General features: G+C 39.2%; 2 pseudogenes; one reads left to right on the top strand and one right to left on the bottom strand.

The window, feature by feature from the left end:
• Window positions 1-34,481: 34,481 nt before the first annotated feature.
• Window positions 34,482-68,076, top strand: LOC150018577 (lysosomal Pro-X carboxypeptidase-like; annotated as a pseudogene).
• A 471-nt stretch (window positions 68,077-68,547) lies between these two features.
• LOC150018576 (dihydropyrimidinase-related protein 1 pseudogene) lies at window positions 68,548-70,253 on the bottom strand (annotated as a pseudogene).
• Window positions 70,254-72,089: the final 1,836 nt, after the last annotated feature.

Raw genomic sequence — 72,089 nt, 5'->3', positions numbered from 1 at the left:
TCTTCACTGCTACTACCATGGCCAAGTCCTACTCAGTCCCTGGACGGACCATTGCTCTGGCCTCCCAACCATCTCCCTGCTTTCTACCTTCTCTTCAGTCTATTTTCAACAGAGCTGCCACAGGGAGCCTGTTGAAAGAAGGGAGGTGATATTTCTCTGTCCAACCCTCCATTGTTCTCTTACTTCAGAGTCAAAGCCAAGGTCCCCACAATACCCTAGAAGGCTTGAAAACATCTTTCACACTTTCCTCTCTTCCCACATTTCCTGCTAGTTTTCTTCTCACTTCCTCTGCTCCTTGACCTCTCATGCCAGCTCCCACCTGAGGTCTCTGCTCTCCCTGGCCCTACTGCATGCAATATATTCTCTAGTTACACATAAGCCTTTCCCTTTCACCTCTTTTAGGATTTTATTGACATTAATATTTCGAGTGGAGGTAGAAATTTGATTGTTTGCATATAACAATATTTTGTTATTTAAATGAATATTTAATAGATGTAGTTCAAAGCCACAGTTGGCTTATTTTTATCCTGATGACTTCTGCAAAATAACCACTATTTATTCATAGACAAATTAACAGAGTCTGATGATTTCGTAATGCTATCTGGAATTATACTCAGGGCCCTCTTGATAGTGTACTCCTAGGAATAAACTTACAAATCCCTTTTTGTAGTGAAGAATTCACATTAAATTACTCTTCTCTATAAACATAACGATAGAAAATGGAGAGTTCAACTAGCTGATTTGAAGCCTGATTAAGGCAACTCTGCCCCCAATGATCCCTGGGAAGCAGTGTCCTCATTATTACATCATCCCCTTCATGACTTCCCCATTGTCCTTGGGATGGAGGCCAGAATCTTTACCATGGCCCAATAGTCTGGACCCTGCATGTCTCCCAACCCCATGTGTTGCCCTGCTTCCTATTTGCTCCCTGCTTTCCAGACATTCCAGACTTCTTTAGTGAACATTTCTTTCTTCCTCTTGTCTTATACTCGTGCACATGGTAGTCTTTTGGCCTGGACTGCCCTTATTTCCTCCTACAGGAATTGTGATAACTTCTATCCTTTAAGTCCCACAGCAACCGGCACTTTCTTAAGAACATTTCCCCTGACCTCGCTCAAGAGGTAAAATACTCCATCCCCTCCTGATATACTCTTATAATAACACACTCTTTTCCTTAAAAGTCTCTATCATAGCGGTGACTTTACATGTATTAGTTTGATTCTTTATTTTTTAACTCACTCACTAAACTGGACAAGGACAAAAACTGTGTGCATATTTGCTCTCCAAACCCCAGGATCCAGCATGGTGCCACATCCCTTTAAGATGCTCAATAATTACTTGTTAAATAAGTAAATGGAGGAATAAGTATTAACATAAATAAAGAAACAAAAATCACAATTTGGGTTTCTAAGAGCTTCAGTCACCTTTTAACAGAATATCATCATCTTCCCATATACAGAGCTTTTTAACCTTATTATTTCTTGGTTCCCAATCTGATGACGTGCCCCCCCACCCCCCGCCAAATACTAATGGTGCATAATGCACATGTGATTTTCAGCTTTCAATGAGCTATCGCTTTCATTTCTACATTTCACTCAATTTACTGATGAAGAATCTGGAGCTCAAAATGCCACATAGCTAACAAGACACAAAGTTAAGGCTGAAATTCTAACCACACCAAAGCTACCGCAAAATATTAAAAGGTGAAGAACTGGAAACTGGGTCCAATTCCAAGGCCCAGGGGGAAGTATATTTAAAATAGGGGTATCTCTCCAACTTCAAACATAAACAAAAATTTAATTTATTAAAAGGGATTATTTTATTAAAAGTGAGTGAGATTTGGACCACATTCTATCTTACCAGGGAATATAACTGATATGAAAGTGTAAAAACTCAGTCATTCCAATTCATCACTTAGACAGCAACCTTTACCAATTTCTTCTTTGTATGTTGATTTTGTGCTTATTTGTTATACCGTGTAAGCACCAACTTACCAGAGACTGCTATCCTCTATTTGTCTACAATGCAAGTTAGCACACCATTTGGTGGCTCTCAATGTTTCCTATGTATACATTTAGCCTCAAGGCTAAAATACAGATAGATAGGAACTATGTCTGAGAACACCTCCGTGCCCTGTACTCAGGGTCCTAAGGATCACCTGCGCCAACCACCTCTTTTTACCAAATTCATGGGCACCAGTAAACCTCAGAGGAGATGACTGAGAAGATGATGAGCAGAGCTTTTGAAAGTGTTGAGTTAGAAAGACAAATATTGGAGTCAAAGGACACCAAGGAAGGGGGAACCCTGGAAATTTCCCATGATTTGGCTTGGGGACCCGAAAAAAAAGCAATACACCATAAATAAATAAATCTTAACAATAGCAGAAGTCCTGCTTCAGATCATCCCATCTTCAAATTTAGGTTAAGGTTATCCAGGATTTCTAGAGGACCTAGCTTCCTGCTAGAAGCAAAAATATATCCTCTCTGGAGGAAGACCATCTTAGGTCTCACTTTACCTGACATTATTTTTCAATACAGTTTCTGGAATTCAGTAAGAAAACAACAAAGCAGAAGGAGTAATAATACAAAGGGACCATAAACAGAGAAACAAGTACAGTGTAAACAAACTCACATGGGATGCAGATAATAAAGTCACGAGACACAGAATGTTTAATATGTTTAAAGAGGTAGTAGGCATAATTGAAAAGTTGGACAGGGAGCTGGAAACTATTAAAAAGAACTAAGCTGAAAAATCGTCGTCGGCAGCCGTCCGTCTCGAGAGACGATGGTGTAGCTTCTTAAGAGTCTATCTGCACTGCCGAGAATGGTTGTGCAGTCCGACTCAGGAGTGACACGGTATCTGTCTCCTCCCGTGTTGAATCGACATCTTGCGATGACGCTGGAGTGTCCTCTCCAGTGAAGCTGAAGCTACAGAGCCTGGGCAGGGTGATATGGAGGGTCTGCTGTTGCCCATGCAGCAGACCCCCCCTCTCTTCGCAGCTGAAGGGTCCAAGGGAAAGACGGAGTCAATACACCTTGGCTTCAGGTGCGCCGCAGGAGTTGCCGGTGTTGACTACAACGTCAAACCGCCTTAGGGACTCCGGCTCCGGATTTTCTGTCGGGGTTTACTCCCTTAGCCTTTCCCCTGAAGAGGTATGCCGCAAGGCAGCGGAGGTTTTTTGGAGTCAGAGTTTTCCTTCTCTGAAGCTGAAAAATACATAACTGTAAAATATTATAATCAAAATGAAAAACCCCAAAGTTTTTTTTCCTACTGATGTAATTTTTATTTATTTATTTATTTATTTATATTGTTTTTCTATTACAGTTGTCCCACATTTTTCTCCATTGCTTCCCCCCACCCCACCCACCCCTTCTCCCACAGTCATTCCCCACTCCATTGTCTATATCCATCGGTCATTTATACTAGTTCCTTGACTAGACACTTCCCCTTTTCATCCTCCTTCTCCCCCTCCTCCCTCCCCCCTAGTCACTGTTAGTCTGCTCCTTGTTTACATGCCCCTGGTACAATTTTGCTCATTTGTTTGTGTTGTTCTTTAGTTTCCTGTATTAGGTGATATCATATGGTATTTGTCTTTCGTTGGCTGACTTATTTCACTAAGCATAATTCTCTCTAGTTCCATCCATGAGGTTGCAAATGGTAGGACTTCCTTCTTTCTTTCTGCTACATAGTATTCCATTGTGTAAATGTACCAGTTTTTGATCCACTCATCTACAGATGGGCACTTAGGTTGTTTCCAGAACTTGATTATTGTAAATAGCGCTGCTATGAAAATAAGTGTCCATAGGTTCATTTGAATCGGTGTTTCAGGATTCTTCGGGTATAATACTAGCAATGGAATTGCTGATTCAAAAGGCAGTTCCATTTTTAGTTTTTTTGGGAAAATTCCAAACTTTTTTCCATAGTGGCTACACCAGTCTGCATTCCTACCAACAGTGCAGTAGGGTTCCCGTTTCTCCACATCCTCGCCAGCACTTGTTGCTTGTTGATTTGTTGATGATGGCCATTCTGATTAGTGTGAGGTGGTATCTCATTGTAGTTTTTATTTGCATTTCTCTGATGGCTAGTGATGCTGAGCATTCTTTCATATGCCTATGGACCCTCTGTATGGCCCCTTTGGAGAAATGTTTGTTCAGGTCCTTTGCCCATTTTTTAATTGGACTGTCTTCTTGGTGTTGAGTTGTATATGTTCTTTATATATTTTCGAGATCAATCCCTTGTCTGAGGTATCATTGGCAAATATGTTTTTCCATATGGTTGGTTCAGTTTTCATCTGGCTGATGTTTTCTTTTGCTGAGCAGAAACTCTTTAGTTTGATGTGGTCCCATTTGTTTATTCTTTCCTTTATTTCCCTTGCCTTAGGAGATATATTGGCAAAATATTGCTACTTGGTATATCTGAAATTTTCTCCTATGTTTTCCTCCAGGACTTTTATGGTTTCACATCTTACATTTAAGTCTTTTATTCATCTTGAGTTTATCCTAGTGTGTGGTGTAAGTTGGTGGTCTAGTTTCATTTTTTTGCATGTCCCTGTCCAGTTCTCCCAGCACCATTTGTTGAAAAGGCTCTTTTCACTTCCTTTTATGTTCCTTCTCCCTTTGTCAAATATTAGTGACCATATAGACCTGGTTTTATTTTTAGGCTCTCTATTCTGTTCCATTGATCTATATGTCTGTTCTTATGTCAGTACCAGACTGTTTTGATTACAGTGGCTTTGTAGTATAGTTTGATATCAGGTATTGTGAGTCCTCCTACTGTGTTCTTTTTTCTCAAGACTGCTGTGGCTATTCAGGGTCTTTTTTGGTTCTATATAAATTTTTGAAATATTTGTTCTAGGTCTGTGAAATATGTCATTGGTATTTTAATAGGGATTACACTGAATTTATAAATTGCTTTGGGTAACATGGATGTTTTTATGATGTTGATTCTCCCATCCATGAACATGACCTATGCTTTCATTATTTGTATCTTCATTAATTTATTTCTTCAATGTTCTGTGGTTTTCTGAGTACACATTTTTTACCTCCTTGGTTAAGTTTATTTCTAGGTACTTTATTTTTCTTGTTGCTATAGTAAATAAGATTTTTTTTTTTTTTTTTAGTTTCTATCTCTGATATTTTATTGTTGGTGTACAGAAATCCCTTCAATTTCTGAATATTGACTTTGTACCCTGCTATTTTGCCAAATTCACTTATTAGGCCAAGTAGCTTTTTTGTGGAGTCTATAGGTTTTTCTATGTACACTATCATGTCATCTGCAAATAACGACAGTTTTACTTCCTCTTTTCCAATTTGGATGCCTTTTCTTTCTTTTTCTTACCTAATTGCTATGGCTAGAACTTCCAAGACTATGTTGAATAGGAGTTGGAGAGAGTGGACATCCTTGTCTTGTTCCTGACCTTGAAGGGAATGCTTTCAGATTTTGCCCATTGAGTATGATGTTGGCTTCAGGTTTCTCATATATGGCCTTTATTGTGTTGAGGTATGCTCCTTCTATTCCTATTTTGCTGAGCGTTTTCATCATAAATGGGTGTTGTACTTTATCAAATGCTTTTTCTGCATCTATTGATATGATTCTGTTGTCTTTCATTTTGTTTATGTGGTGTATAACTTTTATTGATTTACAAATATCAAACCATCCTTTCATCTCTGGCATGAATCCCACTTGATTATGGTGTACGATCTTTTTAATATGTTGCTGGACCCAGACTGCCAATATTTTGTTGAGGATTTTAGCATCTATGTTCATCAGTGATATTGACCTGTAGTTTTCTTTCTTTGTTGTGTCTTGACCTGGTTTTGGAGTTAGGGTAATACTGGCCTCATAGAAAGAGCTTGGGAGTCTTCCCTCTTCTTGGATTTTTTGGAATAGTTTGAGAAGGATAGGAATTAGTTCTTCCCTAAATGTTTTGTAAAATTGACCTGTGAAACCATCTGGTCCAGGGCTTTTGTGTGCTGGTAATTTTTTGATTACTGCTTCAATTTCACTAGTTGTTATCTGTCAATTCAGGCTTTCTGCTTTTCTTGATTCAGTTTTGGAAGATTATATGTTTCCAGAAATTTGTCCATTTCATCCAGGTTGCCAAAATTGTTGTTATAATGTTGTTTGTATAGAACATAGTATTTATGTTTATGATTTTAAAAGTTTGTTTGGTTATGAGTAGATTAGAGAAGAGAGAAAAATTGTAGGTAAGAAGAATTATTGATGATACATCTTATTTTACTTGTCTTCATTCCTAATGCCTTACATGGTGCCCTCTACATGGTAGTTCTTAATAAAAAAATTTTGAATGGGAAATATTGGCTAGACATTAAAATGAATAAAGAGTTAGAGGTAGAAGAGTAAAATGAAACATATACTGCATATGTGGCTAATGTGTTAATATTAATAATCTGCTACCATTTATTGAAAGTTTTATATGCCCTAAGTACTCTGGTAAATACTTAATAGACATTCACTTATTTTCCTGTAACTGTTCTATGAGATAGATACTATTATTGTCCTACTTTATAAGTGAGAGAAGTAGTCAAACCTCAGTTCTTGAATGTTTCCCATCTCAAACAATTCAGTTGTCTACCAAGTTCATGGAAAAAAATGTCTTAATGGCTTGATTGTAGAACAAAATTTTGGTTTTCGACCCAACAGCCCTTTTATGCTGGTACCTGTATGATCAGTCACGCATCTCTCAGTCAGCAAACAAAAGGGATTCACTTTTCAAACAAGTCAATTCTCAAACAGTCTTATGGAATGAATTAGGTTTGAGAACTGAGATTCCACTGTAGCATATAGAGAAATTAACTTACACATTCAAGATAAATTGCCCAACTATACCATTTTGTTTTTCTGAAAATAAACTTCAATAAATTTCTAGTTCTAAAATAAATGTCACTACCTTGTTTGTTGTGTAAGTCAGGCTAGGCTAGATTATGTTGCTGTAACAGAACTCCAAACTTTTTATGACTTAACAAAAATGTATGACTCATACTGTATTCCCATCAGGATGAGCACTCTCGTGGACACTAAGGGACTGGTGGCAGCTTTCTCTTGATATATGCTCTCATAATCATTGTACCAGTGGAAAAAATCCTGGAAGGAGTTGTGCCAGCAAGTCCTGGGCACGTCTCTGCTTTTCACAGTTTATTGACCAGAACAGATTTTATTGCTGCACTTAACCACAGGGTGGGGAGGCAAAAAGAATTAACTTTGGAGTATCTAGAAGAAGCTGACATACTCAATTAGTCACTGACCCACCCACCCATACATCTACACAGAATTCATTCAGTTCCTCTTATATGTCAGTACTGGGCTAGGTCTTAGGGAGGCAGAGATAATTACATCCTGGAGGACCTTACATTGTATTTGTGACATTCCAATGTATAGCACATAAACTTATATTTGAAAAATATGGAAAAGCACTGATAAATTTATAATGCATTGGCATATATATGGTAGCAACTCACAGATTGCTTCAAAGAATATTCTTGCAGTGAGGCTGGTTTACTTAATGTTTTTTGGTTCTTATCATCATCATAGTTCACTGACTTGATGTATATGTACATTTAAGCACATGATAAAAAAAGGAATTTATTTATTCATACTGTCATTCAGTAATTAAAAATAATTGTTTTTCCTGCTTTAAAAAGAAAATCTCACTTGAGGATATGTTTATTCATTTCAGAGAGAGAGAAACATTGATCAGTTGCCTCTCATATGCTCCTGGACTGGGGATTGAACCTGCAACCTGAGTATGTGCCCTGACCGGGAATGGAATCTGCAGCCTTTTGGTGTATAGAATGATGCTCCAACCAACTGAGCCACTTGGCCAGGGCTTACCTGTCATTTTTTTTATAATAAAAGATGCAAAAATTGATACAGACTTCTATAAAAAATCTTGAGTTATCTTTGTAAGTATTGGTTAATTGTTCATCAAAAAGGCAAATTCTGCATTGCCATTCTATATGTTACGGGGGGGTTGGACAAGTCTTTCTTCTTATGGTTCACAATTTAAGAAAAGTCCTAGCCCCAGCTGGTGTGGTTCATTGGGTTTGGTGTCATCCCACAGGCTGAAAGGTCACCATTTGATTCCTGGTCAGGACACAAGTCTGGGTTGTGGGCCAGGTCCTTGGTTGGGGGCATGCAAGAGGCAGCTAATCTATGTTACCCTCACACATTGATGTTTTTCTCCCTCTTTCTCTCTCCCTCCTTCTCTCTCTAAAAATAAAATATTTAAGGGGGGGGAAGTAAAGCCCTATAGTTTATGAGCAAAGTGAATAAACATTTATTGGTTTTCTAATCTGGGTCAGGTAATATGCTAAACCCTTTTTTATATATCTGTTTTCTTTTTTTTTTTTTTAATAATTTATTTATTTGTTTGTCGTTTTGTTTATTTATTTATTTTTTAGAGAGAGGGGAAAGGAGAACGAGGGGGAGAGAACATCACTGTGTGGTTGCCTCCCCCAACTGGGGACCTGATGTGCAACCAAGTAATGTGCCCTGACTGGGAATCAAACCAGCGACACTTGGCTCGCAGGCTGATGCTCAATCCACTGAGCCACAGCAGCTAGGGCTCTATATATCTGTTTTCAATGATTATAACTACTTAAAAAATAGGTGTTATAATTGAGGGACATAGAGAATGTCTTAACCAAGTCATTAAGGGACAGTAGTGTGAATTATATTTTAATATATGATCTTTCATTCAATTGACATCTAACCAGTGGTAACAAAACTGATGTCTCTGTACCTATTTATTTTACACATTCAGCCTCTATAATAATCCTGTGGGGTAGGTATAGCATCATTTTAAGAGATGAAACCACTGAGATTTAGAAAGATCAAAGGAGGAAACATCCAAAATTTCCCTCTTGTAAATGTCTTCATTTCTCATTCCCAGATTGTAGATGATTTGTGGTCTATCCATAAAATGGAATACTATTATATTAGCCCAGTAAAAATGATGGACTTGAAGTGTATCTGACATTGTGGGGAAATGTTTGTGATTTGTTGATGAAAAAGCAAAATAGGAAGCTGAATATAGTGTGCTTCCAAATTCATTTAATCCATTTTTACTGTGTCTACTGTGTGCTAGGCACTGGGGGAAGAACATTCAAGGCATGAAGAAGAGCAAGTAAAAATAACTCCGAGGTGGTTGTGTACTAGGCAAGAGCAACTTCAAGAATGTTAGTATGTCTGGAGGGACATGCCCAAGGGAGAGAGTAGTAGGGAATGAGGACAGTGAGGAGGAGAGAGAATGTAAATACTCCTCTAGGAGAGAAGGAAAGTAAGTGGACTAGGGAAATAGAGTTTGATTGCAAGTCTGCTTTGAAGTCTCATGCAAGTTAGTAAGACCATTAGACATGGCTGTATGTTTCTCCAGCTACATTCAGTTTCTTAGGTAGGGGTGTGGAGTTGGTGGTGAGTTCTTTTTAACCAGGATTGCCCTTTTGCCAAATGACTAAAACAAAGTGAGAATAAACGTGGGGACTGAGGGTGTATGCAAGGGAATGATCATGCTTATGGCCCATGGAATTTAAGGCAAGTAAAGAGGGACATGAGAACAAGTTGAGGTGTTACAGAACCCCACGAGTGCTGTTCTGGAACAGCTGTGTGGTCTGATTGCTTGCTGCCAAGAAGTGTGACTCCCAATGCAAAAGTCTGGTGAAAAAGGAAAGGGGTTGTTTATTTAAAGGTTATACAGATTTAGAATAATGGCAAATTTCTGCCTTTAAAACCACCCCAGAACATGTAGTCCTGCCTCCCTTTGCTATGTTTTGAGTCCCTGAAACTTCTCAGTCACTTACAAAATTCTTCCTGGTGACAGCCCTCTTCCCTTTAGGGTGGCATGGCTATTAACTTATCATTGTTATGCCATGTTATCTTAAACTTCAACCATCCACTCCTCCTGGCAATCAAGGATTGTGGGGGTGCTCCTATTTTCAGGGGTCTTATGCTCTGTACCTCATTACAGAGGGACAGTGAAAAGGTGGATTATATGAGGTTGAAAGATTTGAGGAATTGTAGTAGTAGAGGGAGTGAGGCGAAAAGATATGAAATAGCAGAATGTTTGAAATTGAGTGTACAGCGGGATTGCAGTTACAGGGAGTGATGAGATCTAGGGTTCGACCATGGATTAGTGACTTAGTAGGTTGAAGACAAGGTCATTGGATAAAAAGGACCTAAGGGCCTAGGATATTGAAATCAAGAATTTTAAAGGCATTATGTTGGTGTGACAGTGAACATAGAACTAAAATCTTCAGGGAATGAGGGAAAGTGAACCAGGGCACAAGAGATGATCATAGCAAGAGGGATAGTAGGGTGGTACAGTTTTATGACATAATATTTAAAGGTAGTGAGTTAGGGAAGAGGGTTGGGGGAAGAATTAGGAACAAGGAGAATAACCTATTCTGACTTTCAGGCCCAATGGTGGGAGAGGGTTGAGAGAGAAAAATCATCTATCACTTGAGAAGGTCAAATGTATTTAAAAATACATTTATAGCTGCACGGAGAAAGAGTAGATGAAAATATACTAAAATATTAACTGAGTGATGCCTTATTATTTTTTGTACAATTCTGCATTTTTCAAATTATGTATAATGAACCTATATCATTTTATAATCCACTTTTTATTTTTTACAAGATTTTATTTATTCATTTCTAGAGAAAGGGGAAGGGTGGAAGAGAGAGAGGGAGAGAAACATTGATGTGTGAGAAAAACATCAATTGGTTGCCTCTTGCACGCTCCCAACCAGGAACCTGGCTCACAACCCTGGCATGTGCCCTGACTGGTAATCGAACTGGTGACCTTTCTGTTCACAGGCTGGCGCTCTACCCACTGAGCCTCACCAGCCAGGGCTATAATCCATTTTTTAAAAAGTGTTATTAAAGAAGCAGTTGACCTGTCCAGGCTCACATAGGCAGTGTGTGGCAGCATTTAGAAGTGCTCCAGACTCTAGACTCCATCTAGTGCTGTAAATACTCAGACTACTCTTGTTTCTCTTTTGCTTTCTTGCCATGGCTGCTTTTAGTTTACATCATTGCTTTGACCCATTTCTGTAAGGATAATCACAATAGTAATAATAATATTTATTGAGCTCTTACTATGTACTAGGTAGTATTCTAAATTCTCTATATCTATTAGCTCATTAATTCTCCCAATGACCTTATGAACTTTTGGCTCTGCTATCCCTAATTTATAGACAGAATCAGTTATGTAAAGATTAACCTCTGTTAGGGAAAAAACACCATCCTAGCGCCATGAACTGCTTTTAGTTAATAAATTTTAATTTCAGACCATTCTTTGTGGTTACTTTAGGTCTCTGAGTTTATAAGGCTGCCTTACAGTCCTCTCCTGAGCTTGTCAGGTTAATATGTGGCCCATTTTGTTCCAAAAGAAAATGAAGATTATGTGGAAGTTTGTTCAGAAGATTGGGATACCGAGCAAGATATTTCTAGTGAAGAAAGTGAAGATGAATTAGACATGAACGAAGAGTATTTTTTGGAAAGGATAAAGAATCAAAATGGAGAAAAAAATCCAATAAGAAGACAAATTAGAAAACAGTTGCAGAATATTTTGTGTCAACTTCCATTAGTTTGGCCAAATGCAAAAAATGGCAAGACAGAACTTGAAACTTGGAACTGCTTTATCATAAATGATATTTTAAATCTTATTATATGCAAATAAATATATCATGTTTTCTCAAGCCAGTTTTCATGAGAAAGAGATGCTGAATGAATAGACAAAACCAAATCGAAAGCATTTTTAGGCCCCTTATATCTAGCTGGTTTACATCGCAGCAATCGGCTAAATTTGCAGGCTTTATGGGCTGCAGATACGGCTCCCTCAACAAGCAGAAAAAGAAAAAGATGTATTTATTACGTGCTATGCATCCAAAATGAGTCACTTATCCAAATATTTTTGCAAAAATATTGTTGTGAAAAGTATTTATGCCTTGAGCATAGCAATGTTGTTTGAGATGATGACTGGTAACAAATGTTTTGCAAAGCCAGCTATTAAAGATTTTGATTGATTAATGTTGAAGACCCCTTTGGGTTGCATTTTTAGCAATATCCATTTTTTTCTTGTTTTTATATTTCTTTAATAATTTCTAGATTATAACTTAAATTAAAAATCATGTATTTTATTATATAAATATAATAAATGGAAGTTTGCTGTGTTTTCAAAAATTTTTTCACATTTCAACACATACTAGTAATGAATGTATCTCTCAAATACATGCGACCTATGCTGTAATTTTTTTTGACTGTGACCACTGCAGGGTTATAAGTATTGACTTCACAAATGTTTGTTGAATCTATGTGTTTTTCCCTCATTCTTTCCCTGGTTCCCTACATATTGAGATTAGAAAGGTGTGTTGTGTGTGTGTGTGTGTGTGTGTGTGTGTGTAGGGGAAGAATATGAAAATTTGATTTCCAATTGTCTAAAATTTTTAGCAGTACAAGGTAGATTGTCACATAAATAAAAACAGTCTTGCTTGTTCTCATTCTCTTATTTTAATGATCTGGAAGCTGTGGCTACTTGTCTGTGCTGACCCTTCTTGTAAATATTTACCGAGGAAGAGTCATGGGACAAAGTGCAGCAGTTCCTGGTTTTTTGTTTTGTTTTGTGCATGAATGAAGACTAAGGGAAGGTGAAGAATGAATATATTAGTAAAATGTCTTCTTAAAGGCTACTACTGTGGTAATTATGTACTGTCCATATTTGTTAGAGAGCTAAAGTAAAAGCAGTTGTTTTTATGATTTTGGTTTTTCATTCACAGAGGCCAACTAACTATATATTTTACATCCTTACTCTCTGTTATGTACATGCCAGTTCCAAGTTGCCTGCGGTCCTACAACCAGAGAGGTCATGATGTTTTCTTTTTTGCTGCTCATATTATGAGAACTACCCACATGGGTTAGTAAAAGGGAGATTTGCTAGTCACATTTCTTTAGGAGCTTTCTCAGAGTTGTTTTGCGATTTGGTTATATGATAAAATGAAGAATCATTCTATTATAGCAGATATGATATTTTACATTTATTTAGTAAAGCAGCATAGTTATGTATTTATTCAGCATGTATTTATCAGAGTCTTCCTGTGTGCGATACACTGTGTTACTAGCTGGGGATAAGTGGGAAACAAAGACCTTATGAAGATTACAGTTTAGTGGGAAGGAGGATAGTCACAAGTAGTCATAAGTGTGATATGTGCTTTAGGGAAGTAGTTTGTTGCGGGATCTACAGCGGAGTCCTCAGTTTCAGGTATTAGGGAATCTGCTAGGTAACAATAGTGTTAAAGCAGGAAACAGAAAGCTGAGTAGGAACCAGCTAGGAGAAGAGAGATGATCGAAATTTCTGTCCAGGCAGATGGTAGATCATGTATGTACAAGATCCTAAATTAGGAGAGAGTAGGTCATGTTGGAGCAACTGAAAGAGGTCATTTAGACTGAGTGAGTCAGAGATGAGTGGGCATGAGATGGGGCCTCAGCACAGGTCAGTGTTGTCACTTTTTCCGTTTACACACTTGTGGTATGGGTATTCCTTTTCTGAAGCCTTCATTGACTTTAAGAACATAACTTGATGTTGAAGTAGCGTGGGGTGGAGCATGCTCTGTTGACCAGAGTAGATGCAATCACCTTGTGACAGGTACTGCATAAGTGCTCTTAATATATTTATCTTTCATTCTTCAGGGAGGTATTACATCTTTTTTATAGAGGGATACAAGATTCAAAGGTTAAGTATTATATTTATGATCACATAGTTGCTAAGTGATGGCAATAATACCAGGATTTAAACAGAGCTCTGTTGATATCAGAGCCTTTACTCCACGTTGCCTCTGTACTAGCTATATTTTTGGGATGGACAGAAGTTTTATAATTCATGGCCTGATTTTGAGATAGTTGTGGAAGTCACTTTTATTAAGGAAATTCAGATTAGACAAATATAAAGTTGAGGAATCTCAACTATTCCTCTAACACCAGGTTGGGTAATTTTGGAGAACAAAAAAAATCATACTGGAGGTTTCCAAAACACAGAACTTTGTTCTCACATTGACTTTGTGTTACGGAAAGAAGAGCTTTAAATGAATGGCAACTCTGTTAGCAGTCAAAAGGAACTGTGACACCTTCTAAGATAAAACAGACTGAGATATTTTGGGGTGGCTCTATACATTCAAGAGTAAAGGGTGTAAAGAGACCTCCACTGGTGATCACAAGGCATTCTCCAAGGGGATAAAGGAGGAGACTGAATTGGTGAGGCAGGAATGAGGTTACTACCTTAGAACTTTGTCCTGTTAAGCTTGTTACTCGGTATAGTTTACTTTAATTCTGTTAGTGCATCCTTTATTTTAAGCTTTCTCAACAGTTTGTGTACAAAATTTGGCTTGGAATAAGTTAGATAAAGTTCATTCTGCTGAATGGACTAGCCATTGCCATATATTCATCTTCCACTCCACTTGCAGAGGTCCTTGCGTGTCCTCCTCCTCCTGCTCAGTAATTCAAAAGGAGAGAGGTCACCTGCTTGGCACTCTGCTTTTGAAAGCCTACCAGCCCCTGGATTAGGAATCAAGTCCAACTTACTGTATCTAGGTATTGTTTTCTTTAAGAGTCTGGATACTGGTCTCATCATTTAACACTGTTTCAAATAATTATACTAGTCTCCTGTTTAATAAAGTGTTATCATTTTAAAGGACATTAGACTGAAAATTTAAGCTAATCTCTTTAATTTCTTTGATGAGAAACCTGGTTGTTGAACCATGATTATAATGATATTGGTCTGCCATCTGAGAGAAAATTAGTCCCTTGAGATGTGGATTTATAATCTTCAGCATATGAAGTGATCAAAGTGTTATCACAGATTATTTTAAAATTCTTTGTAAGTAAGGTACTCAAAGCAATCATGTTTTATTTCTGCAATATGTACCTTTCCTCAGAGCTACGTAATTTGTACAGCAATGAATGTATACTAAAGGTATGTTGCGCTGTCAAGAACTGGTGACTGGTAACTATACAGAAAGTCAAAGCAAAAGCATATCACATACCAGACCACATCATATTTGGTTTGTAAGAGGCCCTCACTGTCACTAAGTCACTGCCTTGTCATTGGTTCCAAGATAGCTCCAACTTTTTTTTAAATTTTGATTTTCAAGGTCATGGTTTTTTGAGTGAACATTCAGAACAAATTGTTAAAGTTTTATATCATAATTTCTTCCTCATAAGTGGCAATATTGAACATATATCATTATTGTATATGTTTGTGTGAGTGGCAGTGGTTTCAGACTTGGGAGGCGCATGCTCATAATATGCTGCAAAAATATATTAGTAATATATCAAGCCCTCACTTCCAGGCCTTGCTGGGCAGTTGCACACATGTATTATCCAACTTCATCATCACAGGACCTCCCTGGGACGGCTGTAATTTTTTCATTGTACATATAAGAAAATGAGCTAAAGACATGAAGTAACTTGTTTAAGTTTAATAGCTCTAAAAAATGGCAGAATTTGCACTCAATCTCAGGTCTATCCTCAATACTCTTCTCTTTTCACTATACCATAGAGCATTTGTGGTTTTCAGGAGGGAAAAATAAACTTTTTGAAAGATCCCCTTGGTACTGGTTAAATTTTATTATTGCAAAAGTGTATGTGTTTGTGTGTGTAGTTAAGCCTTGACACAATTTGCATTTTGATAAGTTTTCATGACGGTATATAACTAGTATGTTTGGCCAGCATCATTGTGATTTAATAACCTAATTTAAACAAAGAATTATAACCCAAACAATGGCTCTGATTCATTAGATAGGAAAGTGAGGGAGTACTTGTTATTATTTGTCAGTGAATTTTTATTTTTATACAGTTCGAACCATAGGTCACGCTGCAGACACTGTCTGTTAAAACTGTCGGAAACCTCTGTCACTTCCTGAGCACTGGTGGCTTTTTCCTTTAAGGTAGCAGCTCATATAATAATTCTGGAAAGCAGTGGTTATGACATTTTGGTATCCAATGCTTCCTTTCTCTTGAATAATTGGCTTTACTGACAATGGCCAGTGTAGACCCCACAAACCAAAACTTTTGCCTTTTTTATGTAGTCTAGTTTCTAGGAAATGACCACACTCTAAAGAGAAGGAATTCATATTTGCCAAACATCTCTCTGATCTCCTCAAGAACAGCAATGGTGGGTCTCATTCATCTGTGGATCTGGGAGAGCACAGCATCAAGATCTGCACATTTGGAGTGACACCGCATGTCATGTCCTGTCTAATCCAAAAGATTAAATGCAAAGAGCCCATTGCTGTTACTTATATACCCCCAGTGCTTTATTTTAGTTCATCTCTGAAGAACGGGATTGTAATGTGATGAAGTGGATATTGGCTGAGATGCCAGCGGAGTTACTTGCCACAACATATGGATCATGGCTTTTAAAAATTTCCATAAGGGCTTTGTGCAATCAAATTCTATAGCTTTTATTACTATATATTAATATAAATTTATAGTCGTTTATCTGTAGTCTCTGTTCCAGGTAACCTTATTTCTCCATTTCACATCCTAGCCAGATATATACATCCATTTGCTTTCCTCTTCCCGGAAAGATTTCTTCTTTAAATACTTCTTTGATCTTCAAGGTGTCTGGCCTGTTTAGTTGCTTGCTTGTTCCCTTCTGTTAAGAAATGTCCCCCTCTACCTGAAACCTATATAATTTTATTAACAAATGTCACCCCAATAAATTCAATAAAGAAAAGAAAAAGAGACGTCCTCCTCCAGGTAGCCCTTTATTGTTAATTGGAAAAATAGTGAGGTTCCATTGTTCTTTTGTTTCTGCTTCACGTGCCATTTAATTCACTGTATTTGCTTATACACTCCATCTTTGCTTACACACATCTAACAGGCTCAGGCAACTCTGGTTAATTTGCAGATTCCATGTGCTTTATTTTTACATTCGAAACTGACTGACCCCATACCTCCCGGTGTATCTTGACTACTGCTCCACTCCTTGTCAGCTAGTGTAGGCTTAGTGCAAATGAATTTTAAGATCAGTCTTTAAAAACACAATGAGAGAAGTGTATCTGTTAGAAAAAGAATCTAATGTTTATTACATGTTGTTATAATACATACAGGCATTACACATTGGTCCTCTCATTGCTTTGTACACACTGTACTGGGATGTGGCTCATACAGCGCTGGTATCTCTCTGCTTGGAATGGTTTGTCTTCCTTTCTCTGCCTGGCAAACTCCTGTTCATCTTGTATTGCTAAGGTCTTGTTTCACTTCCTCTGTGAAACTTTATGGGACTTATTTGCTTCTCTCCCACAGGCCGGTTAATTAACTTCTACCCCTTTTCCCCCTTTGTGCCTCCCATTGCACTTTATAGAAGTTTCTGTGCCATTACTCCGGATTTCAATGATTTGTTTATATGTTGGTGTGTCCATTAGACTGTGGGTAGCCTGAGTGCTGGGACCACACCCATCAATGTATCCTCAGTGTAAACCCTCAGCAACTGTTCGGATAACTGGCTAAAGCTGAAGTGATTACTCCCTTTTCTGAATGCTGTTAGCACTTGGCTTTTATTATATTTTGCCTAATGTTACCAATATGGCATGGATACTGCCCAGTTAGAACAGAAGCTGGTTATAGAGCTGAGGCCTCCTGCCACACCATAGGTTAGTTCTTTAGGTCTGGAGAAGGGTCTGGGCAGTGGGGCAGATGGCCATATAGAGGGGGCAAGAGTCACTCAAGGTGCTAAGGTTAAGTATTTGCCAACTGGTATGGAAGTATTTTAAGAACTGGCTGAGTATCAGCCTTGGTTCTTTCAGGTAGTAAGTACCTTAAGAATAGGATGCTGTTTTTACTGCTTATGATTCTTCATATAGATACCTAAATGCAACTCAGGTATAGGTGTTCAAAGCAAGTGGAACTTTTATAACAAATATTGTTATTATAGAACACTCCCTTTTAAAATTCTTCTGATTTTTTTCACATTAATGTGTGGTCTGTGAGAAAGATGATGCCTACTAAGAAGAGCTCCTGGTGACTAACTGTTCAAATTTAAAAGCAGAGCCTAGCAGTCGTTTCTAAACACAAACTTCTCACACAAACTGCACTTCACAGAGCAGCCTGCATTGAACTGCCTACCTGCACTGTATTTTTGCCATCTCCACCAACTCATAAAGGAGTTCCTGGAGTTGTATTTCAACCAATGTTTTTCTTAATCTAATCAGGGTTGTGCAACTATATCCCCCTCAGCATCTTCACTGACTATTTAGATTGGCGCCATTCTGAACAATCAGGACAGTGCCTTTTGGACCAATCAAACTGTGAGGATTTGGAGGCCTCATTTACATGAGGAAGGACCAGTCAGGGACCAGGGATAGGGACTTTCTATGTAAGCCATCTCACCCCTGGCTTGAGGTATGCACTTTCCACTGTTCTTCAGCTGGAGCTGAAACACTGAAGATGTCTCACTGGAGCAGACTGTGGCAGGGAGAGGGAGGCAGAGGAAGCAGAATAGAGCTGTCTAGCCGGAGAGAGGCCTTGTCCCAGGGCCTCCCCAGAGCCTTGCTGTTCCCGCATCCATGCTGTATCAAAATTGAGCTGTTTGCACTGAATGAAGTTTCCTTCTCTACACCCCAAATTGGAGATCCCTCTTGGCATTGAATTGGTACCAACGACCATCACTGGACAACTGTTAATGGCACTATCTTCTCCTGGTTACCCAGGATAAGTACTTTGGAATTATCTGATTTCCTCACCTTTACCTTTATAGCAAAATCCAATCAATCACCAAGACCTTTTCATGATTCCTTCCTAGTTTCTGTCTCTTCCTTTCTATTCCTGGCTTACCACTTTGTACAGGCTCATATAATTCCAAGTTAAACTATTACACTAATCTCTTCAGTATCTCTTCTTTCAGCCTCAGTCCAGACCAGCTGCTACAATGGTTTTCCCTCCTCTTTTCCACTGCAGGCTTAGTGGGCCCTGCGTAAACTCTACCTCCTCAGGGAAACCTTTGCCACTGACCCAGCCTTGCTTGAGCTATACTTCTCTGAGCTCCCCTAGTATTTATTGTCTGTAGCATTCATTTGGCTACATTGTACTCTGCTTTGTGGAGTGGTTCTTGATGCATGAACTGTAATTACCATATTTTTCACACTATAAGACACATCTGATCATAAGATGCACCTAGGTTTAGAGGAGGAAAACAAGAAAAAAAAAAAAAACCAACAACTCTGAACCAAATGGTGTACTAAAATATTTAATAAAATATAACAGAGTAATAGTTCAACCATGTAAAGTGAACAGCAGTCAACAGCAGTATTAAGAACCATTATCGCTGTCATTAACAAATGAGGCGAGACTTTAAGTTTAAAGTGCTCTTCTAGTTTTCTGGGAATGCTAAGAACTCATCATTGCTAGTGTCAGAATTTATGAAGCTCAGTTGCTCACAACCACTGATACCACTTTCTTCGTTATTTTCATACTGACCAGACGCCTTGAGATTCAGCAGTAAAGTGGGGCATTTAAGCCTCCTCAGGGGTTTCACGTTGGCCCACCGCTTCCTCTTCTAACAGCTGGTGCCACTGCTGACAGGTCAGGTAATACACATCATAGTCTGTAATGCAGTATTCACTCCATAAGACGCACAGACGTTTTCCCCCCACTTTTGGGGAAAAACAAGTGTGTCTTACGGAGCAAAAAAATGTACATTATATCTTGCTATGTGACTTAACAGGTACTTATCCCTCAGATTGAAAGCCTATATGCTCTAGAATTAATATACCCACAGAGGCATATGGTTCAGGATATTTAGATTTTTTAAACTTCCCGGTGGATATAATTTAAACTTTATAGCTAGATTGGTGAATAATATGCAATTTTGTTAAAGAGAAGTGGTGATCATGACCCTCTACATTTAGTTTATAATGCACTAATGGATCACTACCTCCATTTATAAACTAGTCTAGATTATGCAGACCTTATAAAGATGAATGCTTCTTCTGTAATGGAGAGGTAAGGCCTGGAAGCAAAAATCTTTACTATGGGGACTTGTAAAGTATTGCAGGAGAGGTATATAACATGAGAGTTCAGAGGTGGGAGAATTGCATGGTGAAAACTACTTCCTGTTGTAGAAAGATGATCCTGTTTCGGGGAGAAGGGACTTGGGTATCTCTTAGCAGTCATAGATTTTCTCTTGATAGTTAAATCATTTGTTTTTGAGAGTTTTTTGTTTGTTTGTTTTGGCCAGGGCCGGTGGGAATAATATACATCTCTTTTCTCTGTATTTTTTCACTGTTTTGTTTTCCTTCTTGGTGTTTATGTGCTTGCAATAATAGCGGGGCTTGTAATTGAGTTTTCCTGACTTGGATTGTATTTCTAAACACTAATGAGCAAAACAGGATATTGTAGGAAAGATTTATTTATTATTTAATACTCATCCATATTGGGGATGAACAAAAAAGACTTTTAAAAGTGGGGACCTCTAAGAGGTACTATGGTATGGGATAGGATCATTATCACTTGTGAATAGTTGTAATTACCTTCTCATTGTAGGTTGCCTGGATTATAGTTTTAAAGTGAGGCAATATCCTATAGTAGTAATGTTGACAAACAATTATTTTTTAATTATTTTATTTTTCAATTACTGTTGATATACAATATTATATTAGGGTAGACCATTATTATTACTCTTGAATAATTTTCCTTAGAATGTGCTGATTATTTTTCATTGATTTAAAAAATTTTATTTTTAAATGAAATGAGCCTTTGAAATAAAGCTTTTCTTGGTTACATTCTTTGTGGCAGCTCATTTCCTTTATAGAAGATCCTTTATAGAAAGGCTGTCTTACATTGTTTTTACTGCCTTAACGAGAGCAGTATTGTACCTGGGGAAAATTTATCATCAAACTTTTTAAAGGTTCCCTAGGGTCCTATGCCAAACGTAAAAATATCCATATAGTTGTAATGTACTTTTTTGTGTCTATGTGTGTTTTACTACCCCAAGATTAAATCATTGGTCAGTTATCAAGGGTCATTTGGTATAATTCAATAAATTTTGAGCCTTTACTGTGGTCAGGGATTTGTACTCATACTACCTTGAATCCTTGCAACCTTGTAAGGAAAATATTAGTATGTACAGTAATTCCTTCCTACAGATGAAGCAACTGAGATTCAGAGATGTGAAAAAATGTGCTGGAATTCACCTAACTTGAAACCAGCACAATCAGAATTTTAACCTAGAGCTATCTGGCTACAAAGCTGGGTGTTTCCAATGGAGAAGGAGCACTTTTCCCTGGACCTGGGATTTTTTTTTTTTTTTTTTTTTTGAAAGCTTTACTGAGAGGACAGTACTTGAGTGAACACTTGGATCGGTGGAGGATGAAGTAGGAGTTTTCTGTAATGACATGAGAGAAGAGGATATTCCAGGCAGGAGGAAATTCATGTGCATCAGCCTGGAGGCTGGAGGAATCATATTATGTCCAGAAGCTTCTGAATTACGGGGTTGGAAAAGAGATTGATAGGGTCCTGGTATGGCATTAGTAGCTCTTCTGAGTTTGCCTTCACTGCAGCCTCCTGTACCAGTACTTAAGTGGGTTACGTCTTCTGTTTGCTCCATAGCAAACACCCTGTGCTCAGCCACATTCACAACGTACATCCTTTGTGTGGAAACAGTTTCTTTGCTTGCTTGTTTCCACTGGACTGTGGCATTTTTGACAGCGAAGACTGTGCCTTTTATCCTTGTATCCTATTGTAGCCAGGCACATGTCTTTGGCCCTTGAGAAGAGGTGGGAGGATGAAAGGCCTTGTCCTTGCTAAGGAGAATCAATAATAATCATAGTCACTTATTCAACGATTTTAAACTAAGGTGCCACAAGAGTCACACTGGTGTGCTGTAAGAATTTTAAAAATATGCAATACCGGACTATTTAGTCAGGGTGCTGACCTCTTTTCCCTTAGACTGTCAGATAAAAAAAATGACAACAGCCAACACAACAACAGCCGTCTGGTGTAAATGAAAAAAAAATTATACCAATTTTTTTGTCAGTTCAGCAAAAAGTGTATTTTTGGTGTGGCACAGAATTTTAGTAATTAGGTTATGCGTGCCACGAGATGAGAAAAGGTTGAAGATCTGTGTGTCTACCACTCTCCTACTCTCTCAATGTTGAGTTGGATTTTAACTTGATAATTTTAGGATCTGTTCCTATTTTCTGAGGTTAACACACCTGGTGAAAAGATAAGAATCTCACAGGTGTCATATTACACTTCTTACTTCTTAATTCAATTCAAAATTCTGATGGAACAAGTCCTGTGCCCATTGTGCTTTGTGCTATAGGGGTTCAGACATGGACAAGAAAGGGAAGGCTATTCAGCATGGTGGCAAAATGCAGCCTCTCCACTTCACTAGGGTTCCTGTGAAGAACAGATGAGGGGCTGTATATTTATAGTCCTTAGTGCAGCCCTTGCATTATTCACAGAGGCAGGGGGAATAATACACTTGGTTTGATCACTATATTCTAACATCTTATATGGGTTTACTTTAGTGCTGCATATATTATATGTATGTAGAATATTTATGTAGATAATTAGTGCAAAGCTATACAGCATAGGGCAAAAGTAGGTCTACAGTTGTTTGTATGGAAAACAATACAATAATTTATAAATAATAATATAAGAATAAACTGTGTTTTGCTTACTCACAACTGTAAACCTACTTTTGCCCCACCCTGTATTTAAAAAGTGCTATGATAGACCTAAAATTACTGGAAGTCCAAAGAAGGCAGAAAGGCCAAGGAATGCTTCACGTAGGACGAGGCACTGAGTAACATAACATCCCCTGGACATTTTCACACAGTTGACGTACCTAGCTAGAAGGCTGTGGAGATTACAGGCTTAGTTAGGTCTACCTCTGCTATTCTCTGTCAGAATCAAACCTGCACAGCTACAGTTTCTAATCATTTCTTTATGTGTGTATTCGCTTGTTTGTTGTCTATTTTTGTCATTAGCCCATTGCACTGTGACAACAGTGACCCTATTGAGCTTGTCCACTGTTTTATGTCTGGTATTTACCCCAATGTAAGCATTCAGGAAATACTTGAATAAATGAATGAATGGCTATAATCACCAACTGTCATTTCTCTATATATCCTATTAGCTCTGGGCAGTTGCTGTACAGGATGGTGACGCATTGGCAGAAGCACCTGAAAGTGGTCAAAGCAGCAACTTGGTCATGTTCGAATTTGCTGTCATTGTCCTGAGCTTTTTGGTTTTAGCTGAGGATATCCTCTTTCTTTCCTTTGTCTTTTTTTACAGTGGCCTTATCATTCACTGGATGAATGCTAAAAACAATGAGTAGTCTGTAGAGTATATATTTTAAGTTGATGATAAAAAGTCTCTAGAGGCCATTGTATAGTGAAACGGTGACTGGAAATTTGATGTTGGAGTTCCCCAAGAGGAAAAGACTGAGGCAGCTACTTTTTTCAGTTGCTGCCTTCTGTGGATACTCTTCAAATGGAGTCTTGGTTAAGTTTAATTTTCCAGAATGCACAAAACCTCTAAAATCATGTATTAGTCACTAATCTCTGAAAAGAGACTGCTATAGGTTTTGTTTCAGTGGTTCTCAGTGTGACTCCCAGAAGGTCCTCTGTGAGAAAGGAGATTAACATTATGTTGCAATATCTTGTTTGTATGTAAGACTTTTTTCTTTTTTTAAAATTTAACATTGGTAACCAGGTGAAGGTTGTGGTCCTGATATCTTGTCTCACCAGAGGGATACAGGCACTGTAAACTTGAGAACTATTAGATTCTCACTTTGTACAGTATCTTTAAATAGCACTTGAAGGAAAAGGGTGGAAATAGAATCTACTTGGTTAACTTCCATTAAATGCCAGGGAGAGTCTGATGGTCTTGGAACTCTTTCACCAGTTATGTGGGGCTGTTACTCTTGAAATGCTCACAGTGCCAGTGCAAAATCGATGATAAAAGGACAGTAGTTGCAACTGTTCAAAAGACTGTGTCTGTTGATTGCTATTATTTGAGTACGGCTGAGGTCATACATTGGGCCCTTGTTCATTGTGATATTTCCAGGGTGTCTCATGAATTTGGAAAGTGAACATTGTTTAAGTGTTATATTGAATATATGTAGCAACTGAAGAGGGACTTGGGTTTGAAATCTGGCTTATCAGTCTTGCCATCATCTCTCACCTGGACCTTCCAGTAACTTTCTGTTTATTCTTTCTCCCTTTTTATATCATCTCTTTCTTCCTTTCTTTATCAACTCTTTCTCTAGGTTATCCTCCACAGACCAACCAAGTGGTCTCTTAAAACATAAATCAGAATAACTTTTAAACCTTTAAACCTTTTAAAGCTTCCCATTGCTCTTAATATTAACTTCAAAACTGCTGTGTCCTCCTCAGCCCTGAGCTTCATCCAATACCATGACCCTCTTGTTCACCGCGCTCCAGACTCTGTTCTCCTTTCTGTTTCTACAACATTCCAAGTGCTTTCTGGCCTCTGGGCCTTTGTATTTTCTGTTCCTTCTTTCTAGAATTCTTTGCCTTGCTGGCTCCTCCTTCAGTCTATACCTCCAATGCCACCTCCATGCAGAGACCTCTGTGTTAGTTTCTGAGGGCTATTGTAACAAAGTGCTACAAACTGGGAGGCTTAAAACAATGAAAATTTATTTCTCACAGTTCTGGAGACCAGAACGTCAAAATCAAGGTCTAGGCAAGATGGCTTCCTTCTCAGGGGCTCAGAGGGAGCATCTGTCCCGTGGCCACTCCTATTTTCCGGTGACTGTGGGCAGTCCTTGGCATCCCTTGGCTTGCAGCTGCAGAATTCCAGTGTCTCTGTTCTTCATCATATGGCTGTCTTTTGCTTGTGCATCTTTGTTTCACATGGCATTCTCCTGTCTGTATGTGTCTTTGTGTCTCTTCTCTTCTGATAAGGACACGAATTATAATGGATTAAGGTCCCGGTCTACTCCAACATGACCTCATCTTAACTAATTATATCTGCAACGACCAGATTTCCAAATAAAGTCATGTTCTGAGGATCCAGGAAGAACATGAATTTGGGGGGACACTATTTACCTCAGTACACCTTTGCTGACTCTCAGTGTAAAGTAGGCTGCAGTAGTGGAGCTACAGCTGTAAGCGTCCTCACATGTTATTTATTTCTGGACATCGGTAAGCAAGGCACTTCATTACAGCACATTTCATGCATTGTACTCAATTCTGGGTGCAGCATCCATGAAAGGGAATGCAATTTAGCTAGAATATGACCAGGGTTATAAAGATTACAAAACAGTGTTATGGGGGTAAGAATCAGGATTGGAGAAGTAATTCAGAGGTCTCAGGAGGAGACTTTTAGAGGAGGGTGGTATGGAAGATTGGACTATAAGTTAGGTGTGTATGTCTCTATGTGAGAGGCATGGTTTTGCCTCTTTGGGGGTTGGGGTGGGTTCTTTTACATTATACCAGATACTGTTACTGGACAAGGACCAGCCCAGAGTGAGTCTGGCCAACCTGTAGTGTGTGGACTCTTGATTTTATGTGGGAAAGTTCTCACAACATGAGTCCAGGTGATTTTGTGAGTACGTTTATTAAAGTTGGGGAAAGTGGAACAAAAGAAGGACTTAGAGTAGAAAAAGTAACAGGAAAGCCCAGGCGAAGCTCTACTTTGGCTCCCTAGAAACGTTACAGGAAAGGAGTGAGCCAAGGCAGGGCTGCTTTTAGTTCAATGGGAAGTCAGAGGAAAAGCGTGGAAGTCCAGGATGTGCTGCCGCTGCCCATTGCTTCCTTGGCTGCAAGTCTCCTTGGGACCCTTAGAGCTTAGGAGGAAGTAAAAAGACATGCCCAAGAAGGGGCATGGGCGTGCTCTAGCGTGAGTCTGCATCTGTCTTTGTCTTGAGGGGTTTTATCTCTCTTCCGTCAGTGAGAATCATAGGGGAGGGTTTCAGCAGGATATTCATCAGCTTGCCAGGTGCATTTTTAATATGCTGATACAGCAAACTGAGTATAAAGAGGAGATTGGGATTGTTCTTTGATCTGCTCTACTGTTTCACTGTTATTTGGGTCTGCCTAGCTCTAATGGGGCTTTTGTTATTTGCTCTTCTTACTTCATCTGTCCTTGGGTTTAGGTGGCACAAATAGCATTAATTGGGTCTCTATTCTCTATTTCCCATATGAGGGTGATTTAAGCTATGTATTCTCCGGTTAGGGAGGAGAGGTATAAGCTTGTTTAGGGGAGATAAGGTGTTGTGATTCACTAGCTGGCTGTTAAATTGTTTGGCCTTGTTTAATTCTCTTGTCTCAGTTCTCCTTCTCCACATGTCCAGGACTTCTAGCTTCTTACTATCCCATCACAATACCAGCTTCCATCTCTCAGAAGATCTGGCATGATATATGATTAAAATAGTGCTAGTCAGAGAATGTTTTGCATGTACATAAACATTTAGCAGTAGCATATAAAGAAAGAAAAATGTTAGTAATACATCATATTATATTTAACAGAACAGGAGAATATAAACCTGTAAAGCTTTGTTTGATAAAATATAGCATTACATAAGTTTTATAAGATTACCATGGAAATGCTTACATATTGTATATATGAGTTCTGGGAACATTTTTCACTCCTTAAAATGGAGTAAATGTTAGGTAGGATAGATAGCAAAGGAAGCCAGGGAGGAGGAGGGACACATAAGCCACCCACTGACTCAGCAGTCCTTGACATTCTATATATCTTTTCCCTTATCTGGGAAAGAAAGCCTTTGAAACTGTGCTTTCATCCCAAGGCGTGAAAGGGAGAAGCCCATTGACACCTTTGAGTATTCATGTGCATCTTGGAAAGCAAGCACCACCTCTACCTGTTCATCAATATGTTAAGTTCTTCACCCTCCCCGATCCCACCAACTATATAAGTCCTCACAAGGGGTGCCCTTGCCACCCCTGCCCTTGCCACCCTTGTTCTTGCCCTTCTCTCCCATCTTGACAAGGCTGTTCTCTTCCATGAGAACATATTACCAATAAATCCTGCTTGCTTGCACAATATTAGACTTGCTGATCTGTAATTCTTTACTGTGTTGGCGAGAAGAACCAAGTTTCTGAGAGTTCCTACCATAACATAACTATACCATAGTTTAGATTCCCTTGCAAGTAAGCAAAGCAGATTTTGGCAGCATTGGTCTGAGCTGGAGAGGACCTCATTGCTCTGGGTGCTCATGGTTACGTGAGATCAGGGATGACCTCAGTTCTCTTGCCCCTTGTCCTTCTGTCACAGGCTCTGTATGAAATTCCCACCCTAGTTTGATCCAGCCATTAAACTTCTCTACTAGTAGCCTTGGGTTGTGGATTTCTGCTGAAGCAAACCGGCAGCTAGGCAAGTTGTTGTGCCTCCAAATTCAGCCTTAAACCACAGTGACCCTCTTGAGATTTATGCACCAGTTCTTTTTGCCACGCTGTACTTTTTCCTCTGTCTTCAAACCATTGCCACACTGTGCTATTTTACTCTTTTAATAGATAGTCTTGACTCCAATTTCACTGATTAAAAACCTAAGATGTTGTGCAAGAGACATTTTAGTTAGAACCCCTTCACTTTCCTCCCTTTCTACCTAGAAATGTATCTCCTTCTGCACCCATCTGCTTCCCAGGGGAGGAGGCGTTTCTCTCCTGCCAAAGTCAGTTCTCTCCATCTGTGCGGTGGACCCCATTCCCTCCTGCAAGCTCAGGACCTCTCTGCATCATGAAATCCCTCTCTCACATGTAGTCTCAACTAATCCCTCTATTGACTACTGCCCTTGGGCATTCCACCTTTCCCATGTTCCTTCCTTCTTTATAAAACTCTGTTGTAGAAAAAATATTTTACATATTGATCAAATCAACATTGGCAGCACATTTAGGTTTACTGAGCTTGAGCATGCTGCTGAATGAGCTGTTATGATAACACATCTTATAGTTCAGGTTAAATATCTGCGCACTGGCTGAGAGCCACAGCTTTAAGTGCTTTCCATTCCTAAAAACCTGACTGTACCTCTGTCATAAGATCAGGTATATTTCAGCTTCTGTACTTAAGTAAAATGCTGACTATCATTTCCTGACCCTCCACCCAGATTCTGGCCTCTTGTCTATATTAATTTGTAGTTATTTATTTTGTTTTCTGTCTCAGGCAGAGGGCATGCAGTTCCTGCTTCCCCAGCAGCCTCCTTAAGGCTCAACTGCTGTGAACTGGCTTAGATTTTATGCTTGGGTTCCACCTTAGGTATGTGGTTTGTCACTGGGCAAAAGGCACATGAACTACAGCATTCTGCAGCTGTTCCATAGCCAGTAACAGACCCCATACAATAAAAGAACCTGCACAAACTCAACCTCGGGAACTCTGATCTCCATTCTCCTTGCTTTGGGTCATGCTGTTATTTGAAGCTGGGTTTGGTTTGTTTAGATACCAATTGCAGAGGTAAGCTGTATGCACACATTCCTTCCTTCTCTACATATTCACTGATCTACTATTTGCTAGACATTATTCTGGTCTCTGGGAGTTTAGCAATGGGCAAAACGGACTGAAGTCTTTGCCTTATTAAGGCTTTATTTCTAGTGGACTGATTTCATTCACTGGTGGTTTAGTGAGGCAATTTCAGATTTCAGTTAGGTGTTCTTTATGGGGACATTTTTATATCTGCATTTATTGGCAGCCTGATGAATCTAATCTTACCCTCATAAATGAAATACTTCCTTCCATAAAACAACAACAGTTCCTGAATGTTTATCCTGCCCATTTCATCATGCTCCATTTGCTTGGAATGCTCTTCTGTCTCTTCTGTACATGAAAAACATTGTTGTTACTCACCAAGGTTCAGGTCCAATGTCATCTCCTTGGTGCAGCCTTGCATGATTTCCTCAAGAAGGATGGTAAACTCCTCTATGAACTCCCCAGCAGTTCATATATAGAACCTAGCCACACCATCATGCAATCGTTTATCAGTACAATCACCACTTTTATTAAGTTCAAAACTTGAGAAATGGGCCCTGGCTGGTGTGGCTCAGTGGATTGAGCATTGGCCTGTGAAGTGGAAAGTTGCCGATTCAGTTCCCAGTCAGGGTACGTGCTCAGATTGTGGACCAGGTCCATGTTTGGGGGTGTGTGGGGTGCAAACAACTGAGGTTTTGCTTGCACATCGATGTTTCTCTCTTTCTTTCTCCCTTCCTTCCCCTCTCTCTGAAACTAAATAAATAAAATCTTAAATAAAAAGAGACTTGAGAGATGGAATTGTATGTTACTCAGTTCTCTTTCCTTAATGCTTGTCACTTAAGAGTACTCAATACATATTTTTAAACGAAAGAAACATTTAATTTGGTAAAACATGTGATTTGGTGCAATATAATTTACAGATGACTATACTGAAATAGAAATGTAAACACAATATATACATTACACAGTCATCATCATCGGCAGCCGTCCGTCTCGAGAGACGATGGTGTAGCTTCTTAAGAGTCTATCTGCACCGCCGAGAATGGTTGTGCAGTCCGACTCGGGAGTGACACGGTATCTGTCTCCTCCCGTGTTGAAGCTACAGAGCCTGGGCAGGGTGATATGGAGGGTCTGCTGTTGCCCATGCAGCAGACCCCCTCTCTCTTCGCAGCTGAAGGGCCCAAGGGAAAGACGGAGTCAATACAGCTTGGCTTCAGGTGCGCCGCAGGAGTTGCCGGTGTTGACTACAACGTCAAACCGCCTTAGGGACTCCGGCTCCGGATTTTCTGTCGGGGTTTACTCCCTTAGCCTTTCCCCTGAAGAGGTATGCCGCAAGGCAGCGGAGGTTTTTTGGAGTCAGAGTTTTCCTTCTCTGATGTGCCCTGACTGGAAAATCGAACCAGCGACACTTAGCTCGCAGGCCGACGCTCAATCCACTGAGCTAAACCAGCCAGGGCTTTAAAGGAAACCTTAAATATTGGGAAAGTTATTTGTTAATTATTGTATTATACATATAGAAAAATGCAGTATCCGAACTCCAGAATCCCCTTATTTTTATTTAGAGTCACTTTTCCCCTGCAAGGGTAACCACTGTCCTGACTTCTAAAAGCATAAGTTTTAATTCCTGACTTTAAAAGGATGATGAATGCCATATTTAAATGAGGTGAACATATATTTATTTAAAAAATAAAGATTTAATAATTGGCATTTCTACATCTCAGTTTTTCAATTTTAATTTCAGAGTTTGTCCTGTAGATCTAAATTTTCTTTCTGCTCTAATATTTTATGAAATCTCTTAAAACATTAAGGGTCTCTCCCACTTTACGTCTTATGCTACAGCGCCCTCTGTTGGTGAAACATTTATGATGTAAATTTGTGTATTTCGTGATCACACCAGCACTTTAGCTCTCTCTAACTTGAGAGCATAAGCTGTGGCCAGGTAATTCTAGTGGTACAAACCTCCCGAACCATCGGAAGTTACTGATCATGTGGTGCTTCCCAGAGTTGTTTAGCCAGCAGATGGTGCCAGAATCTTTATCTGATGAAACTTAACCCTTGTTCGAGAAAACGTTATTTCTTGATTTACTGGAACATTTTCAATGTTCTTAGGGGCAGGATATCTCCACTTCTGCTGTAGAGGTAGAGCAGAGAGTATTTTGATTTCATAGAATTTTGGTAAATGAGAATGTGATTCTCTTTTTGGGTCCCACCGTCGTCGTCAGAGCAAAGGGGGTTAGTGAACAGTGCAGTTATTGGACAGGGTGTTTGAATTCATTTTCCAACAAGTACATTTGTAAATGTAATTTGATCCTGTTGTGTGGTATTAATTTATACCAGAATTGGATTTATAATAGCTTCTCACTTATTTTCTCAAGCACTGGCTACTAAAATAGAACATGTCTATGTAAATTGTAACGTAAGAAATTTGGGGAACCACTGATTTAGCAGATTTGAACTGCATTTATATAATAATTAGTTATAAAGTGTCTGTCTTATACAGGAACACGGTGGTAACTATTGTGTTCTTGCTTTGCTAACTACCCATTTATTACGCCGGGGAACAATTTTTAACATAATTCCTGTTGAGTTCTAATATTCAGCTGTTTTAGACAAAATAGGCATGCTGATTTCAAAACTGCAGTTAGTTTTCTTCTATCACGTTAAGTTTTTTCTGTACAGATTATCTTAATGTGACCACTCAAGGCTGGGTTGAGCCTGGATCAAGGGAAGCACTAGTGCTCTCCTATTGGCTGAGAGCAAACCTCCCTTGAGTGGGGAGGGGCGGGGGACGACCTTGGAGACCAGCGACAGGTTCATACTTATCTAGGCTATTCAGTTACACATGAGACAGTGTGGTGAGAGGTTGTGTGCCGCTCTATATAGTGAATTGCATTCCGCAGTGTAGTCTGAGTTCTTGTCTGTATACAAAGAGTTAGCAGAATTTATTTTTTTATTTACATATGTACTTATTTCCATTCCTTCAGATCATGTCTGCTTGTGCTATTTCTCATTGTAAGTGCCTAAACAACCCTGATTCATTTTGTTCTATCTGTGGCAGTTTCACTATTCCCAGTCAAAGAACAAACATCAGTACATTTGTTGGACAAGCCTATTTTGCATATTTTAAAGTAAAACTTGGTGATATAGATAAGTTTTGGGTCCCTCACAAGGTGTGCAAGCAGTGTGTCAGGAGTTTACGGATGTGGATGAAGGGAACATGTGATAAATTGCCATTTGGTATAACTATGGTTTGGCAAGAGCCCAGAGATCATTCAAGTGACTGTTACTTTTTATAGTGAAAACATCAGGATATAACAAGAAAAACAAATGTAAAACAGAGTATCCTAGTCTACCATCAGCTATATGCCCAGTGACTCATTCAGCTGAAATCCCAGTGCCAGTTTTCATTGAACTACCCTCTTTCAAAAAACAGGAGTATGGCGAATAACTAAGTGACAGCAATGATGAAGATTTTGAACTTGAAGATGATTCAGTTTGTAAGGGATTTGATCAGCATGAGTTGAAAGCTTTGGCACGAGATTTGGGACTATTCCAAAAGGCTTCAGAACTGCTAGCATCAAGACTGCATGAGAAAAACTTGCTTGAAAAAGGAACAAAGGCATCCTACTTTTGATCAAGAGAAAGTGCATTTCTGCAGCACTTTCAAAGTGACGGTGGCTTTGTGTATTGCCAAAACATACATGGTTTAATGGAGGAATTGGGAATTCCAGTCAATAATGCAACTGAATGGCAACTGTTCGTCGATAGCTCAAGGTGGAGCTTGAAGTGTGTCCTCCTCCACAATGACAATTTATTTGGTACAGTCCCAATTGGCCATTTCATTTGTTTTTGGGAAGAATATGAAGACGTAAAGAGAGTCATTGATCTGTTGCAACATCACAAGCACCATTGGATCATCTGTGTTGACCTTAAAATGGTCTGCTTCCTTCTTGGTCAGCAACATGGATACACCCAGTATCCCTGTTTTCTGTGTATGTGAGACAGCAGAGCTCGTGAGAAGCATTGGGTGGAGTCAAATTGGCCTCCAAGATCTGACCTCAAACCTGGTGATCCAAACATTCTACATGAGCCACTTGTTAACAGAAAGAATATTATATTCCCACCTCTGCACATAAAACTGGGTATCATGAAGCAATTTGTGAAAGCTTTGCCAACTGAAGGAGACTGTTTCAAGTATCTAATTTTGGCATTTCCTAGCCTGTCATTTGAAAAGATAAAACACCTTCATATGTATGTTTGGAAGCAGAACTTTACTACTTGTACACAATTTGACTTATAGTAACAATATATATCCTTTATATGAATACAATAACTTTAAATAAACAGTATATTCAGGTAATTTTTTCTTTATTTTCCTTTGCATGTACATGTTGTATGATTTTTTGGGACATAGGGAGGGTATGTTGACGTGATAGAGAAAAATGAGGTCATTTTTGGAATCAGATGCCAAAAGTTAGTCAAAATCAAGTGTCAGATATAACTCAACGAAAGTTGTGTTCCCCAGTGTTAGTATAGGAAGCTAGACTTAGTCAAACTTTTTCCATGGTGAACTCTCCCAAGTCTCTCATTTTCTTTTTCCCCCTTAATCATTTCTCTTTAAGTAAGTCTCCTTGCCAAGGTTAGGGGCAGGTTACGAAAAAGAATAGAAGGAGGGAATAGCACTATGTCTCTTGGTTAATATAGATAGGTGTGTGTGAAATGAGTGAACGTCAGTGCCTTATTACATAGAAGGATGATTTCATTTCAAGAGTATATGTGAAGAAATGCTCACTTTCCTTGTTGAAAAGGAAACTAGACCTGCTGAGGTTGGCACTGAGGAGAGCGCCCCTGTGGGGAGAGACGGACACTTCTGCTTTTCATACTCACCTCCTCTCAGAGGGACTTGGGATCATTTCCCTTGTCACTACACACTGTCCTCAAGGAATACTGCTTCCCTTTCATTCTCGAAGTCAGATTTAGTCTCCAGTTCTTCCCGATATCTTCATAGTAGAGATGAACAAAGTTGGAACATTTCAACAGGACGTTTTAGTGGCCTGACACAATGAGGCAGAAACCAATGGGAGTCACCCATGATGTGACTCTTAAGATGTGGCCTGCTCTCCCGTCCTGTCCTAGCTCTGGAGCTACTGCTGTGTGAGAGACAACCTTACCTAGCAGGACTCCACGTACCTGTAGACATCTACCCCCCTCCAGCTCTAGACTAGGGCTTGCCTAAACCCACCTTGCTTCCAGGTGTTGGTTCCTTCTTTGAGGACTTGTTTCCTTCCAACATGAAAGTGTTCACTCTTTCAGGGGAAATCAAGCTTACCCAGGTCGTGTTAGTTTCTGTTTAGGAACTCTAACAGTGTTAATGCCAGAATTCCACAACTAATACCGGACCCACGTCAATGGAAGGAAAGCGTCTTATTTCATTTTAGCATCTCCAGATTAGAATTAGAAACCAGAGTGCCCTCCTTTAAGGTGCTTTGATTTATTGTAGTTGTGAGTCTTTTTTTATTTTTTTTTTTGTCATGTAAAATCTCTGAGTATACTTTTCATCTCTAGTAAAATATCAGTTAGCCATTATCATACCTCTGGGTGCATAAATAAAGCCAACTCTATTCTGAGTTTTCTAAAACTAAAGGCTACTGAGTGAGAGTCAATGTGATTTTGCTTTTTATCAGTAGCCTGATTAAATGAGTTAAAAATAGTAGTATAGTAACAATTATTGGGTCAGGTTTGTAAAAGCACTAATATTCCACATATTTTCCAGTGTAACTATTGGTAAATGGCTGGAGGACACCCGTGTGTTTCCTGACAAAATTTGAGCTTTGCAGTCAGCCCCTGTCGTCAGTGCTGTGTCACTGACAAAGCAGACAGGTTTGTTGGAGGTAGGATTGGGTAGGGGACAAAAGCACATGAGAAAGAATTGTGTTTGGCTTTTAGTTATTAGTTACGTTACCTTGGGCAAGTTACCTATCTTCCTTGAGCTTTAACATCCTTACTGTAATACTGGTGAAATGAAAGTGCCCCCAGAGGGTGATTGTAAGGATGATGAAGAGATCTGTGGAAAGCACCACCAGGTGCCAGGCACACAGTAGGTACTCTGCCCTGCCCCCCCCTCCCCCCGCCATTCCCAAATTCCCACCAAAACTGTGTCTACATGATGTAATGTTTCACAGGCTTTTCTTGATGTAAACTTCATTTTCAAGCTTTAAAGTCCAAGTAGTTATTTTCATCACAATAAACTTTATTTAAATATGTTCTTTTTGTACCATCTTGCTTACCCATCTCGCGGATCTCTTTCTCCTCCACATGGTAAAGGAAGAGGCATCTGTTAAAATTTCTTGGATCAGATTCTTGAAAGAACTACTGTGTGTGACTAGTGGTGTGTTTCCTTTTTGAGGTCATGCCTGTGCTGCTTTTACAGAACTATTATTTACTTCAGATAGGTTGAAACCAAATTCCATAAATAATTAGAAGTTCCAGCTCTGCTTCTGACTTGTGACCAAGTCACTTGAACTTTGAGCCCAGTTTCTTCAGCTGAACAGCAAAGATCAAATAGTTTCTAAGGCCCTTGTGCCCTTTCATGTTGTGATTTATTGAATTAAAAAACAAAAAACAAAAATCTATTCTAAAGCAGAGGGCTGGAAGTAGCTGTGGGTCCCAGTTGTCAACAGCAGAGGGCACAATGCCCCTAGTGTGCTAAGACAATAGATATTGGAAACTACATTTTTCTAGCTGGAAGTTTTTATCCTTGTGATAGGAAGGAATCAAGAAAATTCATATCTTATTTTTGAGCTTATGCTTTCTCAGTGGTTCTCAGAATTTTAGCTGTACATGAGCATTACCTGGAGGCTTGTTAAAATACAGATTCTGGGGTTTTCCCTCCAAGTTTCTGCTTCAGTGGGTCTGGGATTCATCCAGAGGATCTGCGTTTCTCACAGGTTCCCGGGTGATGCTGTTCCTCCAGCGACCTCATGTGGAGAACCACTGACTCATTGACTGGAAGCAGAAGGAAGCAGTCTGTCTGTCTCTTGCTCTTTCATTTTTAGGCTGGGTGGGTGTAGTTGAATTAGTTTAAGTTAGATACGGGGGTTGTGGGTCAGCCAACTCTTTATCCTGTAGCTTAACTTACTACTTGGCTCAGAACAAGTAGTTGACCCATTCAATACATGCTTGTTGAATGAATGAATGAGTGGATTAACATGTAATGGGAGGGTTTTTTAGCACATGGACATCATTATTATACATACCCGTCCTAAACAAAGTTCTTATTTTCCTGAAGGTAAGCAATCTTTACAATAGAATAGCTTATATTTTTAGGACCATATATGGCAACAATCATGGACATCGAGAATTATGCAGTTAGGTGCAGTTTTGAGACACTTGCATTTTGAGACCTATAATATAAACATGGTGTGTGTGTGTGTGTATGTGTGTGTGTGTGTGTGTGTGTTTCCAGCTGGGTACTGGGAGACCCATTTGTTTTAAAATGGCCGAGGAAGTCTTGCAGGGTCTGTCATTCCTTCTGCAATAGCTGACATTTAATTAAACAACTCTTTCATCAACTGGGACTATATGGTACTGTGAAATACAATTCTGTTGAAAAGGAAGGTTAAATGTTGAGTTCTTTACTTTTTTAATTTGCCGTTTCAAAGAAGTTGGTTTAATAGACACCTTAAATGGTAGCAAGTTAATATTTTCCTTGCTTTCTCTTATTTGGTATCCTTATGAACTTCTGGATTTTCATGAATTGACTATTTAATCAACTATAATTATTCTTTTTCCATTTAGTTTGTTTTATTTTCAATTTACTAAAACTTCACTCAGTCATAATCTTTTGTAGTCTGTTTCTATGTCTATTAGACATAACTCCATTAATTTTTTAGCACTTCTTGCTTCCTTGAACAGCAAGATGCATAGATTTATCTCGTAGCTTCCTTGTCCCAAATGTCAGTCAGACAATCACAAGCAAGCTCTAGTTCCTCTTAGTGGGAAATGGTGTTAGACACCAGAATCCTGGACTTTGAAATGTCAATGTTACTGGGTGACAATATTTATAGACCTTGTCAGTGTTCTGAGTAGTTTTTGAATTTTGATATTGAACGTTTGGGTAATAAAAATTCAGATGTTAAGAGATAGCTATGTTTTAAAATTTAATGCGTTTACAAAATAGACAGACTCAGATACAGAAAACAGACTGACAATTTTGGGGGTTTTGGTGAAAAAGGTGAATGGATTAAGCAAAAAAAAAAAAACCACTGAAAACTCATAGAGAGACAACATTATGCTGATTGCAAGAGAGACAGGGGGGATAAATGGAGACAGAAGGAGATTTGACTTTGGGTGGTAAACACATAGTATAATATACAGATAATGTATTATAGAATTGTGCACCTGAAGCCTATATAATTTTATTAACCAGTGTCATTCCAATAAATTCAATTAAAATAAAAAAATTAATGGATTGACATCAATATTCCCCATTTAAATTTACCATTATTGTTTTTTAAAGTAGTAAATTGATTTTATAATTGTATCTTTACTCTTATATTGAAAATCTTGACCATGAATAACATTACTTTATCTTACAATATAAAGAAAATAACAGTGTCAATATGGCTAATAATAAAATCAAATGAAGTTTACTTTTTTTTTGTAATCTTTTTAGCATAGTTTGATTTTAATGGAAGAAGAAATTTAATTACTTTTTTGTTGATCTCATTTAATTACTTTTCTTTGTAATATGTGTTTTGTCTGCTTTGCTTTTGTCATAGGTTGATCATTTTGGATTTAAGACTGATAAAACTTTTAATCAGTGTTACCTAATAGCTGATCAACACTGGAAGGAAGAGGGTGGATCAGTACTTTTCTACACTGGTAGACATTATCTGGTTTTGTAACAATACAATATCTGCAGATTTGTAAAGTTCCTATGCTTTGTTTATCTTTTATTGTTATAAACTGAAAAAAAAATTGCAGTGTTATGACCAAATATAAATATCACAGTACGTAATTGTGAAGTTCTTTAAAAAATAACAAGAAAATAAACTCAATAGGAAAACAGCAAAATAACATGAATAGGCAGTTCACAAAAGAATAAATACAGATATCCAATAAGCTTTCCTGTTTAGCCTTAAAGAATTACACATGAGCCGAATGAAATACTTACTATATGTGGACGATTGAAATTTAAAAGATTTTTCTTATAAATTTCAACTTTTTCTAGAGTGAACAAGAATATGAGGGAAATGGGAACAGGACTATTAAGGCACATAATTATTTTATTTTTATTATGGTCTTTGGAATATAAATACAAAGGCAAACATTTTTGTATCTTTGTTGAGTATTATATGCTTATAGTCCAGGACTGCTAGGCATATAGTAAGTAGGTGTTCAATAAATATTTGTTAAATGAATGAATGAATAAAACCTGATTAAAGTTAATGCAAATGAAAAAAATGCAAGTTTAATTGTCAAATAGGAATAGGTAAAGTTCTAACTATGTTTTAATTTAGCTTTACTTGTATTACCATTTTCTTATATTTATGAGAGTGAAAAATGATATAGCTGTTAGCTTGCTTTCTTTACCATATTGTCTATTATCTTTTATAATAATACTTAAATCCATTAACAAAACTTAAGTTAGAAGGACTCACGAAATGTACCAGAGCTATGACTAGAAAATGTGACTGTACCAAAAACCTAGCTCCTAATGACCTTAAATGATGACCAAATCATATTTTCTCCACTACCAATGTCTGACATCATGCCTGGTATTCAGGAGGTCTCAGTACATATTGAACTGAAATAAACTGAAAGCAAAGATATGAATCCAGTTATCCTGTATTCTTACTTGCCACGTTTCTGATAATTCCTTAGGAGTGTTGAGGGTCTAAATATATTACCTGATAATAAAATAAGTTCCTGAGAAATGAGACACTAGGATGTCTATTTCTCTTTAATTAGAGGTAAATAAAATCAGAACTAATTTTCTGTTAGATACTATGGAAAGTCACTACTCTTTGGTGCCAGCTCTTTCAAGGTAAGTACACTTTTTACTTTTAAGTTTAAAAGATTTTTTTAACTTTAGAAAAATTTCTAATTACAGTCCCACTGTAAGAAAGAAATAATAGCTTTAACTTGAACTGCCTGAAATTTCAATAATTTGTATTTTATCTTTCACTTTTATATGAATTTGAACAGATTGAAACTTTTAAAAACCATATTCTTATCATTTTTAATGCTGATCCATTTTTAAGTCAGTGTGATGAGGCTAGCCTTTCCAGGTAAATCTTAATCTATGGCCACAGAGACTGTGGAGAGAACTTTTATTGTTTTTAAAATGTCAGTAAATCATACACTTAAATGATTGGGTCTGCCATTGGGAAAAACATAATGGGAACTGAAATGCTTGTTTAATAAGGTGTTTTTACTAAAATAAGGATAACCTATGGTTCAGTGAGGCCAACTGGCCACTTGGATTCCCTTTGGGCCTTTCCTGTTCTCACAGGAGCTCTGGCCTTGGCCACAGACACTATACCTAGTAAACCAGGACACTTTTTCCGTAACTGAGTCATTCCTGTAATATCCTTGTGATTCTGGCTATGTGATTTGCCATCTGCACTATAATTTACTTAATATTTTTCTTTAAACAGCTCACTTTACAAACTTAGCACTACCTTACCAAGGGCTTTATGTACTAGTTATTTTTTCTAAATTATATTAAAACACATATTAAATTTAAAATGTTTGTGTAATACCTGAGATCATTATACATACCACCAGTATGCACGTACCATATTTTGGGGAAACTCTGAGTTAGAAGATCTTGGGCTCAATTATTTTTCTCAGCTGCCTGCTTTAAGTTTTAAAATTTTCGTTCTCAGAGGCTTTATTATCTTGATTACAAATAAACAAAAAGTTCTTGTGTTATAAATGAAAAGCTGATCAACTTATTGATGTTTGTTGGGCTGCATGGGAAATCTATTGTTTAGCTTACTATTTTGCATAATTATCTGATTAGGGGAGATGACAGGTCCTAAAACCATTGAGAAGTAGACTGGCTTGTTGCAGATAGAATCAGAACCTCCTCTCTTAGGTCCCTATGGGTCATACTTTGTTAGCAAAATGGAGCTAAGAGCTTTCTTTGATATACTACTTCGCTGTGTGTGCTAACAGAGTTTGTCAGTCACTTGGGGGATATTACAAATATTATTCAAGAATTGGAAAAAAATTTCACTCAACTATACAAGTGTCATAAAAACAAATTGAAGAATAGTGACAGACAATGAGAGGGGAGGTAAGAACTCAGGAGGCTAAAGGTGTAGGTGACATACATAGGGGCGGGGGGAACTGTGTGATTCCGCACAGGCCAAATCGTGGGAGGAGTCAGAGTGGTGAGTCCAAAACATGAAGGTCAAATAGGATAGCCTTATACAGGCATACAGCTATATCAGTTATCTATTACTATGTCCCAACTTCCTCACACCTTGGTGGCTTAAAACAACAATAGGCATTTATTATCTCACAGGAATTAAGTAAGAGTGGCTCAGCTAGGTGGTTCTGTTTCCAGGGATTTCATGAAATTAAAATGTCAGCTGGTGCTGTAGTCGTCTGAAGGCTTGACTAGGGCAGGGTGTCCTTTTCCTCTCATGGAGGGTCCACGTGAGTGACAAACTGGTACTGGATGTTAGTGAGAGGCTTCAGCTTGTCTGCCCCTGGGTTTCTCCAAAGGCCTACTTGAGTGGCCTCATGGGTGGCGACTAGCTTCCCTCAAATCTGGCAATGCAAGAGAGCAAGGTGAAAGTACAGTGCTTTTTATGACCTAATATAGGAAGTCACATATCTTTTCTATCACATTCTATTTGTTAAAAGCAAGTCACTAAGTCTAGCTCAAGTACAAAAAGAGAGGAATTAGGCTTCACCTTTTAAAGGGAGATACCTCATTAGCTTCCCTAGCTTAGCAAGACTGCTGGAGCTTCACCTCCCTACATCGCAGTGAGAAAATTGTCCCTGGACAGAGAACGAGAGGATCATGGACCTTTCTCTATGAATATCCTTCTCTGAGCCACCAGCGTCTCATGTTGCTGTTTTACTTCCTGAAAATCATTGCTCCATAGGTTTTCTGTTTTTTACTCTAATTTTATAGTTGTTTACATGAGGCAGGCTAATTTGGTTTGTTGTTGGTATATCAGACATAAAATTTTTTCTGATAAAGAATAATGAATTTTATTTTTACGAGTGATTCATACTTCAGTTTTCCACCCAATTTAGTTTACCATTGCCTATGTGGTAGTCATTTTAAATGTTGGAAGATTTGAAATAAAATTTATAATATGACAGTTGTCAAGCTTAGTATTATATTCTATCACATTTGCTGTTAAATATAATTTACAGTTTATTTCTATTGTTTCTACAATCTCAGCAAGGTATTTGGAAAAAAGCATTTAATAGAAATTATATTTGAATGCCAAATACATTATGTTCTCTGCATAAACTTCAAATCAGTTTAAATCAGCATTGATATGGCTCTGACCAGACATTTAAACTCAATTGCCTAGAAGGTCTATTTGGAGAAAAGCTTATATGACTCTGTTTTTATTTTTTCTTTCCTGGCTCTATGCTATGCCTAAGCTGCTATTATGTGCACACTCAAATAACCAATATTCTTTGTTATTTTTCTTTTGGATTCTAGACACTTGAATTTTCTGGCATCAGAACAAGCTCTGGCTGATTTTGCAGAGTTAATCAAACACATGAAAAGGACAATCCCAGGAACTAAAAGTCAACCTTTCATTGCTGTGGGGGGCTCCTACGGTGGCATGCTTGCAGCCTGGTTCAGGGTGAAATGTCCTCACATGGTGGCTGGGTAAATGCACTTGTGTTGGACATGAGAACTTCTATATGGTTGTCAAGGCAAACTTAGAGATTTATTTTGGGTAAAACATGTTCCATTCTATTGTGCTGAGATTTCTGTCTCATTAAGAGCTGTGATTTTTGTCACCATTTTTGTTCAATATCAGTTTCAAGTTTAAAACTTGACTTTGATGAGTTGCCTTTGTTCCCTTTTATCCTTCCTTGTGTTATTACCATTTAGAGCTCTTGCAGTCTTTGCTCCTATCTGGCAGTTGGAGGATGTAGTACCTTGTGTTATATTTATGGAAATTATAAATACACATTTTAGGAAGAGGCCCAAATTGTTCAGAGAGCATCCACAGATACTTAGTGGCCATTAATCAACTCACAAGAATGATTAAACTTTAATTAAGAGAATGGAATCAATGATTTTTTTCAACCTTTCACTTGTTAAATTCAACATTTCCCCCCTTTTCTATAAACATTTTATTTAAGTATAATATACATGTTTAACATGCTTTGATAAGCACACAAATCAAAATATACAGCTTACTAAATTTTCCAAAGCAAATATACAGTATATTCATCCTCTAGATTAAGAAGTCCCCTCAGAAATGCCCTTGTGCCCTTTCCAGTCACTCCCTCCTAGCTAATCACTATTTCCAAGCTAATCACTATTCTGACTTCTAAAACCATAGACTAATTTTGCTCGCTCTTGAATTTTTTAGTCATTGGAATTGCATAGTATGTATTTTTGTGTGTCTGATATTTTTTGTTTAATGCTATGTTTGTCAGACACATCCATTTGTTTTATTTAGTTATAGTTTATGCCTTTTCATTGCTCTATAGTGTTCCACTTATTTGTTTGTTTGTTTATTTCAACAGTATCTTTAAAGCAAGGAATAATTTAAAATATGAATTCTGATAAGCTCCATAAGGATAGGCAGCTTATCTATTATGGGATTATCTAGTTGTTCTAAATATGTCTTACTGATGTTGGAAAAGTATTCTTGGAGAAATGGTATAGAACAGCAATTTTTAACTAGTGCGCTGTGGCAGGCACACTGGTATGCAGTAAGAATTTTTAAAACATGCAATACCTGACTATTTAGTTAGGGGCTCTGACTTCTTTCCCCTTAGATAGTCAAAAAAAAAAAAAAAAAGACAACAGTCAAACACAATGGTCATTCAGTGTGAATAAATAAAAATTATCTTATTTTTGTCAGATCAGGAAAAAAGTATAATTTTTGGTGTGCCACAGAATTACAGTAATTAGTTTATGTGTGCCATGAGATGAAACAGGTTAAAAATCACTGGTATGAAAGATTAAATTTTCAGAAGTACCAAAGGAAGAATCTATAAAAGCTTATGTTGAACAGCGCTTTTTAGGTTTCAACACTGTTATTTTATTTTCAGATACTGGCTTGCATTGGCTTTCCAAAGGCCTTCTCTTATGTACCCTGTTAACAAATTCTCAGGACATTTAGCATTTGAAAAATTGGATCTCTGAAACCCGGGTAAATCTGGCAATAGTGGATTACCCTTACAAGTCTAACTTTTCACAGTTTTGCCTGCTTGTCCAATCAAGGTAACAGAAAATGTCCTTTCATCATTTTTAATAACACACTTTACACTTTGTGTGTGTGTGCATTCTCTGCCTTTCAGTCTCAGATGAAACCCCAGTGACAAAGGGGCTCTGGAGTTCGCCAAACTGGGGCTTGCAATCCTGGCTTCTGTCACTTTCTGGTTACCCATCCTTGGACATGTTACCTAACTGTTTCAAACCTCAGTTTCTTCATTTGAATAACGGAGATAAATGCATACATTACAGAGTTATATGAATTAGAAATAAGACCATTAGTTTCAGTTAATGGAATAACTACTGTGTCAAGTCCTGTGCTGTGCACTTTGCATTTTCAGCTTATTTAATCTCTGTGATGTATGTGAAACACTAGAGCTATGGAACCCACAGTCAGTGTTTAATGAGTAGCAGCAGCTGTCATAGCACTGTGATTCAGTCACCTGCTTAGGTATTCTAAGTGCTACCTGCATCATGAAGGGATGATCCATCTTCAGCAGGGTGGAGTGGAAAGAGCACTGACTCTCGGTCCATGATCCAGAACTACCATTTACCAGCTGTGTGATCTTGGACAGGGCTCTCTTCTTCCAGAGCCTCCATGTCTCCTTCTGCTGAATGGGATAATGATACTTACATTCTCCATAGGGTTGCACTGACGATCAGATAAAATATTGGATGTGAATACACTCTGGAAAGTGTAAAGACACAGTACCCCATAAATTTTATGGTTCTTTTATACCAAAAATTTGTTATTGTAGTGCTCTTCTTAAAAATTCTTTTGTAAAGAACATTCCTCTCAGTTTTAAAGACAAAGGCTGGCCAACTTGATGGTTATTACTTTTAGAGAATATAACAGACTGTACAGCCAGAACGAGTGCTGGAAACGTGTATAGGATTGGTACAAGAACCATGTTTCAAAAACACTTTTAATATAACTGTCTATTTGAACTATTAAATGTACATCTTGCTTAAAATTTTGTAACCCCAATGGAACAAGGTCATTTGCTATCAGAGATATTTTTCTTCATCTAAAAAGTAGAATGACCAAGGTATCTTGCACTTAGCAAGCCAGAGGTCAATATGTCTTGAATTAAATTTTGATAATACGAAGTTATTAAAAGAGCAGATCTCTCTCATCATGAGATAACCTGAATCAAAATAATGAGAAAAACTAAATTTGAACTAATCTGTCTCCATGTATGTCTATGTGCTAATAAAGCATTATCCTTTTACATTATTTTACTATCACAAAACACTTTCATAGACACTCTTTCATTTATTCCCCACAAAAATACTGTGAGAAAAGGAGGTATAATCAGTTTTATAGAGAGGAAATTTAAGCTCAGCAAAGAGGTGGTGTATGTGGGATTGGAACTCAGGCCTACCATTGTTTAGAGCCTATGATCCACCATGTTGCACTCGAGTAGGACAGGACTTGAAAGGTTTGGGAGCATTGCTGGCCACAGTGTGACAACTATCAGATTTAATTCTGCCCTCTGTATACAAAGTGAGAATTGCAGCTGTGTCTTTGCCCACCTGAGGACAAATGAATTGTCAGATGGTGAAAACATGGGGAATTCTCTTGTTTTTTAGAACAGTGTTTGGCAAACTATAAAGGACTGGGTTGTAAATATTTTAGGCTTTGCAGGTCAATGGTTGTGTCACAGTTACTGAAGTCTGTAGGTGTCATAAGAAAGAAGAAGAAAGTAGCCATAAATAATATATAGATGAATGAGGATGACTGTGTTCCAATTATACTTAACATTTATAAAACAGGTATTCAGCTGGATTTAGCCTGGGGGCTATAGTTTGCCAGCACTGATTTAGAAAAAAAGCTAGAAAAATACAGCTTTTAAGTGTTTGTTTGTTTATGATTTGGAACAGTGAGCAGTAACTTTGTTTTTCTCTTCATTTCTTTAATGTTCTTTTTGAGATATTTTTCTGTTGAGTCTAAATGTAAATGAATATTCCAGTTTTGTCTCTCTTAGATAATCACTCAAAATGAATGGAGTCTATCTCACTTATTTTGTCATCTGTTTTTGATTTAGCACAACCCATCTTTAATCTTTGTATATATACATTATACAAGTTCATTTTTAAGACAAGATATCTCTGAATCCGTCCCACAGTCGCTGTTTACTTTTTTTTATCCAGGACTAGTTCTTGTCATTTTCTTCAATTATTTCTTACCAACTTTATCCTTCCTTTGACAAATTAAGAAATTTTGGATTGCTTATGATATATTTATGATTCTGTTTTTTGTCTGTTCCCCACCAAAAATAACCTTCTCTCTTTGCTTCTTGCTTGAGAAACTGACTACATCAGTCTTCAGTTTCATCCTATCTGATTTCAGAATTATTCCACTATGTGTCTCCCTCCCAAACTTGTAGCATCAGATCACTTTCTCTCACTGCTCATTCTGTTTCTCCTTTCTTGCCCCCTCGGTATTCTCCCAACCCACTAATCCCTGGAACACTACCCAGTTGGGGACCTCTCTTTCACTTGGATAGTTCCATTTAACCAGGACTCCTCCTCCCTCTAATACACTTCCTCCTTTTTAAAGGGCTGACAAACAGCCATCCTTTTCTTTTGTTTCTTTTAAAGCTTCCATTTTATTTTATTTTATTTTTAAATTAAATTTATTGGGATGACATTGATTAATAAGATTATATAGGTTTCTAGTGTATGTTTCTAGTACATGATCTGTATTGCATTGTGTGCCTACAACCTCAAGTCAAATCATCTTTCATCACCATATACTTGGCTCCCTATACCCTTTAGTACCCCACCTTCCATACATCCCTCTGGTAACTAGTATACTGTTGTCTGTGTCTGTGAGTTTGAGTTTTATATCCCCCCTCATACTTAGGATGGTAAAATAATAAACAGTTGGGTTATGGTAAAAAGCAGGTGATTTCCAGTACTGTCTGGATCTTGTATGGTTCTGAAGGATCCATAGGTAGTGACTGAATGCCATTTTCCATGTCAACTCAGATATCATTCTTTTAAATTTGTCTTTGGACTTTGCACACTCAGATTCCCCTTGCCTTGTTTACTATTAATAGAAGCTGCAACATTAATGCACAAATAATCATGGACTTGGCTGATAGAGCACATGGAAGAGGAGAAAAGTGAGATAGAAAACGCCCCTGTCAGTGGACTGCTCTGCCAGCATAAAACTACTAGGTCTCTTCTCAGCTTAAAGAGCAGTTTTAAAGGATATCACAGTTTGTCTATTTTGGAATCATTTTTTGTTTGTTTGTCTGTTAACTCACCCAATCTTTTAACTTAGCCTTCTGAGCATGCAGATAGAGGATGTGAGATAATAAGACATAAAATGGAAAATCTCTTCCGTGTCTGATAATGTATGCGGCCTCTCTGGGTGGTTTAAGCGGTTTAGGTGCTTTCTATGAAGAGGGAGCTTTTAATGACAAAACTAATGTGATTATGTGAGTGAGTGCAAGAGGGGTGTTAAACCCTTAGAGAATGAAAATCTATTAGAAAAGCTGAACGAATCTGCCTAATCCTTTCTCTAATGTGGATGGACCATACTCTCTGACAGGAGATTGGTCCTTTTTTTTTTTTTTTTTTAACCTATCTTCTTTCCTATATCTTATAAATTTTTTCATCCTCTCCCATTCTTTTCTCTTATTCAAACACTTATTCTTATAGGTGGGAGACCCAAAACTTTTAAGTAAATTGTTATTGTTCCTTACTCTGGTGGTGTTCATGGGCTCAAGGGGCAGGACCTAAAATATTCTGGTGCAGAGCTGATTAGTTTGGTGCTAAAGTCAGAATGTTCTGCTAGTTCCATGACTTCCACACTCTTAAAACCACACTTAGTAAAATAGACTTCTAAGGCTCTTTTTAATTTTTTTTTTTTTGATTATTTACCTTTGTTCTAGGGAATTGAAAGTGAATTAAGTCTGTATTTCATGTGATTCTTGAGCTTCACATGGCTGTTTTACAGTTTTCTTCTTACTATAGTATAATAAAATTTTTTTATGATTTTATAGTGCCACAGAATCCATTCTAACCAAGTTCTCACCTAAAAAATTAACTTGGAAAAATATAAAGACAATCTAAGAATTAAAGAAATTTGTATAAAAATTAAGTATGAAAATAGTCACAGGATGTAACGTACAGCATAGATAATATAATCAATAATATTGTAATAATTTTGTATGGTGCTAGGTGGGTATTGGACTTATTGTGGGATCACTTTGTAAATTATATACGTTTTTCACCACTATGCTCTACACCTGAAACTAATATAAAATGGTATTAAATGTCAACTGTAATTGACATATATACATAAGTAAGCATGAGATTACAGTTATACTTAGGTACTACTTATGTTATTTTTGCCTCATAGACTATAGCTTCAAAGTTGAGTATGTGTAGCTTAGCAATTACAAATGGAAGCTTCAGAGTGACTCTGTTTGAATCCCAGCTCTGCCACTTCCTGGCTGTGTGGCTTTGAAGTCTCTTGACCAGTGTATGTTTTAGTTTTCTCATCTTCAAAATGGGGATAATAGTAATTGTAATGCTTATTAGGGTCATTATGAGGATTTAATAGGACCAGGTGTATAGAAAACACTAAATCTATGTTAGTTATATAATAATAATAGCTATTATTGTTATTATATAATATGAGGGAGACAGATTGTTATACCAGGACTTTGTGCCCAAAGTCTGGGTTCAGAACCTAACATTCACGGATTTCAAATTCTGAGCTTGTTTCTTCCTCTGTGAAATGGGGACTGTCATTATGTGTTTCTCCCTGGGTCATTGTAGGGAAATTACCTGACCTCAAGGAACATTCAATAGTTGTACTAACAGCCTCAGCCTCAGCTGCTCCCATATCATTGAATTTATGGCCTTATGCAGTGCCTCATGTAGAAATTGTTTAGAAGAGGCTGTTTGTTAGTGTCCACAAAATAAATAGAAAATATAGTACAGGGCTAACTTCGTGTTGAGTATTTTGGACGCAAGTGGTTGGCAGGAACTCTTCTTGTTGTCTGATTAGATCACAGACCCCAAGTAAACAATCAACAAACTAAGTGCTTGCCCTCATCAAGTGGGTAATGTCTGCAAATTAATCAGGCTTAAGCCGAAGTATTATATGACCTTAAACCAAATATGCCAATATTTGACTGTGTTTGACCTATAAACACATCACTTTCATAGGGTTCAACCTAACATTTACATAAATGTTTTGTGCATACTACAGATCCTTAATAAAAGTATATGAATATCTCCTTTTGAATTACTACAGTCTTTAAATAAATATGGGATAGTGCTAAGCTTTTGCCAGTATAACTTCAGTGTTTTTTTGGAAAACTTTATTTACTCTTTGCTACCAAAATTGTTAACAAAATGCATAGAGATATGTAGAGATTGTGTTTTTTTATGCTGGAGGGATTATGCTTGGACTTACAGTCTCTGAGTTAAAAAGGAACATTAGAACCACCTAAAACAACAAAATTCTCTTAGTAAATTTGCAAATACTTTGCAAAAAAATTTTAAGTGACATTGTTCTGGCTTTCTACCTAGTATATTGATAACATTATAAGTGGGTACTTTCTTTCTATAGTGCAATTTGATAAGGATGTTGCAAAAGCCTTAGAAATGCTATTTGCACTGGTACTTCCTCTAGGAATCTATCTCAAGAAAACAATTAAAGATATATGCAAGTATTTAGTCCCAAGTATATTTATTGTGGCCTTATTTGTATAATGAAAAGTTGAGAATGATACCAATGACCAACAGTTGGATTTCTTTAACTATAATTCAGCTCCCCATCCTGATTGCTCCCCTGTGGGTTTTCTCATTCTGGTCAGTGTCCTTCTTAAAGTGTGGTGCTCAGAACTGGACCGAGCACTCCAACGGTGCTCTGACCGCACAGGGGACAGCAGGCCCAGGGCTGCCTTTAATATGGACATAGAATTTCTGTCTTCAGAGGCCAAGTTTCTGAGCATCATCTACTTTTTCTTTGTATACCTGGGGCTGCCGAAACCCAAGTATTGTCAATGGGTGCTGGTCCCCAGCCATGCTTGTGTCTTTTAAGGAGTGGCAGTAAGCGCTATTTTCAGATGGCTATTCATGGGGTCTCCTTTTCTTTGCCTGACAGAGGCCCTCTGTTCTAGCGCTGAGAGGGGATCTGATGCCAACATGTGAGTCACACTCACTTGCTACTGTTCTTTTCCAGAGTTTGAGGCCACTTGTTGCCACAAGTCAGCACCCCTGTCCCCCGTGCCCAGCTTGTATCGTCTGCCTGCCTCATCTCCCATGCTGTGCTTGAACATAGTGATCTTCTCTGCATTCCCTGTGTCTCCTCTGTAGTTTTGTGCTGCATTTTGAAAGAGCTGAATCCACTGCTGGTGTCCACTTCCAGGAAAGAATGCTGATCAACTCTTGGAAATAGTTAATTTAATAAATTCTGTGATAGGTTCTTGATTTCCTTGTTTTCTTGGGTATTTCTTTTTTTTTTTTTTAATTTTTAAAAAAATTATTTATTTATTTGTTTGTTTACTTATTTTTTATTTTTAGAGAGAGGGTAAAGGAGAAAGAGAGGGAGAGAAACATCTCTGTGTGGTTGCTTCTCACTTGCGCCCCCAACTGGGGACCTGATGTGCAACCTAGTCATGTGACCTGACTGGAAATCGAACCAGTGACACTTGGTTCGCAGGCTGATGCTTAATCCACTGAGCCACAGCAGCCAGGGCCTCTTGGGTATTTCTGATTGGCATATTTGTTAGGGACATTTTCTGAGAAAAGTGCTATGCAATTAGGTATTTTTTGACTCACCATTTCCTTATTATTTTAGGCTTGGTAGGTTTGTGAAGCTCTCAGTTTAGCACAATTCTGTTTCCCTGTGGGCACCCTAAACCCTGGTGTGTGGCTTCACAGTTACTTCTTTAAGGTATAGAATATCCAGTTATTTGGACATCTTAATTTCTGACTTTTCTCACAATCAATATTTCCAAAAACTTACTGGGAATAATGAGTACTCCATCTCCCTTTGGGATAGTTGCATTGAGTCAAGAATATTAAAGACTCAGAGAAATCCTACAGTCAAGAAAATTTCACATTTGCTATTTTATTTCCTAAAATTGACTATGAAACATAGCTTTTTCCCACAAAGTATCATTTAACATTACATGGAAATATTGTGCTGAATACATTTGGGGAGAGACATATAATTCTTTCTATGATTCTTTTTCACTGTCCTTTCAAGTTTCCCTTTTTTTCCAGGAAAGTGTTGCTGAAAGCTGGTCTTAGGTAGAACTGTGCTGAGGAGCTGTTTGCTTGTGGGCACTTACCTCCTCCCTCAGTGTCCTCCTTTCCTGATGGAAAGGCATATCCCCAGCCCTGGCCTGGTTGCTCCTGCTGCTCAGAATCTCTTAAAAGTACAGCAACTGAGTTCTTATTTTACAGGCTTCTTCTTTTCTGGATGCATCTCTTTTTTTAAATCAGAACTTGCCTGTTACATATATATCTTTTTCATATAAAATGCGAAAAGACCAGATTACTGAGTTCATGTGAATGTGTTAAAAGAGGAAGGAAGCTTAACATGTTTTCTTTGCCTTTGGGCTCTTTGCAGTTTTACAAAGGGTTGCAGCCTAGACTGTGTAGAATAATGGATCAGATGTATATCTGGGGGCCAGAGAGACTGGTGTTGAATCTAAGTCCTACCATTTACTAGCCAGATGGTCTTGAATAAAGTGATTTAACCGAAGATTCAATTTCTGCATATAAAATAGTGAATGATAACACATCTGATAGGATTGTTTGAGGATTACATGATGTAATGGTTGTAAACTCAGAGCTCCGTAGGCAGTAGCTATTTTTGTTGTTGTTCAGCTATGATTCTATTGCCTGTGATTTCCCCACACATTTTATTGTCAATAATTTTAAATACAGAAAAGTTGAAATAAGTGGACAGTGAATACCCATAAAACTATCATCTAAAGTTTGTAAGTAGTATTTTGCTATATTTGATTTATCACATATGTGTGTGTAGTCTGTCTGGAAAAACTCCAGTCATTATTGATATAATAAGAATGGTTTGTGGAACATCCATGTAACCCAGCAGCCAAGAAGAGTGGACTGGAATGCACATACATGAATAGTGACGATGTCACTGTACTAGTCAGTGGGAGTGATAGATGCCATTGAGTGAGCATGTGTACTGTGTGGCTGTCACATTCAAAATGACTAAGTAGAGCAATGAATCTGCATCAAATTTTGCACTTAGCTTGAGCATTCCTCCACAGAAACTATTCAGATGATGCAGAAGGCCCCAGTTATGGGCAACTGGTGATGGGCCACTTCATCATGACAACGTACTCACTATGCATCACATCTCATGCAGAGTTTTTTGCTGAAACATCAAATCACCCAGGTGACTCAGCCCCTCTACAGCCCAGATTTGGCACCCTGTGACTTCTGGCTTTTCCCGAAACTAAAATCACCTTTGAAAGGGAAGGCGTTTCAGATGGCTGATGAGATTCAGGAAAATATGACAGGGCAGCTAATGGCGATTGGGAAAACTGTGTGAGGTCCCAAGGCGCCTGCTTTGAAGGCGACTAAGGCATCATTGTCCTATGTACAATGTTTCCTGTATCTTGTATACAATACATGTCTATTTTTCTGGAATCAATCGATTGCTATACAGTGTTGCAGGGGCTCTGATGGAAATAGGCACAGGGCATAGAAAAGACATACAGAAGGGAGTATTTACTTCTCTGTAACTTGGTAGCATAGGCTATGATGGCCTCATGGGGTTTGGTGATACCTCATGTGAGTACTGTGGAAGACGAATTTCTGTTTGCCAGCCATTAGTGAAGTCAGACAGTGGAAGAAGGGCATTTAGGTGAGAAAAAGCAAAGAGAAGGGAAAAGCTTGGTTTGGTGGAAATGGTTTTGCTAGGCTGCAGGAGATAAAGCTAGACTAGTAAGTGGGGAGGACTTTGCAAGCTCTGCAAATATCTTTTGTTTTGTTTTATAGTTTGGGGAGTAATTTAAAAGGTTTACTCATTTCTGAAAGGGATTATACTCAAAAGAGAGATATTGTCAAGTAGTGCAAGTTGCATTCTTAAGATTGTTTTATGATCAAATCAAAGTTGTATGCCTTTTTTTTTGTCTTATTACGCTATAATTTTATATTTCTATTCTGACTCATCTTCTTTTTCTCTCTCTAGAATGACAGGTGGTGTGCCAGTATTTGAAAAATCCCTATGTATAGGATACAGAGTTGCTGCAGAATATTTTCCAAGCCCTGAATGTGTATTATAATTATTCAGGCCAGGCGAGGTGCCTGAATGTGTCAGAGTCATCACCTAGCAGTCTGGGAACCCTCGGTTGGAGCTATCATGTCAGTATGTATAATTTCCCCAAGTGGAACTCAGTTTTCACTGATAGGGTTGTGCTGTAACAGAGAGTCCACAAGATTTTGTCACCTAACCTGGATCTCAATTTAGTCTCACTCAGCTACCATGGGTAAATTTCCTCATTCATTAATACATGTATTTAATCATCACCAAATATACTAGCTCTGTCCTAAAAATATCCAGCCACATACTACGAAAAATAGGGACATTTATTGAAGAAGATACAAGAAACATTGTACACAGGACAATGACACCTCAGTCCCCTTCAAAGCAGGCACCTTGGGACCTCACACAGTTCTTCCAGTCGCCATCAGCTGCCGTGTTGTATTTTCATGAATCTCATCGATGGTCTGAAGTCTCTACCTTTTCAAAGGTGATTTTAGTTTTGGGAAAAGCCAGAAGTCCTAGGGTGCCATATCTGGGCTGTGAGGGAGCTGAGTCACCTGGGTGATTTGATCTTTTACCAAAAAGCTCTGCACGAGACATGATGTATGAGCGGGTGTGCTGTTGTGATGAAGCTGCCAATCACTGATTGATTGCCCATAGCTCCAGCCTTCTGAATCATCTGAATAGTTTCTGCAGAGGAATGTTCAAGCTTAATCAGAGGCAGATTTAATGGCGGGTGCACCAGGCCCACGTCCTGGTCCCCGACTTCTGAAGGGCCCCACAAAACCCCAACTTTATACTTTATTCTAATAACACCAAGTTCGGTTTCATATGTCCAATTTTAAGTACGTACAAGTTGTAAACTTTCAGGGCCCTTCAGAAGTTGGGGCCCAGGGCATTCACCTGGTGCACCCAGTGTTAAATCTGCCTCTGGAACTTGATGCAGATTTGTTGCTCTACTCGCTCAGTCATTTTGAATGTAATGGCCACACAGTACACAGGCTCACTCAGTGGCGTTTACCGCCCCCACTGTCTAGTACAGTGAAGCCATCATTGTTTATGCGTGTGCATTCCAGTCCACTCTCCTTGGCTTCCAGGTCACATTGATGTTGTGCAAACTTTGTTTGAAAAAATAGTAGCTATTAGTAGTTCCATTTCATCATTAAAAAAAGTTCATAGTGGTTTTGTTGGAAGGATTAATTTTTCCCGGACTCCAATTGATAAGATATTATCTTACCCCACTGGTCATTCTCAGTTACTTAAGTATAATCCAAAAGAGAATTCCTGAGGAGCTGATAAGTTTAATATAATTTTTCAGAAAAATTAATTGTTGCCAGCAAAGTGAGGCTCATTGTTGGGAATTTTATCCAGGCATCTACATTCTCTCATGAAAGTCATTATTACTATTTAAAAAAAATTTCCCAGTGACTGGTTTAAGTTTTGCCTGTCTAGGACCAAGAAATTCAAGTCCATGTGCATCTTAGGTCTCTCAGCAACTCCACACACTGTTGCTAAGTCAGTAGGCTGATTCAGATGGCCTTTTAAATCAAATGCAGTTTGCTTACTGTGCAGCTGTTAGGATGGCTTTTTTGTTTTGCAAATAATGGAGAGTTTCCTATCTGGGCTGGTCCTGTCAAATGGGAATAATAATAAAGGCTATTTGTTTAAGAGAATCCAACCCCTTGTGTAGTTTACTTTAGAAGTATATCTGAGAGTTGAAAACAAAGGACCCTATTTTGCCTGTAAGTTTTCTCTTTTTAAAAAAGTTTTCACTTCTTGATTTGAGAAAGAGAGAAACATTGATTTTTGTTGTTGTTGTTGTTGTTCCTCTTATGGTTGGTTTGTGTATGTGCCCTGATCGGGGATCAAATCCACAGCCTTGGTGTATCTGGACAACACTAATCAACCGAGCTACTTGGCCAGGGCTACTTTTTGGAATTTTTGGATTGATTTTTTTCCCCCCAGGAATGATGTTATTATGTTGCAGTTGAATTAAAAAAAAAAAAAAAAACTGTGATGAGAATTTGTGGTGGAAATTTAAGCTTGTATTTCAAACATATATATTAGTTAATGTACCTAAATACCTATTTTTTCATATAATTTGTACATTTACCTAGAAAAAATTGATTGCATTGGTTTTCTAACCCAATTTCTATGAGGAATGCTTTCACATATTTCTCCTCATGATTCATTTACCTCTCAGAAGTATCAATTTAACAGGGTGGTCAGGCCAGGTCTCAGGGAGAAGGCAAGGGATGGGGAGAAAACTCAAAGGTGAGTTGAAGGTGAGAAGTGGCTTGCCTTCCCTATAAAGGGAGGGACCACCACAGAAGGGAGATTGCTGGAGGCAAACTATAAACAAAGGTAACTGGAAGTAAACCAGCATACCACCCCCTGCCCCCCAAAACCAAGCATCCCATGCCTTCCCAGCAAGGAGGGGCTGAAGGAGGAGACTATGGCCTCAGGCATGGTCACTAGCAGCACAGCTGGGAGACTGCCCCCTTGTGCCACATGATGGCTGTAAGAGGGGCCTAAGCAAACATGACTGACACTACCCATCATTGGTTGAAAAGCTAAAGGACTTTTAGGCTGAAGGTGGGCTGAAGCTTGTTCTCTTGGCCTCTTGGCCACTTGGCATTTTGGCTTCCTGGGCTCTTCTTGCTTTTCCCCACATGGGCGGTAGTGGCTGACACCAGGACTGCTTGGAGTTAGGCCTCACATTATTGTAACTGAGCTCTGGGAGACAGGGTCCCACGCTGGAATGCTGCCTCACTGGGCACTAACCAGTCCGTGGGATGATATGACCCTGTGGACATGGCACATGGGTCCTGAACGGCTTGCACTCCCTCACCATGAGACAGCGCCCAGAGACTGAGAGCAGCACATGGAGGCATGAGATGGGAAATACCCTGTGAATAGAGCTTCCCCTACATGACTGTTTGGAGTGTTATGGCAGTGCACCCCAGACCCTGGAAGAGAGAGCTGCGGCAAGGCGATGGTGACTCTGGCAAGTGGGAGAGAGAGGGGCTGGAGCTGGAGAGATGGGAACTCCTTCAAATAACAAGCTGGGGCTACAAATAAACAATAATGGGGAACTTCTTGTTATGGATTTGGACTTGAATCTCCTTGGGCGTGGCTGGTTTTCTGTACTTTGCAGGTGAGGTTGGCTCAGAACAGGAATGCTCCTATTCCCCTCAGATTGGGAAACTTGTTAATAAAAACCTATTTCCCTCCTCACAAAACTTTGTGTAATACATATACATGGCAACAAGTGGCCGAATCCCATGCTGCCTGGTCACATTAACACTTTCCATGCTTACATAATATGCTAATAATTATAATAATACTGCATATTTATGTGACATTTTATAGTTTATATCTTTCACATATATAATTTAATTTAACCCCATAATATCTCTGCAAGGAAGGGCCATTATCTTTAAAATTTGGTGGCATTATACAGTGGGAATTGAGGGTTAGAGAGGTCAGGTTTCCTATCCAAAATCATGTGGCTAGTAAGGCTATAAAACTTAGATCTGCTACTTAGCTAATTGTTCTTGCCCCTACTACACATAACTGAAGGTCAGTCTCTATATATTTATGTTAATCATTTACATTAACTCTGTTTTTTCATATTAAAAATAGTGAAGCGGCCCTGGCTGGTGTGGCTCAGTGGATTGAGTCCTGGCCTGCAAAACAAAAGGCTGCCAGTTTAATTCCCAGTCAGTGCACATGCCTGGTTTGTGGGCCAAGTCCCTAGCTGTGGACCTGTGAGAGGCAACCAATTGACATCTCTTGCGCTGATGTTTCTCTCCCTCTCTTTCTTCCTCCCTTCCCCTCTCTCTATAAATAAATAAATAAATATCTTAAAAAAAAATACTGGCATGATTTTCCAGACCTTGCGTATATGTATTTATTGACCTCTTTTGGGTAAGGCATATAGTATGAGGCCAAATACAACTAGACATTTACATTCTTTTCTTATTCTTTTCGTAAATATTTGTATGGCTCATACCATGTGCCAGGTGTTAAAGGTACCATGTGCCAGGTGTTAAAGCAGACAAAAGCCCCTGCCCTTGGGGAGTTCTAGTTGGAGAGACAGACAGTAAACAAGACAGCACCTGTAAATATATTAGGACATAAGTGCTAAGGAGAAAAAAAATAACCAGGGAAGAGGGCTCTAAAATGTCGAGGTGTGGGGGGTAATGGCAGGGTTGAAATTTTAGATGAGACTGACCAAGGAAGACTTCACCAAGGGGTGACTTTTGAAAAGTGATCTGGAGGGAAAACTTAGATAGCTATGACTTTGGTGGGATAAAAACACTCCATACAGAGGAGTAAGCAAGGGCCAAGGCCTTTGAGAGGTAAATGTTCCAGCAGATTCTCCTCCAGGTTACAGTAAGGAGGTCAGTGTGGCTGGAGTAGTTCATGAGAAAGAGAAGTAGCAGTAGCTGAAATAAAAATCAGCAGAGAACTCAGATCATGCAGAGACTTGTAGGTTCTAGTAAGGCCTCTGGTTTTTAATTTGAATGAGATGGTAGAACTTGGAGTGTTTTGAGCAGAGTTATGACATAATCTGATTCAGGTTTTAATAGGATCAAATTGCTTCTCTAGTGGTAGTATAAAGGTAAGAGTAGAGGAAGAAGATCAGTAAAAGGCTATTCAGTCTAGAGATAATGGTGAGTCGGATCCAAGCTGTGGCAGTGGATATGGTGAGAGATGTCCAAATTCTGGGTATACTTTATATAGTGGACAAGATTTGTTGACAGATTGGGTGAGAAAGAAATAGAAGATTGAAGTGTGACACCAAACTTTTTGCCCAAGTAGCTAGAAGAACAGGGTTGGTATTAACAGAGATTGGGAAAATAGAGGGAGAGCTGGGTTGGGAATTGAGCAGTATCAACTGCTCTGTTTTGGACCTGCCATTTGAGAAGTCTAATTAGACTCTCGTGTAAAAATGTCAAGTAGATGGTTGAATTTTGGTTCAAATGTTTAGATGTAAGGTCTTGGCTAGAGACACTATCTGATTGTCACCTATGTATATGTTGTATTTATAGATGAGGGTTTTTTGACGATTATGCAAATTATGGGAATAATTTCATATACTGATAATATAACCTTTAAGATTTGTTATATCAGGCTTTGTAACAATATCAGCAAAATGGAATGTGCATTAAACAAATGTCAGAACATAACATAAAAATGTTCTGTTATTTCAAGTGATATGTAAACAAAGATTTTCCAAGTGGTGCCATATAAGGGGAAAGTGACCTAATACCTATCATGCCATGGGCCAGGTTCTTAAGTCCAGGTATTTTGGTCACTGTTTGACCTTGAGAAATCTAAGCTTCCACGAGATTAGGGAGATGAGAGGCTGACATGGTACTGCACCCCAGGTGTGTCTGATCCCAAAGCTCTTACTTTTTTACTCTGCACCACACTAGTCAAGAGGGTATGTGCTGTTGATTTCCAACAGCAATCATGTTCCCATGGAATGTAATATAGTATAAAATCGAGCATTGGACTAGAGTTATAAGACCTGAGTTTGTCAAATTTGCCATTGCTAGCTGAACAATTTGAATGTTAGTTTTCTGATCTATAAAATAATTGTAATTAAATCTACCTCACAGGATTATTATAATGGTCAAATGTGAAAGGCTTTGTAAACTTTGAATCAGTCTATGCATGTGTGGAGTTAATACCAAGAAACAATTTCATTTACAATAGTGTCAAGAATGAAACATTTAGGAATAAGCTTAACAGAAGTAGCATGACACACATACACTGAAAATTATTAAACATTGTTGGAAGAAATTAAAGGTCTAAATAAATGGAAAAATATCTTATATACTTGTGGAAGAACTAATATTGTTCACATGTCAATACTCCACAAACTGATCTACAGATACAGTGTAATCCCAATGAAAATCCCAACTGTTTTTTTTTTTAAGAGAAATTGACAAGTTCATATTAAAATTTATATAAAAAGGCAAGGAAGCCAGAATGGCCAAAATAATCTTGAAAAGGAAGAAGAAATTTGAAGAACGCATACGTCCTGGTTTCAAACTTATTATAAGGCTACCATAATTAACACAGTGTGACACTGGCTTAAAGACAGACAAATAGATCAATGAAAGAGAACTGACAGTCTAAAAGTCAACCTTTATATATGCATGATCAATTGATTTTTAGATATCTTAAATAAGTTTTTAAATAAATGATACTGGGAAACAAGATATTCATATGCAATCGAATGAAGTTGGATCCCTATTTCATACCATACCAAAAAATTAACTCAAAATGGACCAGATGATTTACTTGATAACCCTGCTTATAAATAGGCACAGACCTGAATATTTTTTTTTCAAAGAAGATGTACAGTCCAATCAGCACATGAAAATGTACTCAATACCATAAGTCATTTGGGAAATGGAAATCAAAGCCACAATAAGAATAATTTAATACCCATAGAAGATGGCTGTAATCAGGGGGTGGGTGGATGGGTGAAAATGTGAAAGGGAATATAGTCAATACTATTGTGATAAGTTTGCATGGTGATAGCTGATTACTGGAATTAGTGGGGTGATCACACTGAAAGGTATAGAAATGTTGAATTGCTATATTGTACTCCTGAAACTATATAATTAATATAGTAATATTGTATACCAATTTACCCTGGCTGGTTTGGCTCAGTGGATTGAGCGTCGGCCTGCGAGCTAAGTGTCGCTGGTTCGATCTTCCAGTCAGGGCACATCAGAGAAGGAAAACTCTGACTCCAAAAAACCTCCGCTGCCTTGCGGCATACCTCTTCAGGGGAAAGGCTAAGGGAGTGAACCCCGACAGAAAATCCGGAGCCAGAGTCCCTAAGGCGGTTTGACGTTGTAGTCAACACCGGCAACTCCTGCGGCGCACCTGAAGCCAAGCTGTATTGACTCCGTCTTTCCCTTGGACCCTTCAGCTGCGAAGAGAGGGGGGGTCTGCTGCATGGGCAACAGCAGACCCTCCATATCACCCTGCCCAGGCTCTGTAGCTTCAGCTTCACTGGAGAGGACACTCCAGCGTCATCGCAAGATGTCGATTCAACACGGGAGGAGACAGATACCGTGTCACTCCCGAGTTGGACTGCACAACCATTCTCGGCGGTGCAGATAGACTCTTAAGAAGCTACACCATCGTCTCTCGAGACGGACGGCTGCCGACGACGACGATTGTATACCAATTATACTTAAATTTTAAAAAGTAATAACAAAAAGACAGGTAACAAGGGTTGGCAAGGATATAAAGAAATTGGAACCCTCATGTGTTGCTAGTGTAAAATGTAAAATGGTACAGCCACTTGGAAAGTAGTTTGTCATTTCTTTACAAGGTTAAGTCATCATATATACCAGAATTTTCATTTTTAAGTATATATACAGGAGAAATCAAAACATGCGTCCATGCAAAAACTTGTACATGAATGTTCACAGGATCAATATGCATAATAGAAAAAAATAGAAAATGATAAAATGTGGCATATTCATACAATGGAATATTATTTGTCAATAAAAAGGAATAATATATGGATAGCATACTACAACATGGATAGAACCTGAAAACATTATGCCAAAGTGAAGAAAATCCATCACAAAAGATCACTTACAGTATAATTCCATTAATATGAATAGGCAACTATATAGAGACAGAAAGTAGATTAGTGGTTGCCTAGGGCTGAGAGTGAGAAAGTTGTAGGGAGGGCAATGGGCATTGTTGGCTGCCAACGAGCATGGGTGTCTTTTGTGGTTGCTAAAATTTTCTAAAATTGTGGGAATGGTTGCAAAACACTGAATATACTAAAAACCATTGAACTGTACATTTTAAATGGGTGAATTTTGTGGAGTATTATATCTCAACAAAGCTGTGAATATTATAAAGAATGTTGTCTGTGTTTGTAATAGATTTTTACTCAGCTAAACTGAATAGCCTGTATCAATGACTGATCTTGTTGACATCATTCTGAAATGTGTTGTGTCAACCAGCCAAGACTAATAAGCTAATAGCATTTCCCTAACTTTAAAGCTAATGTAAAATGAGGATCTCTGAGTAATGACCAAATTTTTTTGATTCGGATTCAGAGGAATATTTTTAGTTCCATCACTATTTCCTAAGTCCTATACTGCAAGGGAAGTCTTGTTTGAAAAATAAAGGTTTTTTTGTTTTTTTTTTTTTTGAAGAACTAAGAGATAATTAGCATTTTCACATATGAGAGTTTTTCTTTATCACTTTGATAGCTGGGTCCTAGGAAGAGGAAACCGGCATTAACTGAGGGACTGCTATGTGCCTGACACTTGAGCTTATTAAGTAAAACATGTACCATCTGGTTTAACCCATACAACAACCTTATGAGGTTGACCTTGTTATCTCTATTTTACAGAGGGGGAAGGTCATCTGGCTTTTGAGAAAGAAGTTGGGATTGAAATTTAGGTTTCTAAATTCCAATTTCCAGTATTATTTGTATTGATTTGTGGGACACCACCATCAATCCTTGGTCCTGTTTTATGCACTTGTTTGCAGAAAAATGTAAAACTTCAGCGTGAATCACCTTTCAATACGATGGATTAGGTCCTCAGATAAAATTCCCAGGTTATAAGCTTGTAATTTTAGATGTTATGCATAAAATAGGTTTCTTTATCTTATCTGGATATAGATAGGAAAAACTAACAATCTTGTTTTTTCTTCTTTTCCTCACTTAGCAATGGTCCAGAGAGAGAGTAACCAAAAACATCACAGACACCTTGGTTGCCATCACTATCCCAGAAGAGTTCCATCATCGAGATCTTTGAGCCAACAATGCCTTTGATTCCTTGACTGTACTATTAGCCTGCTCCATGTAAGTTAAATACATGAAACAGTGGATCAGATATTTCTATGCCAGTCTGAGAAAGACATAATGAGCAACTTTTGATCATTTTCAGTTTCTTCTTTTATGTTCATTTCACCCACATTCCCATTCACTTTTTAAAAAAGCATATTTGATTATGCTGTTACAGTTGTTCCAATTTTCTTCCCTTTGCCTCTCTGTCTGGTACCCCCCTTCCCTCCAGCAATCCCTCCCCCCTTAGTTCATGTCCATGGCTCGTGCATGTAAGTTCTTTGGCTTCACCATTTCCTATACTATTCTTAACATCCTCCTGTTTGTTTTGTTCCTACCAATTACACTTCTTGCTCCCTTTAACATTTTCCCCTTTTTCTCTCTTCCCCCTCCTGGCTGATAACCCTCCAAATGATCTCTATATCTGTGATTCTGTTCCTGTTCTGGTTGTTTGCTTAGTTTGTTTTTGTTCTTTTTTAGGTTCTGTTGTTGATAGATGTAAGTTTGTTGTCATTTTAATGTGTTTAGTTTTGATCTTATTTTTCTTAAATGAGTTCCTTTAATATTTCATATAATGAGGGCTTGGTGATAATGAACTCCTTTAGCTTTACCTTGTCTGGGAAGCACTTTATCTGCCCTTCCATTCTAAATGATAGCATGGCTGAACAGAGTAACCTAGATTGTAGGTCCTTGCTTTTCATCACTTTGAATACTTCTTGCTAGCCCCTTCTTGCCTGCAAATTTTTTTTTGAGAAATCAGCTGATAGTCTTATGGGAACTCCTTTGTAAGTAAATCTGTGCATTCCTCCTGCTGCTTTTAAGATTCTCTCTTTATCTTTAACCTCTGGCATTTTAATTATGATGTGTCTTAGTGTGGTCCTCTTTGGGTCTAGCTTGTTTGGGACTCTCTGTGCTTCCTGGACTTGTATATCTATTTCCTTTGCCAAATTAGGGAAGTTTTCTTTCATTATTTTTTCAAATAAGTTTTCAGCTTTGCCCTTCCTCTTCCCCTCCCAGCACCCCTATGATTTGGATGTTGGTATGTTTAAAGTTGTCCCAGAGATTCCTAAGCCCCTTCTCATTTTTTAAAAAAATTCTTATTTCTTCTTTCTGTTCCAGGTGGATGTTTATTTCTTCCTTTGGTTCCAAATCCTTGATTTTAATCCCAGCTTCCTTCCCATCACTTCTGGTTCCCTGTAGATTTTTCTTTATTTCACTTTGTATAACCTTCACTTCTTCCTTTATTTCATAGCCATACTCAATCATTTGTCTGAGCATCCTGATCACCAGTGATTTGAACTCTGCACCTGATAGGTTGCCTACCTCTGTTTCAGTTCTTTTTCTGGAGTTTTGTCTTGTTCTTTCATTTGGGCCATATTTCTTTGCCTCCTCAATATAGCAGGCTCCCTGTGTTTGTTTCTGTGCATTAGGTAGAGCTACTTTGACTTCATATCTTGGTGTTGTGGTCTAATGTAGTAGGTGTCCTGTAGGGTCCAGTGGCACAACCTATCCTTATAATTGAAACTTGGTTGCTGTTGGCAGATCAATGGAAGGGACTTACCCAGGCCAGTCAGCTGCAAGGACTAGCTGTGACCATTAACCACCAATCTCCACCCTCTGGAGGATCAGCTGTGCTAGGGCAGGGTGGTGGTGCTCTGAAGTGTTCTGTGGCTGTTCACTGGGTGTGTTAGCCCTGGGGTTTCCTGGATGGTGCAAGCCAAGGTCAGCCCCCACCTGTGTTTTGCCCGGGGCACCCTGCCTGAGCTATATAAAGCACTCTGAGATGGCTGCTACTTGAGCTGGGCTTGGAGATTCCCAGGTAAAGCCAAACTGTGAATCTCAGCTCTCTGCTGTCAGTGTTGGGCCTGGAGCTCACTGAGGCCAGCTGTTTCTTTTTTGATAGGACTTAGGAAGTTGTGAAGCATGAGCCAAGACCAGCCATTCATATGGAAAAGCAGCCCTTGTGGTATGGAGTCTCTGGGGATCTCCCAGGCAGGTCAAGCAGTATTAGCCAGGTTGATGGGGTCTCAGATATGGCACCAGCTTGGTGGCTCTGAGAAGGGAGGGTTTAGAAAAGGAACCATGGCCTCTGCTTGCCATGATGCCAGACACTTCAGTTTCTCCCTGTATGCCGCTGGTGCCTTTCAAGATGCTACCCTGGTGCTGGGGGTCAGAGGGAGTGAGTATGAGTAGGTGAGTCTGAGTAGGTGAGTCCATGTGTAGGTTCTTTAAGGTGAACTGCTTGGGGCTCCAGCAGTTTCTTCTACTCAATATCGCTGTTTTTTTGCAGGCAGAAGTTGTGGGGACTTATCTTCATGGCACTGGAAACCTGGGCTGGGGGACCTGGTGTGGGGCTGGGACTCCTCCCTCCTGAGATAGTCCTCCCGAATTTTGTCCACCACATGGGGGTGAGAGACCAGCCCATTCCATGTCTGTGCCCCTCCCACTTGTCTCGATGGATGTGGTTTCTTTAATTCTTTAGCTGTCAGACTTCCACTCAACTCAACTTCTGAAGGTTCTGGCTGATGGTTTTCTATATTTTAATTGTAATTTTTATGTGGCTGTGTGAAGAGGTGAGTCATGTCTGCCTATGCCGCCATATTGACCAGGTCTCAGTTTGGTTTCCTACACATAATTACTTTCCCTTGTTTATCATCGGGTCTGGTGGGGCAAAGGCTGAGATAGAAGGGAGGGTGATGGCTGTGACAGCAGCCATCGCACACCCCAGGTCCTTGCGATCTTTGCATGACTTCTGGGAAGAATATCTTTGTGACAGCTCTCCCTAACCATCAGGGCCCTCGTAACTGGAGCAGGACTCCTGTCTTTCACAAGAGGAAGAGTCCATTCCTTTGTTTCTCTGCAAGCAGAGATTTCTCTTGGTTTTCAGACTGAAGTCTCTTAGGCCCATTTATTATCTCCCACTCTTGCCCTCCCAAAAGAAAAACCAGAAGATAAAGATGATGTAATTGCAGCTGATAGGAAGGATGTCCGATGCGAATTTGGGAAATAAGAGCTGTTTCTTTTGTACTTAATTTAAAGACTTGAAACTGTACTGTAAATAAAGAATAAGGGTGGATCTTGTACCTATGTGTTGCTCCTGAAGCTCACTCCAGCTGTTGGGATTGCTGTGTGCACTGGGCTTGACTGTTTTGGAAAGTCCTTTAATTTTTTCTCTTCTACTTGGCAGCTTTTCTTAGTTCTGGGATATTTGCCACTGTGGTACTGCCAGTAAGAAATCTGGCCTCTTTTTGCTCCAGTTCTCTTTGTTTCTAAGGTCAGTTTTGTTGTAATTTGGTTACATTTTGTCATTTTGGGAAAATGACTCTGTTTTGTTTTTCTTTTTACAACAGAGCAAGCTTTTATATACTGTGGTCACTGATAATACTTTCCTAAGGAGCCTTTAAAAATTGATGAATCAGCTACTCAGAAGTTAGAATTTAGTATGTTCAGCTTTATTTAAATTTCATTTTATTTTCTGGTGGTTGGTGCTGCTGTCACTAAAGCCAGAAGTGTCAGGACATTAAGAAGCAGGTGCATGAGAACTTTTCTGTATGGCTTCCAAAAGACAAGCTAATTCATGCAGGCAGCATATTTGACATTAATAAATGACTGAGCCATTGCTATTTCCAAAGGGTTGGCTTCTTTCAAGCAGTTCTTACACTGAAACCTTTCTTCAGAAGAGCTTTCCTAGGATAACAAATAGGGTTGGACCAAAACCTTTCAGGGACACAGAGAGACTGAGTTTCTACTTTGTTGAAAGATTTCTTCCCCCTTGTTTCTTTGTATTTTCTCTCAAAATATTTTTCACCTTGTCTTTCTGTTTTTTAAAAACTTTACCTTGATCTCGATAATTTCTAGGACACTTACTTTTTTAAAAGTGCATATATAAGAGACTGAACTATTCCCCTTATTTTCCCTGGCATCTGGGAGGCACAGAAAAATCTTTGTCTGGTTTCAGAAGCCTCTAGTTCTCATTGTAATGAGTTGTCCATCAAAACATTTGGTCACTATTTTCATTTCAACATCAGAGAAAAGTCTGCTGAGGTGGGAGTTTAAGGGTCAAAACAATACTAGTTTTTAGTTTTTATCCATCGTCAACTAAGTAGTTATATAATGCAGGATTTATGGGCTTAATAGAGGATATTCTTACTATTGATTTTAAGATATTTTCCTTGAAACATTTTTACATGTTTAAAAGCTTTAAAATAATATTAATTCTTTAGATTAACTGCATTTTGTGAAGAGAATGACTGCCAAAAATGACTATTTTTCTGCAAGTATAATTTGGTTTTATGTATTTCTCCATCTGTATTTTATGACAGATGGCAACCTTAATTAAAGTTAGACTAAATATAATATGCTGAGATTTAATTTTTAATTGAAAAATAATTAGAACATCAAAATAGCCTTATTTAAAGCATCCCTCTAATTAATAGATGATGCTTTTGAAAGACCAGGAAAGAGAGACAAATTAATTGGGATAGTTTTTATTTTATGTTTTTGTTACTTTAACTACTTAGAGTCGATGGGTAAAACGAAGAAAAACTAGGAATCTTTCTTAAGGGTTCTGTAGAATAAAGAGATTATCCAGAGGAGCCAGTGTCTAGATTAGCATATTAGAGAGTGCAGACACCTCAGATACCCAGGCCGACCCCATCTTTTGTAGGTGGATGGCATTATGGCACAGAGAGAAGGAACTTGGGTAAGGCCTTGCTCACAGCTCATTTTGGGCAGAACCAGGCCTTGAATCCAGGTTTGTTTGTTGTTGTTTCTCTTTATTGATGTAGCTTAATCTTTGTTTGATTTAAGAAAATAAACCTCACTGAACCAATTTAAGCAAAAGAAGGAATTTATTAAAACTGCAGAGTTAGCTCCAGGACTTAGGTAACCAGGAGTCATGAGGGAATGAAACTGAGGTCTGGAAAGTCATTACAAGTCAAGACTGCTATTTCTCTTTCTCTTGTTTGAACAGAGGGGACCAATTGTCATCCTGGGGCAGCGATTTGTTTCTGAGATGCTTATAGCTTAGCTAGCAGTCTCAAGTGTGCACTGCATCAGAATTGTATGAAGGGCTTGTTAAAACATTGATTGCTGACCCTGCCCCAGAGTTTGTAATAAGTGTCAGAGTGGATCTTGGGAAGGGGCATCTCTAATAGTTTCCCAGGTGATGCTCAGGTATCACACTTGGAAAACTACTGGTTGAAAGAATTTTGACTTTCAGTTTCCTCAGACAGGGCATGTCCCTTTAGTTCACCTCTCCTCATTGTCCTGCCTGATCCCATTTGAGTTTGGAAGCCCTGCGTAGCATTTCTCCTCCCATTGCTGCTTCATTCTCTATGCAGACCAATTTCCTTTTCTTTGCTTGCATTCAGCCATGATGGCTTCCTAACATGGTGTCCTCAGGCCCCCGAAAACTGTACCATCTCACAAGCCCACAGCTCTCAGGGGTTAGGGAAGGACAAGGTCATAAAAACATGGTGTCAGAGATACACTATTTGGGATGAAAGGGGGCAGTTCAGGCAATTCAGTCTGTATCACACAGTATTTCTGGGAACACAAGTGTCCAATAAAATGCCATTGACTTATGTAGTAGAAAGTTCTACAGTTAAGCAAATTTGGAAAATAATGGGTTAATCAAAGTTAAATAGTTGTGGTTTTTAAATGTGTAATACACGTTATAACTCTTCAAAATGGTAATAGAGAATGAAACTTTTCTACCTTATTTTTTAAGCTAGAGAGAGGAAGTGAGAGAGAGAGAGACAGAGACAGAGACAGAGAGACAGACATTACTTTGTCGTTCCACTTATTTATGCATTCATTGGTTGCCCTGACCAGAGATTGAACCTGCAAACTTGGCACATGGGGACAACATTTTAACCAGGTGAGCTACCCAGCTGAGCTACTTAGCCAGGACTACTTTTCTTACTCGTACTTACAGAGCTACAAGCATACAGCATTGCTCTAGAACCTGGAAAATACAATGGTAAAGTAGCAAACATAGTATCTGTCCTAATAAAGTTTACATTCTCCTGGGAAAAAGATATGGAATGTCAAATTATACAATGAGTTGGTATAATTATGGCTCTTAGGGTATTTACTAGAGAATCTGAGTTAGTGTGTGGGAATAAGACTTCTTTTTTGATGTGACATTTTATGTGTTACCCTAATGATGAGTGGGAGCTATACTAGGAAGAGGAAAGGAGAAAACAGTGTATGCAAAACTCTTGAGTGTAGTATATTCAAGGAACTGAAAGAAGGCCACTAACGGGATAGCAAATGACCAGGAGAAAGTGACATAAGGTGAATTTGGAGATGTGGCAGGAAAAAGCTCATTCATGTAGACCATGGGAGGGAGCCACTGAAGGAATAAGAATACATCGATAGTCCTTAATCAGGGGAGTGACATGAACAGATTTTTATTTCAAAAGATCATTCTGGAAAAATATTTATTCAGGTCCACTGATCATTTTTAATTAATTTTTTTAATCTTTAGTTGTATGAGTTCCTATGTATTTGCTGATCTGGCTTAATCTAGAAATTGGTTTTACTGTCTGGAGGAAGACTGTCAGCCAAACTTGTGACAGAGAGATAGTTTACTTGCCATAGTAGATAGTTGAATAGGGGGAAAGAATTATTATTATAATTATTATTTTTCCCACAAGCTTTGAATTCAGTAATAAGAGCCTCGATAAGTCAGTTGTTAAGCAAAAATGGGGGTGATTACAAAGGCAAACTTTGTACAAAACTTTTTAAAAATTCGACTGCCCCGTCAGCCTCCTCAGAGGGACAGGGACATGGACAACTGGAAATGGCCATCACCTCCCGGGTCATCAGCCCTACGTGGGGATGAGAGACCCCTTTCTGCCTGGGCACCTGGCTCGGCCTGACATCCAGAGCTGGCTGGAAGGACACAGAGACTGGAAGGATGTCGTGTCAGTGACGCGCGCCATAGAGACCAAGGTTTCCGGCATGGACGCAGAGGATGTTTCTCAAAGCCGTCCTGAGAACTCACAGGTGCTGTGGGGGCAGGCGGGGCAGGGGCGGTGACGGGCGCTGCGCCGGGGCTCGAGATCTGGGCGTTGTGTTTACACTGGTCCCAGCGCTGTCCCGCCAGACGCGCTCAGACTTGCATACCTAACTCAGTAACATGCATCAACTACGCTAGAACAGCAACGAGGGAGCAAAGGAACCACGCCAGAGCCGTGCAGCCGGGGCTGCGACGCGGGGAGGGAGGGGACGCCACGAAGCGAGGACCTTTGCTCACTAAGGAGGGAGATGAGGACGCAGCGCTCGGCGCAGGAGCGACACACGACTCGGGGGCAAGGGGTTTCCAAGCAAACAGACCACACTAGTACCACTTCTTCCTAAACGAGAAAGGAAAGAACTTCATTCCTGTGTCCCCCATCAGTTCCAAATAAAACTATGGGTTTGAAAACCACTGCCGGGGGAGGGGGGGGGGGGGAGGCGTGGACATCATTCCCAGAATGCCTAACTGGAGCGCAATATGCTGGGCCGTGGTCAACCGAGGCTGGTGATGTTGGAGTGGCCACCAGGGGGCGTCACGATGAGGTAGCCGGTGCGCCTGGAGTGGTTGTCCTCTACCTGTGCACTTGATAAGCTGAAGTTGGACTGGTGGTGGTTTCTGGTGGGCGGGGGCTGGTGTTTGGAAGGTGAGGACTTCGCCGGCACCTCGTACACGGGACCGTCGTACATGCCCCTGGGGACCCCTTGTAAGCCAGAGACCTTGTTCCTGATTCGGACACGCTGGTAGAGATACTCGGGGAAAGGCTTCCATGGGATGAAGCGGCCCATGCCCTGGCTGACGCTGAGGCTGCCGTCCTCGAAGATGACCTTGCCCTGGCTGATGACCACCAGCGGCGAGCCGGGGCACTCCATGCCCTCGAAGATGTTGTACTCCATGGACGACCTGTGACTCTTGGCCGTGATGGTCTTCACCCTGTCGGGGTCCCAGATGAACACGGCATCCGAGCCCACGGCGATCCGCCCCTTTCTGGGGTATACATTAAAGATCTTGGCTGCATTGGTGCTGGTGACGGCAACAAACTGGTTGTCTCGTCCATTTTGCCGGTAGCCACTGCCTTGTCCCAGATGACGGTCATCTGCTCCTCGATGCCGTTGACGCCCTCGGGGATCAGAGTGAAGTTATCCTTGCTCACCGCTTTCTGGGCAGTGCTGTAGCGACAGTGGCCACTACCCGTGACCTGCAGGTTTCCACAGGCCAGCAGGGAGGTCAAGTAGTCGGGCGTGGTGGGGTCCGGGCTCAGGGGAGGGGAGGTCACGAACGCTGCTGCCTTGGCCCAGTTCTTGCTCCAGTAATGGGTGCCGTCAGTCCCCAGGCTGGCAGCGATGGGCTCACCGAAGATGAGGGGGCCTTTCTTCCTGGCCAGAGTGATGATGTCGCGGCGCTCTTGCTCATCACCTTGGTGATGTACACAGGGCAGTTGATCTGGCCCGCGATGGTGATGGCCCGGAACACAGCTTCGGCCTCCAGCTCCTCAGGCCTGCTCAGCGTGGCCCTTGGGGCCTATGATCCCCATCTCCAGGATCCGCTTTTGTTCCTGAGCTATCAAATCTCCGTTTTCCACGTGGACCAGGATCACCGCTCCCAACCCCTTAAGAGAGGTGAAGGCTTCGTAGAGCTGGCTGTCGGACATTTGGTAGAGATCCTTGTAGGCCATGTACAGCTGGAAGGAGTTGATACCTTTGTCCTGCACCAGCACCTCTAGCTCCTCCTGAATGCCATCCTACCAACTTGTGATGTCCACATGGAGGGAGTAGTCACAGCAGGATTTGGTGTCAGCCACTTCATGCCATTTCTCGAAGGAGGTCAGCAGGCTGGACCCACGTGCCGGGACCACATGGTCAATGATCATCGTGGTCCCGCCCACCAGCGCTGCCCGGGTCCCTTGGAAGAAGTCGTCAGCAGAATCCATCCCCTGGGAAGGTTTCTGCAGGTACGTGTTGACATCGATCCCTCTGGGAATAACCATCCACCCGTTGGCCTCAAAGGTCTTCACTCCACCAGGAACGATTAAGTTCTCTCCTATTTGTTTTATAAGCCCGTCCTCCAGGTACACGTCAGCATAGAAGGACTGGTCATCATTGACGACGCGCCTGCCTTTGATGAGGAGCCGGTCACTCTTCTCAGGCACAGTGTCCCGACTCCAGGAACTTGCTGTCACCCCCTGAAGCCCCCACAGCATGAGGTTGGTGCCCCTGGTCAGCACGGCCTCCTGACCTCATCAGAATTATTTTTTTTAACATAAATGAAATTGAAAAAAATAAGCTCAGACACCTGAAGTCACTATCGTCCTACTTGGCTCACAAGTGAACTATTGCACCAACTTTAGTTCACCTGGTTCTGCTATTGGCTGCAGAGCAGAGACAGGGTCAGGTTCTTAAACCACAAAGATGTTTGCATCTGTTACCACACTTCCTTTGTGGCTTTAGGGGAGTGGTTTTAACCATTTATTTTTGTTTTATTTTATAACTCCTGAGGTAAATAGCCAAAGAAAGATTTACAGAAAACCAGCAACCAAATAACTCCATGATATCAAACTCCAAATTAATCTTTTTGCTCAGTAGATCCGCAGAGTGCCATGACACCGAAGGTGTACTGTAAGTACTTGTGAATAGGTGCAACATGGTGGCATAGCCAGATGATTTGGTAAATGGCTTCCTTCTCTCATCAACAAAGGCCACTGAATTGTTCTTGTTTCAGAAAACTCCCTCACAGTTGACAGAAGACATTTCATATATTACCATAATGTCAGTTCATTGGGCAGTCTACCTACCTTCAGAATGGGCGGTACAATGTAAACTAGTAAAATATCCATCCGCTTTGTATTTAAGGAACTCATTGGTAGATTTCCACCATCTCTTTTGTCCTCTTTTCTGATGTTACAAAACTCTCACCTGCAAGAATTTACTCTTTAAGTCTAAGCCAGTGGTTTTCAGCTGGCAGCACTTTTGCCCTGCAGGGGACACTTGGTAATATCAGGAGATGTTATTTTTTGTCACAACTCTGGGTAGCAGGGAGTTGCTGTTGGTATCTAATGAGTAGACAACAGAGATTCTGCTAAGCATCCTACAAGGCAAAGGACAAACTCCCACAACAATGTATTATGTGGCCCAAAATAGCAATAGTGTTGATGTCTAACCTAAATCTCTATCATAACTTAAGGCCCTTCTTTTCAAGTTTTATCTTGTAAAGGAGATGAAAAACTGATTGTTAATTCACCCAATAGCCTTACATGCTAAAAAACACAATAGCGCAATGTTTAGAATGTACTGTCTAAACATGGTAGTGCAGAAACCACCCTCTTCTCTAGAATTGAACAACCTTTATTTTGGAGACTGGTTCTCAATTGACTCCTGAAATTTCTCTCCTCTGGGCCAAGTATCCCCAATTCTGTGGATTGTTTGTTCCTTTATCATTCATTCGAACAAATATTTATTGAGTGATAACTACGCAGGTACATCGAAATATGGTAATAATTAAAAGGGAATACTCAGTTCTTTTTCAGAAGGTAATTTTTGATGAGTAGAAACATTCACAATGTCAGATTAAATACGTTGGGCTAAGAATCTATGTGCCATTCAGAATGCTCTGTTAGCATGAAAGCAGAAGTGACGAATTCATCCTGAAGGTCTGAGGAAGGCTTTAAAGAAGTAGCATCTGAAATGAGACTTGAAGGATAAGAGTTTGCAGGGTGTATGTGTTCTAGTGAGAAAAGCAATAAGAGCACTACTTATAAAAACAAAAATTATTTAGCGCCTATTATGAGCTTAGGGTTAGGCACCAATCATGTTACTGTGAAAAAACAGACATAGCTCCTATCATTTGGGGGGTCATAAAAAGAGCCAAAGGAAACCTCCTCTCTAATGCTTATATCATATTTTATAGACCTCGGAACTCTGCTGTCTGCCTCTTCTCATTTGAGCCCCTCAACAATCCTGGGAGGGAGGCAAAGCACATAACACCTTCATTTTATAAAGTAGAACCATGAGGCCAAGAGAAATGAAGTAACTCTTTCACC

This window comes from Furipterus horrens, unplaced genomic scaffold (genome assembly GCF_987537825.1).
Source record: "Furipterus horrens unplaced genomic scaffold, mFurHor1.1.pri manual_scaffold_2, whole genome shotgun sequence".
In the NCBI taxonomy this organism is placed as follows: domain Eukaryota; kingdom Metazoa; phylum Chordata; class Mammalia; order Chiroptera; family Furipteridae; genus Furipterus; species Furipterus horrens.
This window is presented reverse-complemented; position numbering and strand designations above follow the sequence as displayed.